At 32.1% G+C, this 72089-nt stretch overlaps 3 protein-coding genes across 4 annotated transcripts; 2 read left to right on the forward strand and 1 right to left on the reverse strand.

Moving 5' to 3' along the window:
• Nucleotides 1–6152: 6152 nt before the first annotated feature.
• LOC129226146 (uncharacterized) lies at nt 6153–25799 on the forward strand. 2 transcript variants are annotated; one of them, XM_054860746.1, is made up of 4 exons: nt 6153–6242; nt 16196–16317; nt 24509–24622; nt 25304–25799. In XM_054860746.1, the coding sequence occupies exons 2-4, from the start codon at nt 16200–16202 to the stop codon at nt 25762–25764; spliced, it is 693 nt and encodes a 230-aa protein (XP_054716721.1). In that variant the 5' UTR covers nt 6153–6242; nt 16196–16199; the 3' UTR covers nt 25765–25799. The 2 variants fall into 2 exon arrangements, with proteins under 2 accessions (XP_054716721.1, XP_054716720.1); XM_054860745.1 differs by having other exon boundaries at nt 24509–25799.
• A 1016-nt stretch (nt 25800–26815) lies between these two features.
• On the reverse strand, nt 26816–58563 carry LOC129225752 (protein O-glucosyltransferase 2-like). Its single transcript, XM_054860251.1, has 10 exons — nt 58146–58563; nt 52067–52263; nt 49085–49293; nt 45526–45603; nt 43680–43852; nt 41854–42091; nt 40347–40646; nt 39824–39925; nt 37006–37071; nt 26816–27997 (listed from the first exon to the last, which is right to left on the reverse strand). Exons 1-9 carry the CDS (start codon nt 58469–58471, stop codon nt 37045–37047), a joined length of 1650 nt encoding a protein of 549 aa, XP_054716226.1. The 5' UTR covers nt 58472–58563; the 3' UTR covers nt 26816–27997; nt 37006–37044.
• A 275-nt stretch (nt 58564–58838) lies between these two features.
• Nucleotides 58839–59740, forward strand: LOC129226115 (ribosomal RNA-processing protein 7 homolog A-like). The gene has a single exon (XM_054860713.1). It carries the CDS (start codon nt 58896–58898, stop codon nt 59688–59690), a length of 795 nt encoding a protein of 264 aa, XP_054716688.1. The 5' UTR covers nt 58839–58895; the 3' UTR covers nt 59691–59740.
• Nucleotides 59741–72089: the final 12349 nt, after the last annotated feature.

Consider the following 72089-nt stretch of genomic DNA (forward strand, 5'->3'; position numbering starts at 1 on the left):
TAACGATACAGTGAAAACAAGCCGTTCTGTGACTCACACAAGTTGGAAAGTCAAATCTCCATGCCGGCATGCCGTAGACACAACATTCTATTTTTGCGGAAGAAGTAGGAGTAGGTAATTACCTGAAGGAGTACGAATACTCGGGAGAGTGTGGATACATCACCGCAAATCTATAAATTTTAAATTTGTAAGGCTCTTCAACAAAATTGTTTCAAAGAAATGCTAATGATTTTCATGGAAAATAATTAAAATTTAAGTAAGAATAGGTTTAAGTTTGAACATAAAATAAAATGTTGCAAAAGTTTTTATTTCTTTCGCCATCTTTTAACTCAAGAAAAACTTAAATGGCATCAGTTTATTTATTAACGAATTTGTTTGTTTACGTTTGCTCTTCATGGTTGCTCGGCTCGTTTGTAGACAACAAGCAGCCCTGTAAAGAGAGCTGTGAAAATCATACTGCACTAATAACATTTAAAAATTAAAGCTAAATGTTTTTTTGATTTACCTTTGTCCTACAATAATTTACATTGTTTTAAAATATAAATAAAAGTGTTCAAATGCTAACAAGCCTCCGTTTGGTCTTGTAGCCCTTCACTGCACTATCATATTTGATGCATAATTTGTTTTCTCAGTATTTTGTCTTTTTCTAAATGCTGTGTTAAATTAGGAACATGAATGCATGCCTAAAAATCATTATTTGAACCACATTAAGTGTAGTTGACATCGATAGTCAGTTAATTCTTCCTGTTGCACATGTTGACACATTTACAAATTTTTTAGCATTTAGAGTCTTACCTCTTTAATGGTTTCATAAACTGCTTATATGATTACATATCATAAACCTCTTCGATGAAATATATTACTTACTTTATAAATGCAGTGAGTGATTTCAATTTCAGGTATCGAAAATGTGATAACATCCCTTCTTTAGAAAATGCTTTAAAAAAAAAAAAATCCTACCCAAAAGAAACTAGACAATCACAATCTGACACTTTTTTGTTTATTTTGGGGAAAAAAAGTAATTTTATTTTTTATCCATTACTTATAATTGGCATCTTATTAGTTTAAATAATGTTTTGTTATTATGTTTGCAGAATAGTGAAAAAACAAAGAAGTTATACGAACAAAAATTTTAATCTTATCGCTATCAATATTCTGCACGTATAATATCATAAAAAGTATGCAAGTATGCAATCAAAGTTTAGTTGCCGTGTGCCTTTTGACAAGAATTTCAATATTTTGTCTGATTTGATGGTACCGAATGGATTTTTTTTTTTTTTTGTATCATTAACCAAACTAGTATTGCTTGCTTGATCTTTCAAATTGTCATCGGTACTTAACTGTAGATTTTCCTCTTTGGTACAATGTGGCACTGAGCAATGACAGTTTTCACCAATTGGGGTGAAAGTTGATACCGGCTTTGATCAAGACAGTCAAAGGCTGTAAAGGTGATAGAACCATCTTGCCTGAAGCTAGTACTGCCTTTGACAGTCTTCAAGTTAGGTGGTCAAAGACGGTACCAGCTTCAAGCTGAAGGCAGTACCGGCTAGCAGCAAGACGGCTGAAGGCGGGTACCGGCTAGCAGCAAGACGGCTGAAGGCGGGTACCGGCTAGCAGCAAGACGGCTGAAGGCGGGGTACCGGCTTGCAGCAAGACGGCTGAAGGCGGTACCGGCTTGCAGCAAGACGGCTGAAGGCGGGTACCGGCTTGCAGCAAGACGGCTGAAGGCGGTACCGGCTTGCAGCAAGACGGCTGAAGGCTTGGGGGGGGGGTACCGGCTTTTTTCTAAGGTGGCAGAAGCCGGTCATTTTTACTAGGGAATGCAGAATTTTATATCTATTTTACAAAAATTCCTACAGGGGGGAAAACCCCGGACCCCCTAAAATTGGGTATATTCCCTAATTAAAAGAGACACCATTTCCCATCTAGTACCATATGTATAATGCACAGTGGGGGGGGGGGGCACTTTGGCCTTTTTTCCCACCGAAAGAAAAGTTGTCCAGGTCTACAAAAGATACCAAAAAGCTGAAACAGCTTAGGGTCACATTAAATCTATGCATATAAATCCAGCCTTGATTACAACTAATATTGCTCAAAAAAAAAAAAAAAAATCCTGCCCCCCCCCAGGAAATCAGTCCTAAATCCGCCTATGCCAACAGTGGCCAAACTGAAATCAGATTTTTAAAAAAAAAGAAAAAAAAAAATCGCCAAGTCGGCGACCAAAAGACTTTGGCGCACACTTGGCGATATATCGCCAAGTATCCGCCAAATTATAACACCACTTGAGTTTGCATCGAAATTAACAGTGATTTCCCCTCAAAAAGGTGCAAAAGAAGACCCTTTAGAAACACCCGAATGCAACCAAAAGGGGAGGTGCACAAGACCCCACTAAGAGTCTACGTACAAAATTTCAACTTTCTAGGAGATACCGTTCTTGAGTTATGCGACATATATGCATTTCTTTCCTTTTTACAGACGTCACGAGAAAACGCGTTGTAATTAACTCGGGAATCGTGAAAATGGATATTTTGCGTGTCTATACGTTCTTAGGCACTTATCCACGTGTGGTAAGTCGAAAAAAAACCTCATCATTCATTCGGGGATGAGTAAGGTGGAAATTAAGATGGATTTTTGAGTGCAAAAATTTTCTCGAATACAATACTTCCTTTTTTTTCTTTTTGTAAAAGGAAGTATTTCTATTTCTATTTCTATTCAAGAGTCACAACTGACTACAACTGTATTATGTCGAGGGATCTGCATACTATGTGCCTTGCCTCCATTATTTTATATACCGATAGATGGCAGCACCATCACCGGATCGGACAGTTAATGAGAATTTAGAGCTAGTCCAAGAGCTAATAGCTACCTGGTACTAGCACCCCCAGAGGTATCGTTTCACTTGGAGGACATTGAGACCACGAGCATATTTAACGTCGCCCAGTCCCCTTTAATGACGACGGTGGGTCTTCGACCAGCGGGGATCGAACCCGAGCCCCTCCGGCCCCGAGTCCAATGCCCTACCGATCAGGCTACCACGGCCCCCAAAAGGAAGTAAAAAGAAAATAAGAAAAAGAATTACAATGCTGCCTCCTATTTGTCGAATCGACTACTTAAAATGTTCCAAAAAAAAAAAAAAAATTTTTTTTTTGAGGTCACAATGACCTCCGGTGACTTTCCATGTGGGCGACCCTGGGGGGGGGGGACAATTTCTTTAGTTCATCAGGGGCGCTAGAACCCATAGTTACGCTACTGTTCCTAACGTTATTGAATATCGCTTGAAAACTTCGTTGCTTAGGATTTTAACTTCGAAAAATTTCCACGAGAGAGCCCTATAACTCTTCTCCTGCACCTCCCCCCACCCGTTTAATTTTCAAAGTTTATCTAAGAGGAAACTTTCATTTTGGAATTCTTATTTTTACAATGGGGGTGGGGGAAGGGGAGGTGGAATTAATTTTGATCTATTATTCAAAAATCAATTTGGCTTTTTATAAGAAGCACACTTGGCAAATTAAAAGAATATCAATGTTGCGATTATTATGTCACCTTAAAATCTTGTATGTAAAAATGTGGAGAATATTTTATAGTAAATATTCAAGTGTGGCTACATAATTGAAGCTTCTAGAATTACCAAAAGGTGGTGTAGTTCTCTCACAGATATTTTTGGCTAATTTTGAGAAATGTTTTGAATCAAAAAAATACCAGTTTCTTTGAGACTGGGGTGTTCGTGATCCGGAATTTCCAAAACTTTTGGGTTGCAGTTTCCGAAAATTTTGAGCTGACAACACATTCTAAAACTGAAAAATTATTGACGAACAAGCAATTGTTGGTAAAATGAAAAGAAAAGCAGCAAGAGTCCTGCTGAAGATAAAACCTTACTATTATAGTTAAATAAGCAAAAATAAATTTGGTAATTTTCAAAAAAGTGAACAATATTCAACATTAAAACAACACAAATTAGTAATATGAAATATAACACGTTACATGAGTAAGTTCAAACTGTTGCACAAGTTTCAAACAATTTGTGACAACATATTTAATGTAAGTCACATTTAATCATTTTACTGCACCATCTTTCTAAATGTTATTCGCATATTTAAAACTAGCAAAAATACCCGGCGTTGCCTGGGTCAGTAATAATTATTAGAAAAAAATCGTTACTTGCTTTTGTTTTCTGTTTTAAGTGAAAGAATTTAAAACACATCTTTTTGACGTGATTAAAAATCGAGTTTCTTCCTTACCCATAAAACTAAAATAGCAATAAGTATAAAGAACAAAGTAGTATTGATTTAGAAACGAAAGCACTATATTTAAGCATATACAAATTTAAAAAACATGAAAATAATCTTCTCATATTTAAAAAGATTAATCTGTTGATCCTTTTTTTTTAACATGGAGTCTAAAACGTTCTCTGTATGGCTAATGAAGTACGAAGTGATTAAAAAAAAGTAGCTGCTCTCGTAATCCCCTTATACTTGCTTTAGTTATTTCGGGAAATTTCAATCATTTTGTGGTTCTTGGTGCGATTTTACCGAATTTGCGAAAGTCGTTTCGGGGTACCTTCGATGATGCTCCCCCATTCTTTCCTTACTTTGTAAAACGATATGATATTAATTTTCGTTACAGAGATATCGTCGCCAGATGCTGAGATATTTTTGGTCACCATAAAATGGCGCTAAACAGTTTCATCCGAAATGTTACCAAAATAAGTAATACAATTTGGTGATTTTTTGAAATTGTGCAAAAAGGAAAATTAATGGAAGTTTTTGTGCTGTTTATGGATTTGCCTAATTTAGTTGCTGGATTATTTAACACAGTAAAAAAAGTCTTTTGAAAATTCTTTGATTGGCGATATTTTGTTTACATGGTGAAAGCTGAGAAACATTATGACGTAGTCTTCGGCTTCAAAAACAGCAACGTTGAAAAAACTGCCAAATGCATCAGCTACGGAAATCTTTCTGCAAAAATTTTGGCGATCTGCTGGTTGTTTGGATAATGAGTAAGTGTTCAATCAGCATAAATAATAATAAAAACCATTAATTACATTAAAGTTCCGTTTAAATGGAAAATCATTAGCCAAATCATGTATTATTTGCCAATCTTGTGCAAAAATCTTACTTCAAGATTTGACTTGAGAAAAGCCTTGAACAATCACGAAAAGCAAAGAAAGTCAACAATACAACAATTGTCGCTATCGATAGGGAGTTGAGATGATACACTAAATATTGTATTGAGTTGAGGAAAGCCTTCGAACATGGATCTAAAAAGCTCATAACTCGTTTTTTATTCTACTTAGAAATTTCGAACAGGTGCCATCTTCAGCAGAAAAATCAGAGCTTTCGATGGACATATAATGTAAATATGTGCAAGTATTTTTTCATCCCAATATTAGAGAATTTATACAAAAATTGTGTTTTATTGCCCCCCTAAGGCGGTTTTGCCCCCATAACGGGACGAAAACTACCCTATGTGTTATTCTGATGCATAAGCTATATTATTGTAAAGTTTCATCAAAATCCGTTCAGTAGTTTTTGCGTGAAAGAGTAACAAACATCCATACATCCATCCATACATCCATACATCCATACGGACAAACTTTCGCATATATAATATTAGTAAGATATTTCAAGTAATTCGCAACTCCGAAAGTCTTTATAAAGAAAATAAACGTAAATTATTCTTCAAAATGATCGAAAATTCTTTCGAAGCATCTATTTACTGTTGTACAAATTAATAATATATTTTTTCTTTTACCAAGGTAAAACTTAACACCTTCAGGGGTGCCCACCTAGGGGGGGGGGGATGGCGCAGACTGCGCCATTGAATTTTTTAGAGGGGGTTGTTTTGAGGGGAATTTTCTCTCTTTAGGGCGGGGTCTTTGCGATTTTTAGGGGGAGGCGCCTTTGCTCGAAGGGGGGGGGGCACCCCTGCATCTTTAAACAGGAATTGTCAGTCCTTCACGTTACGATTAGAAATATGTAAACATCCAAAGCAAAGAGACACGTTTTAAGAAGCGAAACACATTATTTCTCCAGTGTCGAGATAGGAGAAAAGCAGCCGTAAGACCCAAGATGGCGGACGGTTGAGTGTATTGCTACTTTAGCTTCGGATACTTTACTCCAGATAACTCCATGCTTACACTTTTTTTCTATATCCTGAGTTTGGCAACAATAAACTTCCCGCACTTTTCGTGCTTGTGTTTATATTTTTTTGTAATTTGATTAATTGCAATGGGCATTTTACTCGTAAGTTGTACTTTTTCTTACGGAAATTAAATGCTATCATTTTACTAAAAAGAGCAAAGCGAGGCGTGTTGCTATAAAACTGGCATTTTCGGTTTCAATTACCATGTTTCGTGTTCTTCCTTTACTTGCTGCTCGATTCGAACTTAAGAGAACGAAAGTTGCAAAATTTATTCTTAATATTTATCTGTTTTCTCATAATGCTTCTTTAAAACATGTATCTGTCTGCTTTAAATTTTTTTAAAAATCTTCTTGAAACAATTCTAAATTCCAATTATTCTGTAAGTTGTGGTTAACTGCAGTGCTCAAAATTAACAGCGTTCCACAGGTCCGGAACCACAAAAACATCCATCAGATCAGTAGAATATAAATTTAAATAGTAGCAGAGATCAGTTGTGCAGATTTTTATTTCTGTTTTCCATTGAATTTTTTTTAGCGTCATAATGTTTTAAAACGCTTGTAGAAAAGCTAGCACCATTATTTACAATTTTGAAGTCCACCTTGACAGAAATATACAGTGGCTCCCAAAAGTGTTCGTACACCTTTGAAGTTTTGTAGTAAAAGCAAAATAACGCAAAACTGAATTTGAATATGAAGTCCAATTTTTTTTTCACACCATTCCTAGCCATTCTGAATAAAACCCAGTTTTTTTTTCAAAATATTACCAGATTTTATTTTTGAAATTTGTCAAAAAACGATGAGACAGAAAAAATACGCCACAAAATTCATCGTACACTGAAATATTTTCGAATAAATTCATGATTAAAATTATCATATGTGGTTTTTTTTTATTATTTTTGCATTGTAATGACACTGTAAAGTCTTGCATTAATTTTTATTTATTTTTTTGATAATATTCTGCTTATTATTTTTAAATGGCAGGTATGCATAGAAAACAATAAACACGATTCGAAATTTGATTTTTTTCCCCTCACAGTACTAGTCATAAATTGGTTTGAAATGTCTCTAAATTAGTTAATATATACCATTCTATAGTGAAGTGCTTGGTAAAATGCTTTAAAGACAAGAATCAGATTGAAAACAAGGTAAGAAAAGGTCAACTGGCAAAGTTAACAAAGCGTGATCTGAGATTTTCGGTTGAAACAATTATGAAAAATACACATTTGAGCGCTGAAAAAGTTTCTGCAGAATTGAATGAAATATTTTATGTTTAATTTTTACCTAAAATTGTTCGCCAAGTTCTCTGATTAGCTGAATTAAAGGGGACCTCTTCAGGGGTCTGGCCAGAGGAAATTTGGGTCCGTTAACAGACCCTTCACAAAAATATGATCAACCAAAACGTACCCTTCACAAAATTCTGATAAACAAAAACGGATCTTTCACAAATTGTTTATTGGAAGAGCAAATCTCAAATCAAAATAACGCAGCATGTTTGGAACCTTTTTTAAAGTTATATTAGAGGTATCAACTTATACAAAATCTGCTATATAGTTTTGCAAAAGAAAAAAAACAAGAAGTTCTGTCTAGAACTAGACGAGCCTACTTTCCCGTATACCCATACTACTTTCTAGTACCTGATCAATATTCTCAAAAATAGCTAAAATTGCAAATTTTTTCAAACATACTTTTAAAATACTTTAAGCTGATTTCTAGGAATAAAATATTCCTCACTCATCAAAAAATAAATAAAATAGCAGCAACTTTTAAACAAAGCAGCTAATACACTTTTTTAGATAAAAAAAAAATCTTTAACAGCTTTCAAAATGAAAAATTAATCAGTAGAATTAATAAGCTCATTAAAATAAATACATCATATCAAAAAAAAAAAAAAAAATCGTTTCTTTTGCCCTGTTGCCAAAAACATTTTTTAAAATGAATTAATGTAATTACTAAAACAAAAAAAAAAAAAAACAATAAAATGTCAACTTAAAGAAATAATTTTCTTTGTCAAAAAAAAAAAAATCGTCTGCGCATATCTTATGTAGAAACATAAATGACTTCGAGTTTATTCGCCGGTAACTGAATACCTAAATTTAAACTTTAGCGTGAAAATAAAAAAAAGTCATATCAACAATAAGTATTTCACAGTTAAAACCATAGCTGCGGAGTCAGAGTCGATCTCATTTTGAGATAAAGGAGTCGGAGTCGAATATCCAAGAATCGGAGTTAGTCATTTGTCCATAAATTTTTGCCAAAGCTACAAAGTCAGAGTTGAAGTCGGGGAGTCGGAGTCCAATTAATTGTCGGGCACAGGAATCGGAGTCGGAGTCAGGTGCCTCTAAATTCTCGGAGTCGGAGTCTGGAATTTGGCGTCAAGAGCTATTTCTAACAAAATTTGTTTGAAGTAAATCCGCCTTCAAGTACGGAATCTACATTGACTTTCAGTTTCCCCGTAGGCGCTAATGTTAAGGGATTTGAACAGTTCAAAATTGAACGGAAAATTGTTCAAATCAAAAAGATATTTTATATACAAGTTTTTCATCAAAAGCTTTTTCCTACAAAGTTTGTTTGAAGCAAATTCGCCTCATAGTTCGGAATTGCCTTGAATTTCCCCGTAGGCGCTAATGTTAAGTTTTTTTGAACTGTTCAAAATTGAACAAAAAATAGTTCAAATCAAAAAGTGAAATATGGGAATGAGGTGTCCTCGCCGAGATCTTTCGAACAAAAAAGTTTGTTCGAATCGGACTATTCATTCAAAAGTTATTAGGGGGGGGACAGACAGACAGACCGACAGACAGACAGACTGACAGACATTTTCCCCCATCTCAATACCCTACTTTCCAATTTTTAATTTTTCGATATTTATTTAATTATTTTATTTCTTTTTGAGTTTTTTTTGTTTTTCGGGATATTTTTAAGATGCATTAAGCCTTCTTTCATGCTTTTTTCTTCTTTTTCTGACTTTTACTGGGAAAGTAGGCTAAAAAGGGTGCTCTTGTGATGCTCCTGCAAGGAATAAATAACTACTAAGGCCTAATAAATGCTTGTTGTTGGTTTCTATGAAAGAAATTAACAGCTGAAAGTCGGTTTGGTTTATAATTTCGCTCGTTTGTTTTATTCAGTGGTGTTGCAAACTTCTCTGAAAAAGTCAGTCGTAAGCATTTTTCTCCCCACTCATGATTTAATAAACAATAATATACAGCGAAATGAACTTAGGACTGCAAAGGATAGTAGGAATGGGGGGGGGGGGGATGAATGTGATCGCTTTAGATAGGGTTACCAACTTTAAACTTATCGTCACTTAGCATCTGGCGTGGCGGGTGCGATGTTTAACTGTTATTTTGGGAGAAAGTTATATGGGTTTGATTTTTCGATGCTAAAAAGGATAATTAATTTTAAATAAACTCTTTTATTCATCGTTTTTTCTTTAGATGCCTACATTTTGAAAAGCGCAATCTTTTTAGATTCGTTATGAGAATCATACTTTCTTCTTTTTTCAAGCTAACTTCGCTTTATTAGGATGCAAATGAATGAAAAGTCTCATTATTTTTGTAACAACACTTATTTTAAGTTTTTAAAGCGGAATTCCATTTTCTATTATGAGTCAAAAATTTAAATACTGAATCAATGGTTCATTTTTTATTGATTTTTGATTCAACTGTGTCCAGACATTAATGAAATGTTTATCATAGGACTCTAAATTGCAATTCTAAAATAATTTTATGAGAAATATTTATTTTACAAGCCGTTTTTATACTTTTGATGTTTTCACTTTGAGGATTGCGATCTGTTTGCATCCGATATGGGAATCTGATTTTTCAAATTTTCGATGTTTAGTACGCTTTTTTAAGAGGTAAACAATTAAAATATTTGTTTGTTTTTGTAAAAATCATGGAGTTCATAAATTTTAAACAAAATTTTGTGTTTTTTAACAATGTCTTGATTCAAAAAGTTAAATGCTGAACCCCTGCCTGAATTTCTTTATTACAATTATTTTAAATACTATACATATAACATTTCTAGTATAATTTAACATAATGCAGAATGGTAAATAAATATTGATACTTGAGTGGTACCCATCTCCCAAAGAGCGATGCCACCCTCCAATACTACAATACTCGAAAAACTCAAGAATGATATTCTTAACAGAAAAGAGGGAAAACACTAAATATTCAGTGTCAATGATGCAGTTTGCGCCACCTCAAAATTCAAAAATTTCGGTTTTTCAAAATTTTTTTTTTTTTGCAAAATTTGATTTTTCACAAAATTAATTTCTTTTTCACAAAAATAATTGATTTTTCACAAAAAACGTACCCTGTGAAAAATTCTGGACAGACCCCTGCTCTTCACGCAGAAATTTTCTTGTTCGTGCGAAAAACAGTAAGCTTACGCTTTCCGTTGTAAAATCAATGATAAATAAGCTCAAAAAGTTTTGGAACAACATCTTACTTATAGATGAAAATATTTTGTGTTCAATTGTTGTGGAATTATCCATAGAAGAAAAAATGAGGAATTTAATCTTAAGAACTTAGCTGGGTCAGTTAATCAGGACGCTAAAAGTGTTCTTGTGTGAGGGTGCATAACAGCATCAGGACTTGGAAATTTGGAATTTTTTGATGAAATAATGAATTATGCTGTTCATTTAAATATTTAAAAAACCAATTTTAAACTATTAGCCCAAAATTTGGTAATCGAAACAACTTTGTTTTTTAACAAAGATAGCGATAAGAAGTACACGTTTGCGTTTGGTGCCTCAAAAATTGTCCTTAAACTTAGAAATATCACCTCAATCACCATATTTACACTTAATGGAACATATTTGGAGATATCTGGTGGCTAGATTACGAAAATACACCATTGAAACGAAAAGTGAACTAGAAACAGGAAGACTCGAAGTGCGGCTGAACACTTATTCAGAAATTGCATAAAAAAGAAAGAAAAAGCAATGAAATCTATTGCCAGACGTTTAAAAGCTGTTGTTAATACTGCATGATATTCTACTTAATAATAATTTTGTAAAATGTTGGATTATTTACTAATTTTTTTACATTTTTTCAAAGTGTACGAAGATTTTTGTGAGATAAAATTTCCGGCACTTTTTGGTTTTTGATTTTTAAAAAATTATGTTTTAATGTTTTATTAAAAATTTTTGTGTAGTTTTGTTAAAAATATATCATAGATCTTATAATTAAATACCTATTCCGAAATATTAATTCTAACCAATGCATATGGGCTTATTTCGTTGAAAGTCGTAGGTGTACAAACACTTTTGGGAGCCATTGTATGTTAATTTCTATAGACCACTCTATTCGCAACTCCAGAGCTCGAACACGCTACCTTACAGTGATTAACACTACTACCAAAAAAGGTTAAACATTCCATTCTACATGTTTTCTTTGGATAAAATTACAGGCTTACGACAGTTTGTGGTGTAATGTAATTTCAGAAGAATAGAAAAGAAAGCTTCCCACAAACATGATGAAAAATTAGTCATTCACTAAGCGTCAAAGCAAGTTATAAGTTACTGTATTTGTTTGTTTTACCTTTCTCATCTGTCATTAGACAGCTGCTGCGGCGCCCCTATAGTTTATTGGAGTTGCGAATCCCCCCTCCCCTCAAAACAATAACATAGATAAAATTTTGTTGACTAAATTCTGACTAGTTTTGATGTTGCAGAACAATGCTCGCTATTCTCTTCTTGTTCTCAGTCCCTCAGACATGTGTATTGAAAATTACTGATGGGGGGGGGGGGACTCCATTTGTCACGTTAGTTAAATTAATATTGGTTTCACATATTAATTTAACTAACGCACTTCGCCACGCCTCCTCGAATGCAGAGTTCCATTTTATGCGGGGTTGATCGGTACGCAATCCCACGTGCTTCTAAAGAAGACAACCAATCAGCCTTAATTTGGGCTGTGGAAAAAAGTGTTAGTGTCCTTTACTTCACTTGTCTATTGTCATTTTAGGTATTCTTACATTTTAAAAATAGCTGCATTTACAACAAAATGGTATGATCCAAATATACCTTCTGCTGAAAACAATCAGAATACGAAATATAATCATCGGATACCACATTACGAGAGAGAAATCAAGTACATATGAAAAAGCGACTATAAAGATATATTGGTCCTATTGCAACCAGTTCCAGTGACTAATTTTTGTAAATTTCTACCGCTGGTTTAATTTACATAAGCCTTGTAGGATTTTGTTGATAATGAAGGGTGTTGCTTCTCAGCATTTTTATGACTTTTGTAGTAACTTTAATAAGAATAGGATTTCGATAGCCTTTTAGAAAATTTTCTTTTAATGCATTATACTAGAGGTGAAGAAAAAGTTAAAAAAATTTGGTATGATAGTGAGTAAAATTACTCTGATACAATATGCATATACTTTTCTTATGGATAGTTTCTTGTAGGTAATCAGCATAATTGTGAGGCAGGCAGCTGCGTAGAGGTTTCATTTATTTATTAGTTCTACTTGGTAGAGGTAGAAGTTAACTCTAGGAAGAGAAAACCGATAAATCATAGTTTATTTTTTATGCAGCTACAAATTTTATGTTTCCAATTTACACTTAAGTATACCTAAAAAGTACTAACACCAACTAAAGCACACCTTCCAAAACAAAAGTCAGTGTTCCATCGGACCAGTAGGGTCTAAAGTCCGGCTGTCAGGCTGTGTTGTAGTTTTGGCTAGATGAAACTGATTTTCACTGAAAAGAAAAAGCACCAAAAACCATATCCCAAAAATTTAGACAATCTTTCTAATTCAAGAAGATAAGCAAATTTCATTCCTTAAACTGTTTCTCATAGCAATATGCTCTTCCGAATAAAACATTTAAAAGGAGTGCAAATCCAATGTATGTAACTTACAAGAAGGAGCGGATCCACTGTTTCGTTTCAAAGACATGTGGCGTTTGAATGCTTTATTTTCGTTCAGGATTCGCCGATATATATCATGTTACATATCACAATATATATATCTGATATTTATATTGAAAATATCTTGATATTTTGGATATTTATTTTTTCAACCACAGTATTTCCAGTACAAAATTCTATTAATCATAGTATTATTGTTCATTTATTATTAAAAATAACCAAAAAGTTATGTAATATATTTTTATGATATATTAGTACATCATTAATATAACAAAGTAGTATAATATTCCTTTTTTACTTGTATTTTATATTCGTAAAATTATTAGTAATGTAACAATTTTAATTCATAGTAAAAATGCTTAAATATTAAGCGCTTTGCAGAAAAAAAGAAAATGTCTTGTGACTGTGCACCGACTAATGCATATTTTTTATTTCTCAATCATATAACTATAAAAGAAGCTAACAGAAGAAAAATGAGCAAAAATGCTTATGCTAAATTAACTCCATTAATGTTGATAAAAATGTAAAATGAAGTAAGACATAAATAACAAAAGAAATCTCAATTTTAAGTCTACTTAGTGTAATAATAATATAAGAAAATAAAGAGTTTTTGAGGATGCATTTACTGTTTTTAAGACCAGTTTCTGCTGATTGAAAATATCGGATATATATATATATATATATCAAAATGTTCAATATATATATATGTTCAATATATGTTCAATATACAATGAAATAAATTATTGTATTAATTACAAGTCGAAATTAATGCATTAATAAATGTTCAATATATATATATCAAAATGTTCAATATATATCAAAATATCGGATATTTTCGAAAATATCATGATATTTTCGGAACTGGTGTGATATACCCCACCCTTGGCGACTTTTTCCTGTTGGCGCCAAGAAAGCGTCGCCAAGAAAACGATGTATGACGACATATGTCATACATCGTTCTTAGCGATGCTTTTTTAGCGCCAACAGGAAAAAATCAGATAAAAAAACATGATCAAAGCACTTCAGAACACAATATATATAAAAACAACATAAAAGCACAACAAAAAACATCACGAATATATGCTTCAAAAATGTACAGGACCGGGGTTTTTTGTAAACATATTAAAATACAATGAAATAAATTATTGTATTAATTACAAGTCGAAATTAATGCATTAATTTTTTTTTCATCATTTCTCCGGGATACGAGCCCTCGGTCTCATAGTACTTTCGTAATGAGACCTCGGCTCGCCGGCCCTGCCTCGGTCTCATTACGAAAGTACTATGAGACCTCTGGCTCGCCAAGACCTCGCTCCGCTCGGTCCGTTATCCCTCCGACTGTTAATATACATTACAGTCGGAGTATGGTCACAGTTATGTATATTTTCATGGAGACACCCAAGGGTGGCTCCTTCCGTTCAGTGTACAATAATGACACAGTTTTAAGTGTGAAATATGCACCATTATTGTGCAGATTTATTAATAAAATTCAGCATTTTTAAGAGTACAACCGAAAGAACTTTCAATTGTTAACATAAAATTCAGTACCTAAAGGAGGCACGTTAATAGAATGTCTAAATAATTCGTGGCATCGATAAGAATTAACTTTTAGAACAAAATAACCGTACTATTTCTGTAAAATTAATTTACATACAGTAAAAATAAAGTTAAAAACTACAAGAACCCCTCAAGGATTTGTAAAAACAAAGAATTTTGGAAGTGAGAGGTTTTTTTTGAATTCTAAAATAAAGAACTTACCTTTTTATATGGTATAAATATTCACTCAGTCTAAAACAATACATCATATGACAATGGCACGTTACAGATACACACCACGTTGGAGTTAACTTTTAATTAACCTTCAAGTTTGAAGAAACTGGCATTTTCTAATGTTTTTACTTCAAAACACAACTACTGAATTTAAACTAACACAAAATAAGCATTCCTGTAAGGTATATTGCACGAAACAACACCACGTATCTCTCCTGCGTGAAACCCAAACAACCCAAGTAAACAAGTTTGAACAGATCTGTAAGATTGCCTTCGGGTTGCTAAACACAGGTTAGTTTGGCCAGGGATGCCATGCATAAAAAATTATCGCCTCATTGGCGAGAAAAATATTTTAATTTTGTGCAAAAAAATCGAATGTCGCCAAATGGGGGGTATATCACATCTGTACCATATTTTCAAACCTTGTTTTCGTTAGTTCAGTTGAATTAGTTTCTCGGGCTGACACTCCACAAGTACAGAATGTGTTTTAGATGTCACAATTTGTTGTACCTGATGCAGGAGCTGTACATTTAATCAAAATAAAAGATTAATGTTTGACATACGTACAGTATTACGCTCTTGCTATCATAATTTAAAATTATTTATGCAATATTAAATTTGTCACTGTGTAATTGGTTGTAATATATTTGCCTTTTTTTTGTGTTATTGCTAATAGAAAAGTTGAAGGGTTCAAAACTGTGAAATAAGTTTTATTGTCAGATTAAAATTTCATGTTAGATAAAAACTATTATTGTTAGATTGAAATTTCATGAGTATTGCATTTGATTATTTAATTAAATGAATTGCTATAAAGTCTGGATCTATTATCTTTCAGCTTCCTGCGTTGTCAAAATTTTCATGTGGGATGAAGATAAAATTTTTGAAGAAAAAAAAATCCTCAGGCGCTGTATATATATTTTTTTTTTTTTTTTTTTAGTTTCTAAGTACATTATTTTATACTAGAAATTTCCAGTTTTTAATTTTTTTCCTGAGTGGAAATCCCCCCGCCTCCTTTTTTTCAACCTTTTTTTTATTTTTATTTTTTTATTGACAATCCTTATGTTGTTGCAAAACCTATTCTTCATAAAGTGGACTTCAGTTGTCAAACAAGAAAAGATTTCTCACGATAAAAGCAAAAAAAAGTTCTATGTTAAGAAAAAAAAAATATTTTTTTAGATTAAGTTTTTGGTTTTGATTCAGTTAATCAAAAAGAAATGCTGTTACATAATTTTTAGAGGTGAATGTATTAGCTGTTTCTCATCAAAAGGGCTGCAAAAATTAGTGTACCACTGCAAGAATCACTTAACTTTCAAATTCGAGCATGTAAAATATTTACAATTTTAATATTACTTTCTTGATTTATTTAACTGTCACAACTAATTAATTTCTTTTTCATCTTTCCAGCCTTATGAGTATGTTTCAATCAAAGATTTTCAAATTTAATGGAACTGCATGGAACCCATATCATGCCAGAAACTTCTTGCTTGTATCTGAAGATGAAAGAACTTTTTTGAACACTATCCCAGGTAATGAAGCCTTCTTATTGAAAATATTTTTTCTGGTCATTGGGATAAGAACAAAAGGAAAGCACGTATGCATGTTATTTCCTTACAGAGCAATAAACTTCTGAACTATGTAAAGTTTTGATTGCATTGTAGGATTGTATGGACCACTTATTTAGAAAATTTTTTTCGTTGTTTTGTACATTCAATTATAAAAGTTTGTCAGGTATAAAAAATTGTAATTTTGCAACTTTTTTTCACTATTTTTGACAGTTTTAACCACTTTATACTACTAACACATATATATTGCTGTTAACTTTTATACATTGCACTTGAAAATTACTTAACCAGGCCTTAATACATTCTGATTTTACTGCTTCACAAAAATCATACTGCCTAAATTCCGTACATTCATTAGAAGTTAAAAAAGAAAATTGTGAAAAAAAATAGCCTACTCATTCTATTTTCAGTCGCCACCTTTTCTCCTGTGTTTTCCATGTGGTGAAGGGATTTTTTTAGGCCTAAATTACACTTAATATTTTTATTATTAGTACTATTAAAGTTAATTTTTTTAAGTGTAATTTTTTCATATTAAAAACTGAGTATCTTTGTATGTATGTGTATGTCATTGCTACTCTGGGTTGACAACAGAAAACTGAGCATGAAACCAGTTATCGATAGATTCGTAATTTTCTTGGCTACGTGATTAGCTATGTGTAGCAAAGCTGTGCGACTTTAATTAGGGGAGATATTAATTAAAAGCAATTAAAAACCTAACATTTTCTCCTATTGGTCGTTCTTTTGTAACACTTTTCCCTATCATTCTGGCAAGAGGCTAAGTGAAAGTGACTCACAGAGTGAAAGTTTTTCTTTCTCAAGGCCACGTTATCCTGCGTTTGTAGTTTCTCTTTTTTTTCTGCTTACAACGGAAGTTATTCAGTAGTTTGAGTTAATGGTATAGTTACAAGGTTTCGTAACACAAAATTGAATGATTCTAGAGTTGCGCTGCAAAAAAAATTAACACACTGTTTATTATTAATGTACTGATGCAAGCAATGTGCTTTTTGATGCGATAATTTTTTCATCTTTTTCTTTGAAAGGAATGCAGTTTATTTACCGAAAACATGTCATTTAAGTTTTTTTCTGCTAAGTATAGCCAAAGAAGCACAGCACCGTAGACGCTGTACTTTAGTACTTCGAAGAACAGAGTTGCACGCCAACCCTTTGGAGGCGGATTGTGCAAGGCCGGCGCCGCAGGCAGCTAATTTAGGCGCCTTTGTGGCTAGTTGTGACTTAATTTTCTCAGTTAAAAAATCTTCACTGCATTAAAATAAACAATATGTTACCAGTCTACTTTCAGGGTTGCCACTGGCAACTAAAGCTACTGTTTTGAAAGAAAAGTAACTATGAGGACCTTTAGCTAAAATATGGCAAAAGGCGACTATTTTGCAATCAATTGTAAAAAGTGACGTCTATTTTAGTGAAAAAAAAAGACTTAAATGCACATAAAATGCCTTCTTTTTTTTCCTAGTGTAAAAAAATGAAAATTCGCTTACAAGTTTGCTTTGTTATTTTTGAGGAAATAAAAAGAAAAAGTTTTACTGCATTTAAATTAAAAATGTTTGAAATGAGTTTTAATTAGTAGAAAATTAAATGTAATAAGCATATTCACTATCAAAAACATGCAATGTCCATGTTTTTGTACAAAAAGTTTCGTTTTCATGATCGCAATTTTTGTTAAGACCACTTGCATGCTGTTTTAAAACAATTTTTAGAAATCTGAAAGGATATTAAAAAAATTAGTGAGGATATTAGAAATCTGAGAGGATTTTTTTGTAAATATTAAACTTCATAAATTTTTTTTATTAAATTTTCTACATTAAATTAGTCTATTTTAATTTTGAAGTACTTGATGAAAACTTGTTTAGGTCGTTTAAAATCTCCCTTTTTTCTCCCTTGAAATTTGATCCAATCTCCAGCTTTTTCTTTTGCTAAGGATGGCAGGTGTGATATGGGTTGTCACTAGAGATAGCATGAGGGGCAATTTGGCAGAAGTGCCAAATACCAAACCTTTGGCCGCTCTGTGTGTTTTTTTTAGCATTAAATGCATATAACATCATGTAATTCTCCATATACTTTACTACTCTTAGTTTTTTTTTTTTTTTCAACATTTTCAGATTTTTGTGTTTTTTTTTAATAACCAATTTAATTAATTAATCTGGAATAAATTTTTGGATTTTGATTATTTAGAACAAATTTCTTATTTTCCACTTTTAATTTCAATGAAAGTATCCTTTTGTATGCTAAAGGGGGGAAAAAACCAAAACAAAACTGGTGATAATTGTCATCTGCCTATGATTGGCGCATGTTGATTTTCGTTATTATACATTATATGGTACTCTGATCAATACAATAAATTAGTCATAATTATACTGAAAAATAGTTTGCATTTTCTCAATATATTTTGTGGTATACTAATAAGAAGTATTCTGAACTGAAACCAAATGCTAAAAGATTCCTGTACTACTGCAAAACGCTAATATTGTGCATGACACATGGCATTAAAAAAACGTTAAAATAAACTGAAAGTACTTTGTTTTCAACTAGTAATAAATGGAAGTTAACAATTTTGAACATTTAAAATGTTAAAAAAAACTTAAAATTTAAAGAGAGAAGGAAAAAATCATTTTTTTTTGTTTTGAATTCAAATCTAAAGGAAAAAGTTTCGATTCTTCCCCATTGCTACTTCAAACAATTTTTTTACGTTTGAAAAATATTTTTATTTGAGCTTAATTTTGAAGGAAGCGAGTAACCTGGAATTTTCTAAAACACAACCTGTCAAAGTCAGGGAATTGATTTTAACCACAATCGTATGAACTGTGTGATAAGGCAACTTTTGCTAAACTGAAGGGAAAATTTAATGTTTGAAAGTTACCTTCACCAGGGCAGTTGCATTCAAATAATTTTTTGTTCTAATTTTGATTAGTTATAAAACAAAACTTCATATTAGACTAAACCAGTCAGGGTTCACCCATATATATCAGTTGATATATATCCAATATTTATTTTGGAAATATCATGATATTGTGATATTTTCGATATTTATTTTTTCAACTATAGTAATTTCAATATAAAAGTTATATTAATCATAGTAATACTGTTGATTTTTTATTAAAAATAACCAAAAAGTTATGTACTATATTTTTATGATGTATAAATACATCATTAATAAAATAAAGTAATATAATATTGCTTCATTTAGTTGTACAGTCGACTCCTGCGCTACAACGCGATCCGACTTAGGCAAAATGGCTATAATGCAAATTTTTTCACCAATAAAGGAATTTTAGACATAACGCGAAATTCTCGTCCGCAACACGAAAATTTTCAGAAGGGAATCGCGGTCTGTAAGTGTCGGCTTTGTTATCGACTACTAATTTTTTTCTTTTTTTTCGTGAATGGACCTTCATCCCTTTAGCATCACTGAGAGCGGAAGTTCCCACATCGTACTAGTCGGATACATCGCTTGTACAAATAACTACTACTCATTTTCCATTTTTTTTCATTCAAAATGTAAAAGTTGTTGAAATATAATGACACCTAAGAGCGATGTTTCATCTTGTGAGATCAAAAGGAAAATAGAATGTTTCTGACAATTAAAGAAAAGCTAAAGATTATGGTCTTGAGCAACTATAAAATGTGTCGATGGTAGCACGACAATTAGGTATGAGTGAATCGTCCATACGTACATTTGAAAGTCTAAGAAGGCTTAATGCATTTTCAAACTATTGCAAAAAAAAAAAAAATTAAATAAATATCTAAAAATTGGAATGTACGAGTAGGGTATTGAGATGGGGGAAAATGTCTGTCGGTCTGTCTGTGTCCTCCCCCCTAAAAACTTTTGAGTGAATAGTTCGATTCAAACAAATTTTTTTTTGTTCGAAAGATCGTGGTGAGGATACCTCACTTTTTGATTTGAACTATTTTTTGTTCAATTTTGAACAGTTCAAAAAAACTTAACATTCGCGCCTACAGGGAAATTCAAGGCAATTCTGAACTGTGAGGTGAATTTTCTTCAAACAAACTTTGTAGGAAAAAGCCTTTGATGAAAAACATGGGTATAAAATATCTTTTTGATTTAAACATTTTTCGTTTCAATTTTGAACAGTTCAAATCCCTTAACATTAGTGCCTACGGGGAAACTGAAAGTCAGTAGATTTCGTACTTGAAGGCGGATTTACTTCAAACAAGTTTTGTTGGAAGTAACTCTTGACACTACTAACTCCAGACTCTGACTCCAAGAATTTAGGGGCACCTGACTCTGACTCCGACTCCTGTGCCCGACAATTAGTCGGACTCCGACTCCTCGACTTTACACGGAGGAAAAATGACCGACTCTGATTCTTGGATATTCGACTCCGACTCCTTTATCCCAAAATAAGATTGACTCCGACGCCATGGTTTTAACTGTGAATTAATTATTGTTAATATGACTTGTTTTTATTTTCACTCTAAAGTTTTAATTTAGGTATTCAGTTTTCGGCGGATAAACTCGAAGTCATTTATGTTTCTACATAAAGATATGCGCAGACATTTTTTTTAACAATGAAAATTATTTCTTTGAGTTGGCATTTTATTGTTTTTATTTATTTTGGTAAGTGCATTAATTCATGAAAAAAATTAATTTTGGCAACAAGGGAAAAAGAAACTTTTTTATATTTTGATATGATGTATTAATTTTAATAAGCTTATTAATTTTAATTATTATCTTTTTGTTTTGAAAGTGGTTAAAGAATTTTTTTTAATGGAAAAAAGTATTAGCTGCTTTGTTTAAAAGGTGCTGCTATTTTATTTGATTATTTATTTATTTATTTATTTATTTATTTATTTACACCTCTAATTCTTAGATGAGTAAGGCATATTGTATTCATAGAAATCAGCTTAAAATATTAAAAAATTATGTTTGAAACAATTTACGATTTCAGCTATTTTGAGAATATTGATCAGGTACTAGAAAGTAGTATGGGTATACGGGAAAGTAGGCTCGTTGAGTTCTAGACAGAACTTCTTGTTAAGTTACAAATATCGTTACTGGATCTTCTGTAAAGTAAAACCATCGAGCATTTGTTTTTCTTACTACGTACTGTATGTACCGTACTTGTTTATTTAATGTCTTTCTTTACCACTGATCATTTTTTTGTGCATTGTAGCAGTATTTTATGTTGAATAAAAGTTTTTTTTTAAATTTAAAATATGAATAAAATTCAGTTTTTATGTAAGAAACAGTAATGTATAGTTTAAAATAGTTTTTAACAGTTTGAGGTGCTATTTACAAATGTATAAAATAATTGGATATGCTTATAAAAGTTTTTACACATACCCTTTTCCACAACGCGAAATTTCGACTTACGCGATGAGTCTTGGAATGCATCCCTCGCGTAAGTCGGGACTCGACTGTATTTTATATTCATAAAATTTTTAGTAATGTAACAATTTTAATTCATATTAAAAGTGCCCAGTTAAATGTTAAATGTTGGTCAGAAAAAAAAGAAAATGTTTTTATCATTGTGCACCTACTAATGCATATTTTTTATTTCTGAATCATATAACTGTAAAAATAGCTGACAGACAAAAAATGAGTAAAACAACTAATGCTAAATTAACTCTGTTAAAATTGATAAAAGTGTAAATGAAATAGTAGGTATAAATAATTAAAGGAACTTTAATTTTAAGTCTACATATTGTAATAACATAAGAAAAAAATTTGGCAAGAATATAAGAAAATAAAGAGTGATTCGTGGATGCATTTACTATTTTGAAGACTTTCGTTTGTGCCAATTGAAAATATCGGATATATATCAAAAAATTCAATATATATCAAAATATTGGATTTTTTCGAAAATATCATATTTTTGAACCCTGAAACCAGTATTACTTCAGTTCATTCAGTGATAATTTCTATTATAGTTATAAGTTTTTCCCCATAATGTCCAGGGTTGCCATGCACATGGAAAACCTGGAATTGTCAGGGAAAATGAAAATCACCTAAAAATATCAGGGAATATCAAATTGGGGTTGACATTTCTGGAAATGTCAAGGAATTCCTTTCCAATTTTTCTATCTGATGAGTGAAACTGCTGCGCCATTGAGACAAAGATGCTGCAGTACGGTAAATGTTGCATTCTGTATATGCAAATTTGCCTGATAATTGAAAGAAAGAAAATTCAAGCTCATTTTTGAAGACTGAATCTGATAAGGCTGAAAAAAGAAAAGAAATCATGTGAAAATCATTAAGTTCTGATTAAATATCATTGCATTTTATTTTGCTTCTTCTGAAGAAAGAAAAAAAAGCCAAGCCATGCTTAGCTAGAAATTACTAACATCAGGGTTCGTACGGGTCATGGAAATCCTGGAAAGTCATGGAAAAAAATTAACAGAATTTCAGACCTGGAAAAGTCATGGAAAATTGAAATTTTCATTGAAAGTCATGGAATTTTTTTTCAAGTCATGGAAAAATATCCTGGACAAAGAAAAAGGAACAGTAGCTAAAGGAGCATTAGAAATCTTGAGTGATTTAACAGTATAGCACATAAAAGCTATTAAAAGTGGAAAACTGAACGTTTCAAAAATCAAATCTGAATTATTAAATCTCTTTGCATCCACTTCTGTCGCAGCCACTTTCCATTTTTTTCGATGTGATTTTACTGCCTGAACATCACTTATTTTGAATTTTTTGTTATTTTCAACAATTCTTATGTTTCATATTCTGTAGTAGCAAAATTTCACGTTCTTAGTTTCGCCACGCCCACTCAAAAAAAAAAAAAAAAAAAGCAATTCAATTGCATGCAAGTTCGATTCCATCACTCGTAAGTACTTTATTATTAAATTTATCAGAGTTTATCTTAATTTGTTGAATGTTTTAGAAAATAAAGATCTATAAGTCAGGCGATAGAATACAGAAAAAAAGGAATTCTAATGCTCTAAAACAGTAGTGTCCAACATACGAAACGCAAAACTAATCCATGCGACCCACTACTACGTTCAGTGTCGGGAATTACAAGTGTCCTGGAATTTCTGAACCTATTAATTTATATGCATTTGAAAATATGCAAATTTGTAAACAAAACAAAGATACTTTTGAAGCAGAAGATTGATTCATTACTGAATGCTGTTTTCAAAAAAGATCTGGTTTAGAAACATAAAGAACTAAACTATGTGGCTTTACTTTAAAGAACCAAAATACTGCAAATTTATTGAAACTTAGTGATGACTCATTCAACCTTTGTCCCATTCAATATCATTCTGCCTGTTTTTTTAAAAAAAATTAAGCATCATCATATTTGTTTCACTGCATTTTTACTTTACGAAAATTTATATGTTGAAGACAAATAAGAATAGTTTTTTAAGTGTGCACTTATATTTTTTCCATTACGAGTAAGTGCTTCAATGAGGCTGTGGCATTCATATAGACATTTTGCTTATGCTCATTTCCAAATATTACTAAGTTTGAGATTAAATAGTGCTATTCTCTTCGTGTAACAAGGTCATGGAAATTTTCATTGAAGTCATGAAAAAGTCTTGGAAAAGTCATGGAATTTTTTCATCCAAATAGAGTATGAACCCTGTAACATTTTCTGCAATGCAACTGTGGTCTTATTAGTATTTTTATAGCTTTCTCTCTGAAATTTTTCTTTTTCGTGAAATGAATGTTGGTTATAAAAATTTTAAGTCTCAAAATTTTTTATTCTAAAGGGTTAAAACTTTTTTTGGAAACGCCAATAATGGAACTGGTTTTGCAGAAAATTGCTTAGTGTGTTGAGATACCAGTCCTTTTTCAAAACCCAAAATTATAAAGTGCCAATTGGAATTGCTGATTTTTTAAAGCATTTGTAATCAAGGTAATTAAATTTTTAGTTTATATTTTTAGTTAACCTAAATATTGATTAGAATTTTTGATAATTTTTAAAGCATTGATTTATAAAGTAGGTTTATTTACATCAAAAATATGTTGTATTGGTATTTAATAACATAAGTCAACATTCATCAGCCTGGAATTTTTTTTTAAGCTATGGGAAAACCTAGAAATGTCAGGGAATTTCATTCTTGAACTTTTGTTGTAGCCCTGAATGTGGATTGAATGTCAAATTTAATATGTTGCTTACTATAATTATTTCCCCTTACAAACTTTTAAGTTAATTTCTTTTTCTTTTTTAAGGTTGGGCTGACAAAGTCTCTTCTTGTGCAGTTGTAATAGAGAAGGCTGAGTCAGCAGTTGTAGATGTTCATTCTATTGGCCTAATTGAAACTGCAGCAGTACAGACAATACCAAGTAAGGAGGAACTTTTGAAATCATTTTTAAAATTTGAAGCTATTTCAAATTTGAAAGAAAAAAGTACCACTTCAGTTGTTGATACAAATAATCGTGCATTAAGTAAATGCAAGTCACTGTCTAATCTATGTAACATCAGAACACCTGTATTTTGTGAAACCCGTTCTTCTTCTTTACCTGACCTATTTAAAACTACTGAATTTTTATATTCAAAGATTAAACATCAAAATAACGTAATGGAAAATATCAATTTGAACCAAACATATACTGTACAGTATCAACGACAAATAGACAATTGTAGAGAAAAGGCCATTTTTGAAGTTGATGAATTTGGATATTTAAAAAAGGATAAAATTAATAGTTATTCTGAAAATGGAGAAGCTGAGAATCATATGAGTAAAACACCAGTCACTGATTCCATTGGTAAAGTTAATGGAAAGCAGCAAAATTTTGAAATGACTAAAACAGCTTTTAGAATTGATGATCATAAAATGAATGATGAAAACCAGAACAAAAAATCTGATATTAATGTTGAGGAGCAAAACAAGTCAATTGAGTTGCAACATAATGAAAATTTAAACAACTCTAAATTAAATTCAACTGAAGATGATATCCCAATTTCTCAAGAAATTCCTTGTGCTCAGCCCATTTCAAGTGACTTAAGTGTTTTTTCTTTAATAGGAGCATCATCACAGTCAGTTAAGGAGATGCATGTAGTAGAGTCTACTGAAATCCCAGAAAAATCACAAATTGTGACTGTAAATGAGAAACAATGTGTCGAGAAAGTTGAAACAGTGCCACTTCATTCAGTTGAGGATGTGCATGTGAAGTCAACTGAAGTTGAGCATCATTCACCACCCCAGCCTGTTATGGAGGAACATGCAAGACCTTCTGAAGATAAAAATAATTCACAGATTATGATTATAGATTCAGAAGGGCGTGTTAAAGAGATTGAAACATTGATTTCAGAATCAGAACAAATGCCCGCAGCAAAAGTATCTAGAAAGCGTAAACATACAAAGGACAAATCTAAAAAAGGCTCCACAAGTTCCAAAAGTGCTAGAAAACCTGATATATTTTATTCTGATACTGAACTGAAAAGTATGCTAAATTGTTTGAAACTGTGCTTAAAGTTAGTCTAAGTTGCTATGTCTTAAAATAAAGATTTTGTTCCTTATGTATTGAGGGATTGTTTTTAATAACTCGTTTTGTAGTTTCAATTGGTTTCAGGTAGTGATGTAAATTTTTAGAAATTTATACTCGAGGAAATATTTCTAAAATCCATATATTTCCAGGAATTCATGGGAAGTTATAATTCATGACATAAATAGTGAAAAAAATACCCCTCTTTTTTTCTCTACGTAGCAAATAATTCTTAATTGACAGTCTAATATCATCATGATTAGGCTAAAAAAATTCAAAAGCTTCTTAAATTCAACAGTTAAAGTGTAATTAATGAAAGAACATATAAACCCATTGTTCTAGTTGAAAATTTCGACGCAGTTTTGTCTTAGCGCTAAGAAGACTTTTTAGGCCTGAAGGGCATTTGTAACATTTTTCAATGAGTTTTTACATCTTATGAGAATTTGCCTGTTTGTACTCAGTAGAACAGCATTTGCTCACTAGGTCAGGTATGTTCTGGTCATCTTTCGTTTTTAAATTTCAAGTTTATAAATGTATGTTATTAATTAGTGTGGGAGCTATTGTTCCCATCTTCATTTAAAATCATAAATTTGGTGGACAGACTGCATATTTGATTGCCTTGTATGTCAAAACATGTTTTCTTCATTTGTGTTAGTGCATTAGAAAGTACTTTTTGCATGACTTTACTGTTTAGGTTTGAGTAAATATCTCATGAGCACTTTATATCACTTACATTCCTAAAACCTTGTTTTGTGAATATATTATGTTTGATATATTTATTTAAAATCAGAATAGTTCAAGTCATCAATAATAAAATTGAATATTTGTCAAGGTTTTTCATGTCGGTTACAAAAGTCATATTTTCACACCCCAAAAAAAAGTTTATATATTCTAGTTCTTTAATTTTAAATTATGACTTGTCCCTTTTGACTTGGGTACAAAGGACAGTGTAAATACAACTGACAAATTATGTAAAAGGGATTCAATAGAATTTTTTTTTAAAACAAAAACTTTTATTTTACAAAAGTAAAAAAATACATAGCATAGTTAACAAATATATATTTACAGAAATGCTGTAAATTGAATTATGCATTTTTAATGCATAATATACATCTTTGGTTTTTAAAACATAAGTAAATGCTAGAGTGAAGTAAAACCTTTTGTTTGAGTAAAGAATATTTTACAAGAATGAAATTTTACATGCTGCTAAAAACTTTTAAGTAGAACATCATATACATATAAAACTTTAAAATTTTGATCAATCAATGAAATCACATCAAACAAAGTTTTGTTGAAACAAGTTCATGCTTCAAAAAATAGACTTCCATAAATAGCATTCTTCTGCTTATGGGCTCTCCATAAATGGTGTCACATTTATTTTTAATGTTCTTGACCCCATATCCCTTTATCACAAAGGGTCACACTTCACCATACTGCTTTCTTCTTGTTCCGCTAAAATTAACTAACCATACTCGATTTTGAGTTCATAATCAAAGCATTATACCAAAACTACATTTCATATTTTATTTACAATTACTGATCAATCATCTACGCACTTCAGCCATGCTTTTTTTGTCAATATCACCAAAATAGGGATATGAGAGAAAATCAATGAGCTGATCTTCACTTTTGTTTCAAACGCATTATTTTTGTGTTATTTTTTAAGAATTTTTTGAAAGGCTGAAATCTTAAAACTAAATACACAACATGATTTCCTTTTCAATTTAAACTATGAATCATCAGCATCAATGTTTTTTGATGCAAAATAAAGTCATTGAGAATAAAAAACAAAATTGGGAAAATATAGCAATTAAATCTTTTTAAAATAAGACTTATTTAAACCTAATTGTTAAGTAAATGTTAAATTTCTTGTTGCCTCTTGTTACAAGCTCCATTTCACACAATAACCCCCTCGTAGTGTGACCTCATTATGGATAGCCCCTTTTAGTTTTCTTGTGTAAACTTTCTAAATTAGTAATTAGTTTACAAATACAGTGGCTGCCGCTTATATGAATCATGTTTGTTCTAAACAGCTTTGAGTCAGTAAAGTGGCCAATAGTGCCTGGATTTTGTTGTTTTTGATGATTTGATTCAATAAAGCGGTTAATCCAATTAACTAACGTCCACTGTGGTTATGAAAGATATATGAAAAAGGTCAGTATATCTCAGTAGTTTATTCCATTTTATTTCCGGTAAGGGTTCTTTTTAGAGATTCTTCATGAATGTAGGCTCCTACGGAAAAGGTAAAAGCAATGGAATTAAATGTATTATTCATGTAAAATGCAAAAGCAAATATAACTTGGAAATTTTTATAAGATATAAAAGCATTTCTATTAACATGACAGTGGCACAACCAGGAAAATTTTCTGGGAGAGCTTTTCAATGTCGAAAATTGTTGCTACGTTTTTTTCTCATTCATTTATAAATCAAAACTAGTCAATGTATTTACTCAAATAATTCCTATGGAGTAGTTAACTATTCATTTATAACACTTGCTTAAAAATAATGAATTGATCGTTTGTGTTTATCACTTTGACTTTTAAAAATGAAGAAAGTGGGGGAAAAGCACAGTATATTTATCATTAGTTTTATTTCTCAATCTTATATTCAATTTTTGTGGGTTTTTATCACAAAATCATTTGAAACTTAAATAACTATTTCAACTGTCTGATAAGAATTGGAAAGGAGCCTTAGAAAACTTGGTATGATAAGCCGTCTCTCTCCAAGGTTCTCTGAAAAGGATTTGTGAAATGCTGTGTATCCATGATACGCTGTTGCAATTTATAGTGACCATTTTAGCTCTTTCATATCTGTAGAGGTTGCAACCTATCCTGTTTGGAAAAGTTTAAATTCAGCTTTTTTCCCTTGCTTTGTACAGAGGAATTGAATGTGTTCGATTTCTGGGAGGGGTTTTAACCTCAAAACCCTTCCCGTGGCTGCACCACTGCAACATGACAAATTTTTCAAATACAAAAGTTAGTGTGATATTGTATTTTACTGTCTAAAAAAGCTGTTTCACTTGAATCAGTGGCGCCGACTCCATGGGGCCTGAGCCCCCTCAAAAATATTTTTGAGGGGGCAGAGCCCCCCCAATAAATCAAAAAAATTATTAATTACATTATGCTTTTTAAACTCATAAATTTATCTTTTATTTTCCTTGTTAGAAGATAGTTTACCTTGTAAAATCAGGGGTCGATCCAGCGCGAAATTGGGGCCGCTTTGCGGCCCTTTCACAAAATTCCGCATGGCAAAAGCGACCCCTTTCACAAAATTCTGCGTCGCAAAAGCGGCCCCATTCACAAAATTCCCCATCGCAAAAGCGGCCCCATTCACAAAATTACGCGTCGTAAAAGCAGCCCCTTCACAAAAATTTATAAAAAGGCAGCCTTTTCACAATATTTTTTAACCGCAAATGTGTACGCATCTACGCGAAAGCCTACCCCTCTTCCACCTTCCCCCATCTTATCTTTTTGCCTGCTGCGTGAGGTGTTTTTGCTTGAGAGCGTCAGAGGGGGGGGGGGGGGGGGGACGAGAGAGGGACGCTTGTGATTGGTGGCTAGCGAAAATCCAAGAAAAATAATGAGCACGTGATAAAGAATTGATTCGATGATTTTCTGCTGTTCCACGAGTGCGAATTGAAGACTGACTCATTTCACGCCACGGCAAATTAATCGCCTATATTCTGTTGGTTTGATTTGCTTCAATGACCAAATACTTCTGAATTAAATATTCCTTTGAATCATTGTAACTTTCAATTGTGTCTTAGTTGCACGCATCCTTCCTTTATCCATATTATTTTGCCAAATTATGCACTTTTAATTCTCAAAAGTAGTTGCAAATTGAAACCTTGCCAGTTGCAGATCTTCTAGCTTTTTTTATCTTTCTTTCTTTCTTTTTTTTTTAAATTTTTTTAAAATATTCACCTGTTTTTTTCAATTTGTTCCTATTTTCTTCAGTTTATTTTGAAAAAGTTTAAGGTTCATAGTTGGGGGGTTATCTTACGGAACGGACGAGCAAAATTTCTGAAAATTATTCCCGAACGAAGGTTAAAAAGAACATTCGAAAATCTTATATTTTCCTTTTTTAATCAATTGCATAGAAATTCGCATTGAATACTGGCGCATGCTGATGCAAATCGTATTGTATGGCAATTAATTAAATCCTGTTAGAGTATGAGTGACTACGCGGGAAACGCCGAACAACCGATTGGCGAAATTCCCTGTAGTTTGTAGTTGATACTGTGCGTTCTCGAAAGCTCACTTGACACGATTGCATTTAATGAAAAAAAAAAGGTGTGATTAGGCCAGGGGTACCCACTTTTTCTCATATTCTTTAGTTTAAAGCAGCGTTTCTTGATCTTTTTTTGAATCTCGGACCGGTAGAACTTCGTCAAAAAATTTCACGGACCGGTAGAAATTTTTTTTTTTCACTAAAATAAACTAATCTGTTTTGTCCTTTTTTTTTTTAAACAAATGCCAGAAAGAAAACCCTTCTACTTAAAATAAACTTACAAAAGTTAATTGTAAAATTTTTTTTAAATAACTTACACACTTTGAATGTAAAAATAAGCGCAGCTAATTTGTGTAAATTTTCATAAGCGAATAAATCTTATAGAGAAGCCACAAAATGTATGCAAAGTAATGGATATATTAATGCATAAAATATCGTATAAAATTAGGAATAAAATTAAAATAAGGAAATTTTATTTTATTGGAAACGGGTATAATTCTTCGAAGACCGGTCAAATTTTCTCGCGGACCGGTGCCTACGGAGAATTGCTGGTTTAAAATGCATTATTCATTTTTTCTTTCCTGCTATTTTTCTTGTAGACTGTACGCGTAAGAGCAAAAGATAACTTCCAAAGTCACGCTAGTTTGAGCGTACAGCATACAGTAAACCAAAAGAATAACGGTATTATTTTTTTTTGTAGTTTAATTCCTAGATTCCTTCTTTTATTGATAAAATACAATGCCAGCTGAAAAATATCGTCGGTCATTCTATTTAATCTTGCTGTCTTCTTAAAATAAATATGAAACTTCCAGATGAGCAATTTCACAATTTTTTAACGCATGTCCGCTAATGGTGAGCAACGGGAACAGCGAGCAAAGGAAGTTTTATTGAGTGGGATTTTATTAAAAAGTGGCGGGAATCGCGTAATCTGCAGACGATAAATTAAAAAAATGTGGTAATTGTATATTATTCCAGTTCGTTTTCTTTCTCGGTATTAATTTTTCTTTTGTAACAGATCGTCTGCGATCTAGGAGCGCAGACGATATTTTTCGTAGTTAGCTTGTTCGCGCCTTCGCGTGTTTTAGAGGACATTTTTTAGGCGCATCAAAGAATAAATTGATATTCTATTCGATTATAATTTGTGTGGGAGCGGATAATGGATAATTTTAGCGGATAATGGAGCGCTGGAGATAGCCGCAATAATCTCAGTTTGGAGAGATTGCTAGTTCTTTGAAAATTATTCTTCAAGAAATTAAAATATGAAACGAGGACGTCCTGTAACGGGAGGTACCTTCCGAAATTGTGCGTATTATGTTAAAAAATTTCGCTCTTCGAACGTTCGGTCCCAAAATATTGTGAATTTCTTCAAGTCAGCAATTAACAACCCCGATAAAATCGCTACCACCACTTCACCATGCAGTAACGGTAACGCAAATGTTCCCGTTTTGAAGGGCTCGGGAAATGCGGTAAAAGATAGTACATCAAATGACAGTGAGGCAGTTCGCGAAAGTATAACGATTTTTGAGCAGAAAATACTGGAAGTGAATCTGGAGCAACTTCAATTGATGATGATATTGAGATTGAGCCATCAAATAATGATTCAAGCATTGTATTTGGGAGTACAAATGGAAATAAGAAGCATGCAATAAATAAAAAGTACATTGCAAATTATGAAAAGGTGTATAGCTGGCTTTACTATAGTTATTCAGCTAAGGGTTTTTTGTGCAAAATATGTTCATCTTTCATGAATGTTAGTGATTTGAACAAACCTTGAGTAAATATTGGAGTTGATATCAAGAAAAGCTGTCACCCTATAGAGTTTTAAAAAAAACATGAGTGCAGCAAAAATCACAGAGAGGCTGTCAATATGCAAAAATCTAGTGCAAAAGAAGGAATTCTCAAAAAAATCTGAAAATGAAGAGATTGGAAATGAAGCAAAAAAAAAAAAAAAAAAACAGAAAATTGATTGGTAAGTTTATTCAAATTTTGTACTTATAATCATGAAGCAATGGGCCATTTTTTAGAATTTTGAATCTCTAGTTAGATTTTTTGGGGGTAAATTTAGATGACAATGAAATGAAAAAACATTTGCTAACTTGTGGTAAGAATGCCACGTATTTATCCCACATTTCAGTTCAAAACATTTATCTTTGAAAATACCAAAATTCCGTTCTTTTCAGGAAAATCCTAAATTTTACTTTGATTACGCAATATATATTTAGTATTAATTTGTATTGAGTTTCGAAATCCAATTCTAAAATAACTTTACTAAAAATAAAATTCTTTTATATGCTGTTTTTATATTTTTATTTCTTTCGAAGATCTTGGTTTCCTTACATGCGCCATGGTAAATGAATTTTTCGCATTTTTGATGTTGACTGTACCTTGTTAAGTGGCAAACAAATAAAATTTCTTTATATATTTATTAACATCATTAAATTGCAAAGTTTTAAACGAAATACCTACTCTGTAAGAACGTCAAATGTCAAAAAATTAAACGCTGAATGCTGGTGCAGTATTATTTTGGGTTTTAATTACTTTTAAGTTTTTCAAACTCATACATTCTTCTGTGTTAAGAAATATGTGATATCTTTAAGTCTGTTCATATTGTATTTATTGGGAGTTATCATTAAGTTCAGCAGCATGTGCAATTTTCATTGATCTAAAAGTATTTGAGAGGGGCAAACAGTAAATCTGTTGTGAGACTTTCACCTTAAGAAAGTGTGCCTTGCATATGTATATTTGTAAAAAACAATAAATGTAATGTGTATCAAATTACAATTAAAATGTTAAGGGTCTTACTTCCCCCCTCCCCCAGCGCATTTTCTCTAGACAGCTTTCAGGTATTCTTCAAGAACTTGCAATCACCCCCTGAAACCTGTCTAATGCTTTTCTATAACGATACGACAGCTAAAAATGCTTTTATATAATCTTTTCCAAGAAAAAAATCACAAGAAGTTCTTTTTTACAAAAATAAAGAAAATTCACAAAAATATTTTGCTTTTTCACAAAAATAAAGAAAATTCACAAAAATATTTTTCTTTTTCACAAAATGGGGACCCAAAAAATAAAACCTGGATCGACCCCTGAAAATACATTCAGTAATGAGTTAAAACAAATAATTATTACGGTTGTGTAAGCAGGTTAACTGAAAACGAGTGGTGTGAATAATGAGTGTAACAGTGCTGCGAGTACTGTAAAAATTTGTCATAGTGCCCGAATTACGGGTCAAGTCTGTTGCCGGTGGGCAGCGCAGCGCTGCGGCGCGCTCACCTGTGTTGCTGACCCGGAAAAAATATATGAGAGCTTGATTTGTATATAAAATGGGAGGCGTGATAATTTTGAATACTTTTAGGAATTGTGTTTAAAAGAAAACCTTCACAAAATGATGATCCTTCCCTTCCTCGGAATCTACGTATACCAAAGAAGTAAAAACAACGAAGGCAGCTCACCGCACACTTTCAAAATCCAAAAGGAATACAGTTGACTCCCGCCACTTTCGCGAAATGGCTATAACGCGATTTTTTCTCCAGTATTCAGACTTAACGTGAATTCTGCACCCGCAACACGAAAATTCTCGGGAGGGAATCATGGTGTGTTCGTATTGGCTTTGGCTACTAGGTTTTTTTTTTCATGGATCTTTTCCTTTTTAGCATCGCTGAGAGTGGAAGTTCCTTTTTCATTTTAAATGCGAAAGTTAATGAAATATAATGACACCTAAGAGCGCTGTTTCATTTAAAGTTTGTAAAGATAAAAGGAGAAAGTTTCTGACAATTAAAGAAAAGCTAGAGCTTCTTGAAAAGCTGAAGCTCAACTAAAAAATGCGTTGAAGGTAGCACGAGAATTAGGTATGAGTGAATCTTCCATACATACAATTACAAGTCAAGAAAAGGAAATCCTTAAAAATTCACCGAGTAGTGTCTTAGTAAAATGCAAATATTTATGAAAATGGAAACTGCTCATGTATTGTGTACAAATATCATTAATGGATCGACTGTTTAGTACAACTAAAGATGCATTTGCTTTTCTTACTATATACTACGCTTACCGTATACCGGTTTATTTTTTCTTTCTTTCCCATTGATCATTGATTTTGTACATCGTAGCAGTATTTTATGTTGAATAAAACGGTATTTTTAAAAAAAAACAAGTAACATTCAGTTCTTTATGTAAGAAACAGGAATGTACAATTAGAGTAGAGTTAAGAGATGGTTTTTAACAGTTTGACGGGGTTTTTACAAGTGTCTAAAATAAATGGATACGTTTATAAAAAATTTTACACATACCTTTTTCCACAACGCAAAATTTTGACTTACGCGAGGGGTCTTGGAATGCATCCCTCGTGTAGGTCGGGACTCGAGTGTACTACAAGGCAATATACATTGAGGTTTGTAAAATGGTGCAATTTTGCATTATTGGGCGATTTACATCAACTGGACGCACACAGGTCATTGCAGTTGAACAAGAATGCTTGCTTTTATTAAACAAAGGTGAAACATTTTGAAAAATCAACTGAGTTTTTCAAAAATGACCTAGACATTGAGAGACTGCGTTTACGCTTGAATATGTTAGCCGATATCGCTAATAAAAAAACAACTGGTCTTAAAAAGCATGCTTAAATTAAATTACCTTTTTACAAAAATACTGTGTGTGTTCGTATTTATTTTTTCCTTTTTTCAAAGCCAAAAAATATGTGTCGAGCTTGTCGACTTTTCGGGGTTCTAATGTTGATTACATGACTTTAAAATGCTTTAAAAAACTTTAAAACTCACTTTTTTTTATCTCAGATTTAGAAAATTTCCTGCGGCATGCCCCCTCCCCCCAATATTTTTTAAGTCGGAGTTTCTGGGAGTGCCCTTCAATGCAAGTCAAGCGCCCTACCTTTTCCATGCCTAGCTACGGCACTGCATGACTCCCCATAAAATAGAACAAAAAAATGTCTCTTACTAAGACATGTGGCATGATCTAGTTGAACCAGAAAAATTTGTATACCAATTTTTGGATTGTTTTACTTTGAAAGCGCCATGTCACATACTGTTTGTTTGTTTAAATTATACACACCAGAAAGTATGTAAATTGGCATTTTCAAGGCACAAAAAACAACCTTTATTTGGGGGGGGGGGTAACCTCCGCGGGGTTACATAACCCCATAAACCCCCCGGTGATGACTGGCCCAGCCCCCTCGATAATTTTTCCAAGTCGGCGCCCCTGACTTGAATTATATTAATTTTGAATACAAGTATAATAAAGTACAGTTGACCCTTGTTTTCAAATTCATCGGAATCACAAAAGTAAATAATAATAAAACAAAGTTGAGAATTTTTACAAAGTACAGTCAGACCTCGATATTAAGGTTGCTTATCTTGAGTTCAGGCTCATTGAATAGAAACTCTATGTTATGGATTATCACCGTTATCTCTTATAAGGTCACTGTAAGTGATTTCAGAGCCACACTGATTCAATTGCAAAAATTTTCCGTAGCACATATCTGTTTTTTAGTTTAAAAGTAATTTCTCTACCAACGTTGTGTGAAATACAGTGACACAGAAAACAAACTAGTAACTGTAATACTACTAGAGAGGGATTCATTGACATATGCAGAAGCTCTCAGAGTATAAATGTCACAAGACATTTTTTATAAACTGTGAGAGAGCTACAAAAAATTTCAAAACTTAAAAAACAATGCAAGTTATTTAAGACAATATGTACATTTCTAAAGAAAGCTATATTCAAGTCAAAGATTTTATATGAAACAAACTGAATGCTGCAACATAGTAAACATAATTAAATACACATTCTTATTGTCTTTTCGAGATCACAAATTGGTTTCAATTTGCTTCAAGAAAAAAATGACAACTTTTAAAAAACAAAATAAACTTGGAAAAATTTAGTCCATGAGGTTAGGGACAATTGAGCAGTTTTGAATCTACATAGGAGTATAAGCTGGGTTTTAAGGGCATTGTTAAGGGTTGTGAAACAGACATTGGTCCTGAAATCTGGGAATTGCTACATGCACATAGTATAGAGATAGAGCAAATTAGGACATTATAGGTGTACAGTCTGAACTGAAAAACAGTTTATGCATTGCTCTTGATTCAAAACACCACAACCAACACATTCAAGTCATATTTTGGTACAATTTCTTATATAGTCCTGTATAGCAATTTTTGGGACCTCTAAGACCAGGCCCACTGGTAAATAGGTTTTGGTTGATAACATTATTTCTTCCTTTTTAATAGGTTATGAATGATTAATAGGAAAAGTCATTTGATTTGTTATTCATGTATTTGAAAAATCTTTTGTTAAACCCTATCCAGCCCAGACCCCCTTCTCTTTTTGCCAGTGTAGTACACACTTGTGAAAGCTGTTAGCCACGCCTGGTCTGAAGAAAACTGCTGTTCTCTGCCCTTTGTCGAAATTGGAGGTTTTTTTTAATTGTATTTATTCCTACTTTAAAAAAGAAAATTTTCTCATCATTTTTTCCTGGAAAAGAACATTCTATATAGCTACTGGGGAAAAATACCAATTAATAATACATCTATGCTGCATTTTGAAAAGTATTAAATTTCATCCTTATAAATGGCTACTTAGGACGTCTGAAAACGATTTTTTTTTAAATAGGAATTCTTAGGATAAGTCAATTAAAAACGCCCAGAATTTCGGGGTAGCACTACAAAAGTTTTACGGTGTTAATGCAGAGTTTGTAAAAGATAGTTGAGAATACAGTGTTTCAACAGAACTTCTCCCTCTGGGGGGCTATTAAATTCTTCATAAAATATCATATTGTTTTTTTTTTTTTTTGCATTTACCAATCTTTGTGCCAAATTTATTTGTGCTAAGTATCTACAATATCTACAATTTTTTGCACACAGGTGTTAATATTCCCTAGGCAACAATTTTCATTTTATGCAAAAGAAAATTTTAAAAAAGCCACAAAAAATAAATATTGTTTAAGCAGCAACAAAATTTATCATTTTTAAAGTTATGACAATAAAATTTTACAGCATTACCTATCTTTATTTTTCCCAATTTCATCTTTATTGCTTCCATCATAATTCTTCTTTCAAATTCAAATCCTATTAAAAGAAATTAAAATTAAATTTACTTTCTTGTTTCATTCTAATTTGCATTAAAATAAATGAAAGGGTATAAGAAAACAGTTAAACTTAGGCCCAAGCAGATCTTTCATTGATAGTGCTTTTGCATTGTTAAACGCAATATATATACAGTCGGACCTCCATATATCGAAGTAGCAAATTGCCGGAAAAAAATTCGATATATAGAAATTTCGATATATAGAAACGATCTTATTTTATCATAAAAATCTCCTCAAACATTAAAATTAAAGCTAATTTTCGTGCATGAAACCCAATTTCTAATTTATATGAGCATCGAATTAAACGAAAGTTAATAACTGAAAAAATAACAGAAATCACATTTTTGTGCCTTCATACATCTTTATTCTACGGCAGTTCAACTAGATTCGCAACATGAGTGGATTTTCGTTTTGACACTGTAATCGAGAGAAAAGCAAAAAATTAATCTACTTAACTTGAATGATTTTTACTGCAGCTAAAAAGACTAGGAATGATAATCAACAGACAAAAAGGATAACTTGAAACTGATTTTACAGTGTTACTGGTTACAACTAAGATTTGAAATAAACTTGAGGGAATTTAAGAACTCCAGAACGGAACAACGACCTATCTACACACTCCTCAAACCCAGATTTCTTATGAGTTTCTTAGCAACCTTTAGTAAACATAATTTTCTCCCCTAACCTTCATTTTTCATGAGACAAACCGTCTAAAGTGAAAAAAAAAAAAAAAATCTACGAATGTCTCGAAAAATTTTTCGATATATAGAGATTTTTTCGATATATAGAAACAATTTTTCTATGTAATGAACATTGAAATTTGCTGGGATTTCGATATATGGAAAATTTTGATATGTGGAAGTTCGATATATGGAGGCTCGACTGTATATATATATATATATATATTTAAAACTTTTTTTACAGTAGTACAAGGAATAAGAACCTTCCACCATTTGATAGACTTTCTCATGTTTAAAAATTTTTGTTAGTTATTCATTTCCAATCTTTATAAAGGTCTTCGCAGGGTTTCTATGTTAAATCTGCCCTTGCGGCTTTTTTGGCTCTCATTAGGGGATCATTTTGGTGTCGAACAAAAATAATTTAGCCAAATTTTCAGCTCTTTATCTGAAACAACCTTCGAGTTTTTCAAAAAAAAAAAAAAAAAAACACTTCTTTTTTATAGTAAAATATAAAATTAATGAATGGTTCATCATGGTGAAAATTCAAATGAATGGTTTGGCAATAAAAAATATTTAAATTTGTGTAAATGCAAAATTATGAAAAAAAAAATCACTTTTTAATTTTTTTCATATTGTTCCATCACTTCAAAAAATTTGAAAAAATTTCTGAGTGTAGAGGAGTAAAAAGACAAAATTTGGCAAGTGACTTTTCAGAAAAGCATTGAAAAAAAATTTAAATTTTATTTCCGTCGCCAAAAAACGGTGTTACGTTTAAAACTTATGAATATGATTCTTCAGGTATTTTATTCCTAAGAATAAAGAAAAAAATTATCATTCATTAATTTTAAATTTTAGTATAAAAAAAAAGAAAAACAGGTTTTTTTTTTTGAAAAACTCGAAGGTTGTTCAAGATAAAAAGCTAAAAATTCGGCCACCAAAATGATCCCCCAAGTGCGAGTTCAAAAAGCCGCAAGAGCAGATTTAACATAGAAACCCGGCTATGGCCTTTAGGAAAATACTTTAACAGTTACATAATCAAACTAAAATATCAGAGACAAGAGTTAAAGATTATATAACTACCAAGAAATTAATTTTAATCTTTTAAATTAAGATTTTATTTGAATGATTTATTTTTAACTAAAAAAATAATTAGAAATATTATGCCGGATCGGCTAAGATCTTTGAGTCATTCACATTATTTTTTTAAAAGCTGTTGTATGTGACAAAAGAAAAAGGGCATGAAAGTGGCAAAACACCACAAAAATAGTTGAGCACTTCATTAAGATTAATAGAAAAGTAGCTTTATGTTTCGAGAAAAATGAGTATTATTCAGGACAGTTTGTCCATAAGTTCTAGTTTAGGTGCCCCTTAACATCAATAAACTAAATGTGTTTATGGTATTACCAAAATTTTAGGATTAAATTTCTGATCATATAAGGATGCAAGTACAGGGGGGAAAAAAGACACGTGAAGCAGTGAGAAGCAAAGGGATGTAAGTGCACATTTTCAAGTTTCGAGTAAAACGCCTTTATATATAACATCCTAGGTAGACTTTCATTGAAATTTTTTTCTAAATCATGCTGTATAGCAGCAACTACTAGGGCTACTAGTACCATCTCTTGCCCCAAGACAGAGGAGAGGTTCACTTACCATGTGTCCTGGTTACCTCCAAATTTTTAACATTGCCACTTACATCCCTTTGCTTCTCACTGCCTCATGTATAAAAATCAATCAAAATGTTCTAATTGCAAAAACTAGAGGAGTCAGACTTAATTTGTACACTTCTCTTATAGTTTCATTATTTTACTTTTAAGAGCTTACATTCCGTTTGTTTTCATTGGCTATTATGAAAATGGGAAAGGGATTCTGAATCTTTAATACTGCTTCAAAGTGTTAAAAATAATTTGACTCAAACTTAAACAAAAATACTTTGATATACTGTAAAATATTTCTTTTAAAGAATATTTAATAATCAGATTTATGCTTCTTTTAAAACTACCTTTACACACTCAAATTTTCTTACACTGACAAGTTATACAACTTTAAAATTACCTTCTCCAACTCGGAACAGAAACAATTTTTCTGGAGGGGTTGTTTCACATGCTCCATACCTTCATGTTCTATGCTCTCAGTTATTAATCTTTTTGAATACTCCTGTAAAATATTCAAAATCAGTATGTAAAAGAATAAAATTAAGGACATCTATTATTGAAATATGTTTAAATAAATATTTTAATGCAAAATCCTGAAAGGTTTGTTATTTTTATTTTTAGACTTGGAAAAAATCCAACAAGAAATCATTCAGTATCAACCAATGTGATCTTTAAAACTTTCTCACCTTAAATAAAATTCAAGTATGTAAGCTTACTTAAGTAAGGAAACAGTATTAATTTGAACAATGCAATTTAACTTACTGAAAACCTTATACAATTTAAATTTTCTCTGCACCTTTTATTTAGTACTAATACTTTTTTTTTTGCATCTTCATTAAAAGAAACTATGATACCCAAAACAAAGATTTTTTAAAATAGAGAGGGGGAAAAATGATTTTTCCCAAATAAAAATTTTAACTTACTTTTATTAAGGTAGCATAGTAACACAAAATATCATTCGGCATCAAATTGGCTAAGGCAAATTGCTGTGCATTTTGAGCTATATCTTTGGCTTCATCATCATGAGACATCACCCACTTCAGTTCATCAACCAAGTTCGACAAGTTTCTTTGGAAAGGTATGTAATGGACCATTGGACGAATATCATTATAAAAATGTTCATAAAACTCTGAATCTTGCTTCAACACAAGACCTCCACCCGCTAGGAGATAAGGCATTCGATAAGCAGCCACAGTGCCATCAATTGTGATTTGATACCTATACTTGATTGTAAAATTGCAAATAAAGCATTAACAGTAAAACAAATATAAGATAAATTGATTTTTCATTACAAAATCTCGACTACACTAAAAACCAAAAGTTTCTGGACACTTTCAGTGATAGACATTTAAAAATAAAATACCCTGATGATTTTTTCTGTTATTTCAATCATATAAAGCATATTACTCTAGGTTACACTTTCCAAACAAAAATTCCACCAGAAGTGCATTCAAGGAAAACACAAAATTGAAGAAAAAATGTTACTGATTGTTTTTTAAAAACTCTGAAGAAAATTATGCCAAAATTTTAAATGAATGTTAGACTGATAAAACGTAAGAATTTAAATGTTTTTTTTTGTGAATGAGCTGATGAAAGAATTAGCATAGTTAAACTGATTAACAGGTGTGGCTCTGTCGAGCGTAGTAACCTGCAATCAATCTTCTTTTCAGGACTCGCTGAACGGCAACTTACTAGATCAGTGGTGCCCCTACCTTTTTCTAACCAAGGGCCGCACCTCACATTAAAATGATTCTCACTTGCCAGAACACATAAAATTTCAAAATATTTTACAGTTTTCCAAATAACATGGGAAAATATGGAAAAGGAAAGAAAATTAAAAACCAATAATTGTTATTATAAGTATTGTGGTTTAAAGTACACAGTGAAGTCCTGTTACAACCAATTTCAAGGGATGTTACAACCAATTTTAAGGGACCACAAAATTTGTTTGACGCAACAGGAATTTGGTTGTGAGAAAATTCAAGCAATGAGATTGAATCGGACCAGAAAATTTATTTCGTTTTAATAGGATTTCACTGTATTTAGTTTTTTAAAATACATAATTTTCAAAATCATCCTTTTTTTTTCTATTTTTTTCTTTTTGGTCTCTAAATGCATGTGTTACTACTTAAAAGTTATAAATATAACAATTCATTTTTTCCCCTCTACAAATTCGAAAAGAAAAAAAAAGGTTAAAAAATGATGAAGCTAAGAGTCTACATTGAATTTCTAGAGTCAGTATTACAAACTTTGTTGCCTAATAGTTTAGGGTTTGGTTTCTATTAAGGTTTATGAAATTTCAGAAATTAATGCATGCATAAAATTGATTCTTTTTTAAATAAAGAAAAGTAAATTAGTTCAAACAAAATCAGTTTACCAAATAAATTAAAAAACTTAGTAAAAATAGAAAGAAGTTAAAAATTTGATTACCTTAAAAAAATCAAAAAATGATATGTACTCGGCTTTTGGTCCATATTCTTCAGCTTGATTTGGATAGAAGAAAAAGTTTGTCAAAGAGGCATTTATCAAATCTGGATATTGACGAGCAATTTTTATCAAGTCTAATCTTTCTGGTCGACTATCGCGACCTCTCCAGAAAGCAATTTTAAGTTTTTCTTCCCATGGAGGTCCAGAGTTGCCCATCACTGATAATATATCAACCATCACTCTGCAAAAAGAAAGAAAGAAAAAAAAAAAAATATTTTATTTCTTCTTTTTCCACACAAAAATTTTAACTTTCACAAATTATTTCTTCAGAGTAAAGCAATTGTTTTTGCATATCAGTTAAGGATTCATACAAACATGAGTGCATGAGAGATTTCTTATAAAACAAAGAGATTTAAAAAAAAAATCTGCAACTGGATTAGAGACGTACCGAGAACTATGTAACTACTCGGTACTCAGCCAAATTTTAGTCGGATATTTGGCCAATACCAAGTAATTGTAAAAAATAGAATTTTGTTCAAGGCAGATTTTAAATTAATAAAAAAGTACAAGCATATAATGTACTACAATCATTTACAATTCAAATTTACAAATCAAATTTAAATTTTGAGAATAATGAAGTTTGTTATGCCTCAATGGAGTAAATCTTTATTTTAATGTCACCAAAGTTAATAAAACTTATTTATTAAAACTAGAACAAAAAAGGTAAGTGTAGAAAATATGAAATTTTTCTATTATTTAATGGATTTTTGCTACAAACCAAAACTATTTGTAAGAAATACAAAAATAGCTTTGCTTAAAAAATAAAAGCAAATAAAACTGTTTTATTTGTTTTAACTGTTTTATTTGTTACTTGTGTTAGCTCTTTTAAACAGCATTAAAAGCACAAGTGTGCAACACTGGCGGACACATGTTTTGGCGTTACAAGGAATGCCTTCAATGCACAAAATGTGAGCTTATGGATTTAAAGACATCCGACAAAAGTCTGATATTTTTGTAGGATGTCTTTACATTTGTCAGTTCACACTTCATGCACTGAAAAAGACGTTCCTTGCAAGACAGAAACACGGGTCTGCAGTTTTCCTGCACATTTGTGTTCTTAACATTTTATTTGCTTTTAAAAATTATTTATGTTTTTAAAACTAAAACTATTATATGGACATGGAGGTCTATACTACTATTCCAGTGAGTTCAAAATTCATCTCTTATTTGTCGGTGGTTCTTCTTAAAATATAATCGGTACTCGGCCCCAAAGTGCTACTCGATACATCTCTAAACTGGATGATAATAAGTCTTTCTGTTAATTTTACAAGCAGGGACAAACTAAATCATTCAATTCACATACAGTAAACTCCCAATTATCGGGGGAATAAAGCGGCACAGTAACCGCGGATAATCCCAATAATGGGTGAAAAACGATACTACTGTATACAATATTTAAAAAAATATGAATAACACTCACACATACATTTAAATAATAGCTAAAAACATTGCATCTATATACTAAAATTGAATGTATAAAATATATGTAAAAGGCAAAACAAATTAGCAAAATTAACAATCATAAGTTTAAAAAATATTTAATGAGTTTTAAAAAAATGTGAAAATACTGGCAGATAATTCATTCTCTTTAACACTATCTCTGAAATCTCTGCTTAAAAATTATCACATTTAATTTTGATGCATTTACAATCTAGTATTATAGTGAAATAAGATATCAAGGACTTTTAAAAAGCATACATAAATGATACTCAGAACTCGAGAACTATTATTGTTAAGATTTTCTTTTTTTTTCTTAAATAAAAACTTACCTTCCCATCATTTCCAATGTCGCTTCTGTAATGTCATAAGTAGGCATGACAATGTCTCTAGTAGATTTTGAACCACACCAAGAAAATATAGGTATAGGATTTTGGGCAGGCTGTCGATTTTCCAGTGGCCAGTCTCCGAGATTAGCTATAAGTTCTAAATCTGGCAAATAAAACTGAAAAACAAAAGAGATTTTAACTAAAGCAAAGAAAGGAAATAATAATAAAAAAAAAACTGCCTAGGTATTTAAGAAGTGTAACAAAAATCATAAGAAAATGCAGTTTAATCACGGATTGTATGGAATTGGTAAACGTCCAGTTGAAACAAGGCTATCTAATGAGGGGGAAAAGTAAAAAATTTGATGCCCGCATTCCGCTCATTTGAATGAGACTGCTTAATTTAGAAGCTAACATATTTCTGCAAAAGCTTACATCCTTAAAAACAAATAGATGCCTCCATTTCTACCTGCAAACTGGTGTTTGCCTTTCCATACAACCCCTGACCAGACAATACCATTACTTGCATAACTTTTTAGTGTGTCATTGCCTCAGAGCAACAGTAAGACATCTAATCCCAGGAATGACACTAAGATATCCTACTGCTGCTCTCAGGCGATGGTGTGCATGAGCTTTTCATAACGAAGTTCTATTTATGAATTTTATTGGTTGATTTAACAAGAGGCTAGATGTAAATAAAAATGAGTATTTTATAAGCTTCATAAATTATTAAAAAATATTACTAATAAAAAATGTATTTGGAGCATTTAACACATTCCCTCCTTTCTTCATTAAAAAAAAAGTTTGATTTCTCAAAAAAAAAAAAAAAAAAAGTGCAGTAAACATTTTTTTAAAAATAAAACAATTTGCTGCAGTTTTCTATATAGTCAACCCCAGCAAGAGAAACAGCAGGATCCTGTGATGCCCACTGCAAGCTGCAAATTTTTAAGGAGGTTTGCAGACTATTTCTAATTGAACTATGTTTTTAATTGCTATCTGCCGAATTTAAAGCAGAAAGAAAAAATATAGATATAATGAACTGAGGTAAGAAGCTAAGTTTGCAGCTCTTAAGTGTTCGTGTATCTGGTTAACTTCTGGTATAGCACACAATAAAATTTTAATAAACATTAAAATGTTATATTTGATGTTTGGCCATTACTTGTTGATTATTTATAATAGATATTATGATTAATGCTGGTTTACCTTGCATACTATTTTTAGTTTCTTAATCTTCAGCACGAACTGTTAAAAAAATTCTGCCACTGGTGAAGTCCAATCACAGTTCTCTTCTATTTCACTGGTAACTATACATCTGAGGTGTATTCTTAATTTTTTTAGGATGGGAAATCAATGGGATATAATTGAATAATATAGTCATAGCTAATCTTATGGAAAGAGAAAGTCATTCTTCCAAAAAAGAAATCAGTACTGGAATGGCATTGCCGCATCCCGTATGCCCTTCTTTCCATTAAACCGAGATTGGCAAACAGTTTTATTGGAACCTTGTTAATACTTTAAATTATTACATTAAACTAGCATTTTTTAAGGATCCTATCCATTTCTTCAAGGGTAGGTATTATTCAAGGGCTCAAATTGGGGAAATAAAATTCAACAATTATGTGATTCCTGTTAGAAGAAAACAGCAAAAGAAGAACTGATGGTCTAGCAGCTGAAAAATAGAACTGAATTTAGATTTGAATATAACCTCTTTTTATTTATAATTATCTGAGTGAAATACCTCATTCAGTAAATAATTTAGATCTTAAAGTTGAAGATGTGTAGAATCTAGCACCATACGAGCCATAATCAAACTTTTATGTTGTACTTGAATTTAGAAATTTTATTTATTTACCTTGCGTGCCAAAGAAAGAAGTATTTCATCCATGAACATACTGAAACCAACATGCTGCCCATAACATTTTCTGTAAATCTGAAGAGAAAAAAACATTAGTTTTGTATTTTATCAATAACCCTCTGTACACCTAAAATTCTTGGAGAAAAACTAACTATTGAAAACTTATTATTACTATTCTTATATAGAATGATTGAAATTAAGCTCACAGTACTCAGAGGCTTATAACTGCAACTCTGCTGGATGCAGTGGCTTAGGAAAGTGAATGGTCAAAATTAAACTTCTATAATGAAAATTAAAGTTAGTTTTCTTTGTTTAAAAGATGGTTTTTCAATGTTGTTCAATCAATTTTATACAGCTATGACTGTTTAATGTCTATATAAAATGAAAATGAAATTCTAACTGCTTCTATTAGCAATTTCAAGCATCAAATTTTGTTTTTCTTAACATGGTGATCCCTTGAGCTTCTTGCTATGCCACTGACTTGATGGATTCGAATGAATCTTTAACCTGTAACAGGGGAGGTGAAAAAGTAGGACATAACAGGGGACATGAGGTCTCAAATATCACTCTATTTTACATTTTTTTAAAAAAATATGCATTTAAGATACATTTCTGTAATTTTCCTTAGCTCTTCTTTGAACTTTTATTGGCACAGGAAAAATATTTTTGAATTTTCGATTGAAATATACCTTTTCCCAAGAAAATTTTACTTGAGCCTTAAGATTTTTCGAGAAAAATCACCTATTGCTGTAAATAATTTACTACTTGCAATAAAAAAAAACTTATTCATTAATGATTTTGTTTCAGTTATTTAGACCATTTTAATACCAAAAAATTTATTATATCACATTATGGGAAAATGTTGACAGTACCTTAACTATTGGTATATAACGTCATATTTTCAGGAATAATTCAGCCCTCACTGTCTCAAGAACATTTTTTGTGTAAATTTGCGGAGACTTCAAACAACTTTCAACCATATCTATAATACTTTGCATCTCTTCCACTTAATGCGGATGAGATAGATGAATCCATTTCTGTGATCATAACTTTAAGAGTCATGTCTACTATGGCCAAAAAAAGTAACACTGAAGGGGAGGAGAGGTCTTACAAACCGCTCCTAAAAAATTGCAATGAAATTTAAATCAAATGCACTTGTCGAAAGATACTGATAAGCAAGGGAGGGGGAGGGGGGTGTTTAAAGTCACAAAACAAAAAGCTATTGGCAAGAAGTATTCAATCGGACTAGAAATTAAATAGGGGTGGCGGGACGAGCTTCTGAGCAAGTCTGTTAGACTGCACGTAACCTGTCACGGGTTAATACATGTTACATAAATGATGCTGATGAGATATTTCCAAAAAAAAAAAATCATAACTTGAAATTTCATCTCGAAGTAGCTCTTTAACATCATAATAAGATAATATAAAGTTATATTTTCATTTTCTGAGTGAAAAATTAAAGAATGAAGAAATATTTTATTTTGCACACCTTGCTAGTCACATGGCGTACAATCGTACAATGCGTTGCTAATGTTATTTCTCTATGAAAGTGATATGATATGTATAGTTCAAAGAATCATCCATACACAGTGAACATGTTTCTGAACAAGAAGGTACATACATTGATCATAATGTTCTTGTGTTATAATATAGTAGTTTTGGCATAAAGGTAAGTGTTTACTAATTATACAGCACAATGTCTCAATTTTAATTACAAATTTATCAGACTATACAGTTCTTTGAATTGCAGAACATCTTACTTCTAAACATAGTTAATAAATAAAAGAGTAGGGGTGGAGGAAAGCTGTGTCTTAATGACTGTTTCATAGCAATAATTGAATACCTTTTACATTCATACCAAGTACGTTAATACAACAGTAAATAAATAATAATAATAAAAGGACCAGTAAATGACTCAAATTGTGTACATTTTGAAGAGTAATTGGTTTAAGGAGGAGGGAAGTTCTTTGGGAAGGAAATTTGGGGAAGAAGTAGGTTGGGAGAATGCGGAGCTCTGTCATCACTAACATATCTTGTCTAGTCATAGAAGGTAATTAACAAAATAATTACTTTTTATGATTAGACAAAGATTTGTAACAAAATAAAATTAATAATTTATAACAACAATACATCAAAATAAATATATCTTTTGTGCATGAATCTTAAAAAAAAATCTACCTGAAAGTACACCATTCTGAATTTTGAACTACTTCTTCCAACAACAGGGTGGTGTTAGTCGTCAGGCGTCGGTCTGTTACGCCCAAGGAGCCCAGTTCGAAATTTGATCCAGTCAGTGGATTTTAAAGATGCATGAAACAGTCAACTTCAGGCAGTAAAATTATGCGGTATGCAAAATATTCCTGAGTCAACATTTGGCCTTGATTATTCTTGGCAAAATGAAATTCCTAGTGTAGTTTTGCATCCTATGGTTCGGAGCAAACTTAGCATGGCAGCATCATAATGTATTGATTAGGATCTGCGTAGTCTTCACAATGCTGCCAGGTTAGGTTTGTCCCAACTATAAAGAGCCTAGGTGGTACCATCTGGTCGGGAAACTGGGTATTGAAATACTGTGGTAATAACTATCTGCCAATAGTAGTGCCGCATGAAAGAGTGGTTGTCAGCCACTGGAGCACAAGGTCTGAAGACAGCGAGAAGCCAAAATACAGCCAAATTAAAAACAGAAACATAAATGCTTCTTCCATGATAAAACAAGAAAAAAAAAAAAAACACCTATTATTGTGAGCTGTGTAGATGGTAGAGATTTGTAATTAGTAACATGTCTTGGAGTCTCCATGCCAATAGTATGGTAGCCGGAGGGGAGGTTTTGGGGTCAATCTCTCTGAAATCCATGGTTGGAACACACACTGCCAATCCTAATACCATAGTTTGTATTCATTATAAGGGTGGCTATGATCAACCTCCAACCAGAAGGTGATTTCTGGTTGCACTACTACATGTCAAACTTACTAATGCATCAGTTTTGCAATTTTCGGATTGGGGAGCAAATTAAAACAGGATTTAAAGTTAAAAACCTTTTTAGTCGTAAGAAGAGATGAAAATTAAGAATGAAAATTGAATGCTAGAGTTGGAGGGCGGGGAGCGTTTTTTGCTAGAACAGAAGAAAAAATAACACAAAAAGTAGCGTACACAATTTTCATGTTGTTTGAACTGAAAAAAGATTTAATGTGTTTTTAAAATAGTATACATGCAGACTTGTACATTGTCCCCCATTGTTTCTTCTGAAAAAGCTGGTAAACTAGTTATGTAAAATAAAATATACATTTAAAAAAAAGAAAGAAGAAATTTGGATGAAGCAATTTTTTAAGTGAAGAGGGAGAAAAAGGTTCCTTTTCTTCATCTCTTCTTTTTTTTTTCAATAGTACTGAGACATTAAATATTAATATAAATGCATTTCCTTTTTTCTGAACAGAAAAATATTGTGTGGGTATGTTCCTACACTGTAAAATCATTAACATTTTCTTTTCAGCAAAACTTAATTTCAATAAAAGACAGTAAATTCTAAAAATTAACTGAGAAGAGACATATAACTTACCTGATTCGAAACTACAGAATAATGACAAATACTATAAGATGCTGGGTGATTGAACCTCTGTAATGCATCTTCCATCACTTTGGTCATGTTGACTTCAGGGAAAATGCTCAAATCAGAATCAATTTGTGGATACTTTGATTTGCACTTAAGATCTGACATCCAATCTGTCATAGATTTTGGGCAGTAACACTGTTCATGAAACAATAAACCTAAAAAAGGAAGTGAATATTAATATGGATGAACATTATCAGAATAAGAAGCACTACAATAAAATAATCACTCAGTCGCGGTGAATATCAACACACCAGATTTTGCACAAATCTCACTCATAAGGTCCCTTTTCATTGTGGATTAAAAAAATTACAATTTTGCTTTAAATGCATACTATAATATTTCAAATTGCTAAAAATATTTATAATCTTCAAATTTATTTTGCATTTTAAATATAATTTTTGCAACTATGTTATGTTATTTATTGACATAAATATACAGCCGTAAATATGAAATTATTTACTGCTATAAAGTGAAGGGTCAAAAACCAATAAAAATTTTATGGCTTTTAAGCAACAAAGAAAAAAATAAAAATGGCAAAACATTTATGTACTATTTCTTTGGATAGTCTTTTTTAAAAATTCATTTAGAAACGTTTATGATTTAAACATTCTATCAGCTGTTACTGTTTGAAATTTTAAATCCTAAAGTAAATCTTTCCACGGTAATGAGGAAACAAAAACAACAAAAAGCAGTCAAACTTTTTTTTATTTTCAATATTTAAGGCATTTATTTCATCCTGAGTTTTTTTGTAAATTGTGCTCATTTGAGACCATTTGTAACATTAGCATTTTCTCTGTAATACTGCAGACATATTATAGCATCTGCTTTTGATTTACAATATGTCTCATTATTTCTTCAAAAGCATATAAAAAGCATATTGAGAAAAAGTACAGATGTATTTTTTTAGAAATAATATGTTTTAATCCGTTAACATGCCGCAAAACATATTGCTTGCGGTTTTTGTGCTAAAATACTTGTTTGAGGTAAATAATTGTGATATAGATTATAAACCAGAAATAATACTTGGGAAATTAATTCATAGCCTGGAGGGAAAAAATGCAGGGAAAAAAGCTTAATAATTCATTATTCTTTCTAGGTTTTTTTTTTTTTTTTTGTGGCAAGAGGATACTTTAAGGTTTTGTCTACGGTTGAGTGTTTAACAACCCAAAATTCATCATCAGTGGATGGGCTGAAAATATAGCAGTTTTATTCAAAAAAATAGAAAAAAAACTTTTGTAAAGTTTTAGAAAAATTCAAAGCAAATTTAGGGCCTGGGCAGATTTCCAGCACTCCACTGTATTTCTTTTCTTTTTTTTTTGTGCATTATTCAGTTTGAAAACATTGAAAATTACTCTAATTGACTCACATTAATTATTAAATAACTTACTTTCAGTTTTTGCATTATTCAGGAGGAAAATTAAAATATGTTACAAAATTATTCCTATTCATTTGTATTGATGTTTCAAAAATTTGTAATTAGAAATATATATATATATATATATATATATATATATATATATATATATATATATATATATATAAGTTTCTTACTCCTTTGTATCCTTTAATTTGACTTGTCAATTCATAGTCTTTATCAACTTTCATCGACAATTCAAAATCTCAATACATATAGGCTGTGAATTTCTAGTTTTTAATCATTTATTAGAGTTTATTATGCAGGAATACGCATCATAAAATTCCGACGTTTCAAAACATTGTTTTTTCGTTGATGTTTCGATATTTGAACATAGACATTTTTTATCGATATCGCATCACTAGCAGGGTTGGCTTTCTGCTGGCAGAAACTAGTTTTTGCCTTGCCAGTGGCAAAAACTGGTTATAACAGGTAAAAACTGGCAGAAACTGGTAAAAAGTTAAAAGCATCTTTAATAACTAAAGAAATTACTGAATGATATTCGTTTAAGTAAACTAAAAAATTTAATTTTATTCAATCATTTAAAAAAATATGCCTATGCTAGTGCCCTTTATTTAGTTCGGAAAGGGAACTTTTCAATTGCAGATGTCCGTAATATTTGGATTAATCTAACAAAGGACGAAAAATCAATGGACGCTTAGGAAAGAGGAGTGACATACAGAATTAAACAGCCATTACGATTGTAATTTGCTCGCTTATATGCTTCATCTAAATTGCTTGTGATTGAAATTATCATGTGCTTTAAGAAGAAAGTGCCACAATTTTACTTGCCAATATTAACATAAATTTTGTACCTAATGTCACGCAGCTTCGCAAAACGAATTGGCCCATTTCTTGAAACTTAATTTTCCAGTCAAATTTTTACCACAATCCCAGTTACTGCATGGTGGACCAGTTTAAAAAACATGTACCTACAACAAATGAAAGTTTCACGCACATTGCTTGTTCCTCGATGCCTGTAGCTTTTTGTTGCAAGAATATTCTAATTTGTGCATATTAAATTGAGAAACTGTTTCGATTTTAGGAACCACCTTTTCTAAGAGGCAACTGAGGGTCTAAACAATGTAACATTTGATTTTGAATTGTGATAATATCGCAATTAAATTGTGCTTTGGTTAACAATTATTTTTTCCATGCATTTTTTGTGTCAATAATTAATTTTTTGTCATTTTGCGAGTTTTTGCCAGTTTCTGCTGCAAATAAGCCAGAAAGTGGTTTTTGCCATGCCGGTTTTAACCGGTTTCTACCAGTGGTTTTAACCACCTCGGCAGAAACTTGCCAACCCTGACCACTAGTGAATAAGGTAAAGGGACCAAGGTATCTGCAGCAACTATAAATGGCTGTTCTAGCAGCATAAACAAAAAATGAGAATCTAGCATTCATTCCACGTATAAATTCAATCATACATAAAGCTTTAACCTTAACCAGTAACATTCTAAAATACATTTTATCTTTCGAACATAAAAAATATAATTATATGGGCATTACAATACCTTCAATGATATAGGGGGCATCCGCCACCCATTTTTTATCATATACTACATCGATTCTTATACCAAAGCATGTTTCATACAGCCTGTATCGCGCAACAAAGAGGCCGTCACCAATCTGAAGAAGTTGGTACCAAATGCGGCATTTTTGCTTCAGCCCAACAACTTGGATGCTCAGATTTTCAGGAGAGGACACAAAGCTAGAAATAAAGGGAAGCAAATAAAGAACACATTAATTGCAAAAAAAAAAAAAAAGAAGAATATTCAAGCTGAACACAAAACTGTAATCTTATTTATTGCATTGCACAGTATGTAACCAGTCATACAGAATGGTTGTTGAAAATCCATTCTGGATAAGTAATTGATGATCGAAGCAACATCTATTGACCAAATTTGAAATCTACGTTGGAAATAGAAATTTAAAATCAGGTGTCATGAAGATGATGCCTAGACCTAATTTCTGGGTGTCAAAATGAACAATCTAGGTGCAATTTTTTATGAATTAAAAAACTATTTATGTCATAATATTAAAATAATCTTTATTAAACAGAAATGCTACATATTTACCAGTAACTTAAATAAAAAAGTAATCCGAAATGTATGGAAGAAACCGACAAAGTCAAAATTGTATTTTAAAAAATTACTTTAAAATTTTTTGTTCAGGTCATTCAAGGTCTCGATAAGGATAAGTTAAAAATTAAAACCTTTGATGAATCCAAAACTTTAGATCACAAGTTTTGAAATCTAGCTGCCAAATCAAATTTTTTTGGCCTCAAAATCAGACTAATCTCCTTGGCTTATTTCTAACACTGTTGGAAATACATTTAAACTCTCTATATTGTGTTTTTCAGGCGAGACAACAAAGTAATTGAGAAAGCAATAATCCATCCAACATACAAGGAAGTACAAAAAAAAAAAAAAAAAAAAAAAAACCCTATAACCAGTTTTTAATTTTTAAAAATAAATTTCAAATACTTTTATTTATTTATTTATTCATTGACAAAATTTGAAATGAATAGAAAATTAATCAAAGTTATTCACTAGCTAAAGAGTGAAGAAAAGTATTCTTAAAAAAAAAAAAAAACATAACATTTATCTAGCAATTGAAGCAGTCTTCTCACCTTTCAATTACTAGGAGACAGGAAAATTGAGATACAACGAAGGGTTGACAGATACATGTAAAGCCGACGAGAGGCCATGTCATCCTAGTCGGAAACTAGGGGCTTGGATTGGAATCAGAGTAATATAAGTTTGATTAGTTTTTTCCTGGAGAGGAGAGGAAGTGACCAAACTGAGACAATGGGCCTACCTTGGCTCTTAGTGGCTCTGGATACATATATATATTTGCTCTACCTTTGTGGTTCAAAATTAATTATCTAAATAACTAGATTGAAAATCGAATACATTCAATCAATGTCTATGATAAAAATTGGCAATATATGTTGTCAATTCAATAGTTAAAAATGATTGGCAACAGGTTTTAAGATGAGATTGATATCCAATTTCTTTGAAAGCAGCGGTTTTTAACCGGTTGTTTTTCTCATCCTGCTCCATGTTCATTACAGTGTCGTTTGTAAGTAATGAACTCTCTAGTGTTTATATTAAATCCACAGAACCGAAAAAACTAAAAATATGTTTCAATCTATATTTTTAAGTTCAGCTAAGTTCAAGATCAAAGATTAATCAAAATGTGACAGGGTATTTCTGTAAGTAAGCTAAACAATTTCATGCGAAAATCATTAATATGCCTGATACTAAGACTGATTAATCAGTACAAACACAAAATATGGAATTCACTCTAACAGTAAAAGAATGAAAAATAAGACTTATTCACAGCTTGAAACTCAAACTTGTCAAAAAGCACTGGTATTTTTAATTTAATAATGTTAATTTTATTTTTGTTTTATGTCTTTTACAAAAATTCATAGATATTCATGACATTTTAAGGTTAAAACAAATTTTGAAACATCTTTGGGGCCCTTATCATACTTAAAGAGCCCAAAAGCCCAAGAAATTGCAAAAAAAAAAAAAAAAAAAAAGAAACTAGCAATAAGACGTATTAATGTTCCAAATATACACTGCTGGCCTCTGGGCACAATTACTTTTACGTGAAATACACCGCCAGCTCAGTCATTTCCAGCCGAGGACTGCAGTTTCGTGCTTATTAGCACTCATCAGTCCGGCATAGGAAAGTGACTGAGCTGGAAATGGAAAACCTCTTAAGGAAGCCAAGAGTGCGAAACAAACTGGTAGCTATTTTAGAATTAGCAGACCAGACGAGTGACCGAAGCAATGGTTCGGTTCAATTCGAAGATTGAACGCAAGGCAAGGTATATTCAGTAAATTACCGCCCATTAGCCCGGGATAAAGCAGAAATACGTGAAATACATCGCCACTTCAGTCATTTCCAGCCGAGGACTGCAGTTTCGTGCTTATTAGCACTCATCAGCCCGGCATAGGAAAGTGACTGAGCTGGAGATGGAAAACCTCTTAAGGAAGCCAAGTAATGGACGGTAATTTACTGAATATACCTTGCCTTGCGTTCAATCGTCGAGTTGAACCGAACCATTGCTTCGGTCACTCGTCTGGTCTGCTAATTCTATATTAGCTACCAGTTTGTTTCGCACTCTTGGCTTCTTTAAGAGGTTTTCCATCTCCAGCTCAGTCACTTTCCTATGCTGAGCTGATGAGTGATAATAAGCACGAAACTGCAGTCCTCGGCTGGAAATAAACTGAGCTGGCGGTGTATTTCACGTATTTCTGCTTTAGCCCTGGCTAATGGGCAGTAATTTACTGAATATACCTTGCCTTGCGTTCAATCTTCGAGTTGAACCGAACCATTGCTTCGGTCACTCGTCTGGTCTGCTAATTCTAAATTAGCTACCAGTTTGTTTCGCACTCTTGGCTTCCTTAAGAGGTTTTCCATCTCCAGCTCAGTCACTTTCCTATGCTGAGCTGATGAGTGCTAATAAGCACGAAACTGCAGTCCTCGGCTGGAAATGACTGAGCTGGCGGTGTATTTCACGTATTTCTGCTTTAGCCCTGGCTAATGGGCGATAATTTACTGAATATACCTTGCCTCGCATTCAATCTTCAAGTTGAACCGAACCATTGCTTCGGTCACTGGTCTGGTCTGCTAATTCTAAATTAGCTACCAGTTTGTTTCGCACTCTTGGCTTCCTTAAGAGGTTTTCCATCTCCAGCTCAGTCACTTTCCTATGCTGAGCTGATGAGTGCTAATAAGCACGAAACTGCAGTCCTCGGCTGGAAATGACTGAGCTGGCGGTGTATTTCACGTATTTCTGCTTTAGCCCTGGCTAATGGGCGATAATTTACTGAATATACCTTGCCTCGCGTTCAATCTTCGAGTTGAACCGAACCATTGCTTCGGTCACTCGTCTGGTCTGCTAATTCTAAATTAGCTACCAGTTTGTTTCGCACTCTTGGCTTCCGTAAGAGGTTTTCCATCTCCAGCTCAGTCACTTTCCTATGTAGGGGGTCATGGCACACTAACGAGGTACGGGGAGATATACCAGGGGTCTGTCCAGGATTTTTCACAGGGTCCGTTTTTTGTGAAAAATCAAATAATTTTGTGAAAAATGAATTAATTTTGTAAAAAATCAAAAAATTTCGCAAAAAAAAAAAAATTTTGTCGAAACAAAATTTTAGAATTTAGAGATGGCACAAACGGCATCAATTAAACTTAAAGTTGAGTGTTTTCCTCTTCTACGTCGAGAAAATCATTCTGTATTTTTTTCTGATATTTGGTGGGGGTGGGGGGGGGGGCATCGCTGTTTCAAGTATCAATCTACCATTCTACATTATGTAGAATGGTAAATAAAATAAAATAATTGTAACAAAAATATGAATGAATAAAATAAAATTCAGAACAGGGTTCAGCATTCAACTTTTTGATCCAAGACGCTCTTAAAAAGCACAGAATTTCGTTTAAAACTTATAAATTCCGTGATTTTAACAAAAATAAAAAGATATTTCAATTGTTTACCTCTTAACAAAGTGTAATAATCATCAAAATTTCGTAAAATCAGATTCCCATAGCGGATGCAAAGAGATCGCAATTCTCAAAGTGAAGGCATCAAAAGTATAAAAACGGCTTGTAAAAGAAATGTTTTTGATAAAATTATTTTAAAATTGCTTTTTAGAGTCTTATGATAAACATATCATTAATATCTGTGGACACAGTTGACCCAAAAAATAAAATAAAATAAACCATCTATTCAGCATTTTAATTTTTGATCATAACAGAAAATGGAATTTTGCTTTAAAAACTTGAAATGAGAGTTCTAACAGAAATAAAGAGACTTTTCATTTATTTGAATCCTAATAAAGCGAAGTTAGCTTGAAAAAAGAACAAAATTGATTCTCATATCGGATGTTAAAAGATTGCATTTTTCAAAATGTAGACATCTAAAGAAAAAAAAAAACAATAATTAAAAGAGTTTATTTAAAGTTAATCATTCTTGCTAGCATTGAAAAATCAAAACCCATAAAATTTTCTCCCAAAATAACAATTAAACATCACACCGCACCATAAAAACGCAAATATTGACAAGCTGGCAAAATGATGAGAATATTTTCTAATCAAGTCATTACAAAGGTTCAACGCCAGACGCTAAGATGTGATAATTTTGAAGTTGGTAACCCTATCTGAAGCGATCATATTTTTTCCTCATCCTTACTATTCCTTTGCAGTTCTAAGTTCATTTCGTAGATATATATTATTATTGTTTATTAAATCATGAGCGGAGAAAAGTGTTTACCAATGCCTTTTCAGAAAAGTTTGCAACACCGCCGCTAATTAGCTGTGATAAAACAAACAACCATTATATTTATTTGGCAGTAGCAATTATTTATCGCTCGCAGGAGCATCGCAAGAGTGCCGATTTTTTCCCCCCCCAAAATTAGCCGATTTTGTATAAGCTGATTCCTCTAATTTGACTTAAAAAAAAGGTTCCAAAAATTATCGGTTTATACACAGAAATATGCGTTATTTTGCTTTCAGATTTGCTCCTTCAATAAACAATTTGTGACAGATCCGATCTTGTTTATCAGAATTTTGTGAAGGGTCCGTTTTGATTGATCGGGATTTTGTGAAAGGTCCGTTTTGGTTGATCGGATTTTTGTGAAGGGTCCGTTAACGGACCCAAATATCCTGTGGCCAGACCCCTGTATACCGTATCTCACGGTGAGCAAGACCCACACATTAAGGGGTAAACACCCAGCTGAGCGGAAGCTCAGTATGGTGACCTTCCCCGGCGCAATATGCACCAAGCCCGTCCGTAGCACAGACGACTATCGACCGCGGCACTCAGTCTCGCGGGGGGCCCGCTACGCCCCCCCCCGTGAGATGGAACCTAAGGCCCACGGCTAAGAGGTGGGGTGTGTGCGGAGAAAAGTCACTTTCCTATGTCGGGCTGATGAGTGCTAATAAGCACGAACTGCAGTCCTTGGCTGGAAATGACTGAGCTGGCGGTGTATTTTACGTATTTCTGCTTTAGCCCTGGCTAATGGGCGGTAACTTACATATACAATTGCTTTTGTTTGTATTCTTGTAAAAATAAAAATGTATCTCTCCCTGCTTTTCAATAAAACAGATATTATTGATTTTTGCATACATTCTTATTCAATGAAATTTATTCAATAATTTCTAAATAGATAGAGAATTTTTTTTTCATCACTAAATTTGTACGTTAAATATGTTTATTATTTGAATACATTTGTATTGATATTTCAAGTTAATGTCATAGAAACGCCAATTGGTTAATTTAACCTTGTTTGCCACTGTTCTTGTCTTATTTTAGCCGAGAGAGAGAAAGAGAGTGGTCGTTCTCCACAAAAGGTTCCCGAAAGCAAGACATTAGGATAAAATATTTTGGCAATATTTAAGCTTAAATTAGACGTTTTATAATCACAAAATAACTATTCGGATTCTAAACTGAAATAGGCCTGTTTTTGCATAAAATACTTTTTTACAGGTATTCCAGTTACATGGAATATTGTTTAAAAACTGCAAATAACTCAATAAAACGTGACATTAATTTAAAAAAAAAACATTTTTTACCTTTTGTTTTCTTCGTCCAGAAGATGAATAAAAAAATATCTGACAGGAACAGTGAAGTTTGCTTCTAAGCCAGGTCCGTATATCTTACTATTATTTAGTGATATAGTAGATTCTTTTGCATTGCAATGGATTACATGAAAGTTAAGAAATAAATAAATTTTTAAAGTTATAAGAAGATAATGAACTTGAAGCACATAAAAGAGATTACTCAAAGTTATTCGGGAAGAAGGAAACATTTTGATTATGTTCATGTCTGAATTAAAGTTGAAATAATTGCTGCGGAAGAAAGTTACTATTTGAAAGATTTTTGCTGATTTGCTCAGCATGAAAAATTAGAATAAGTAGCGAACAATTCATTGCTAAAAATATGACCAACCGGTTTAGCTAGCAACATAACCTTTAACCTGATTATTCTTTCAAAACAAAAAAGAGGGGAGGGGCGGCACGGTTTTAAAAAATTCATTACAGTCACAGATAGTTTGAAAATATGTTAAAAATCTGTCTGATGCTTTTCAAAAGTATCATTAAAAATGGCATGAAGGGGAAAAAATATACAACACAAAACAAATATACATGCTTCAGCAGTTCATACATTTTTCTGTATTTCAGGGGGAAATATTTGACTTCGTAATCTTCGCATGCATTTTTATAAACTTCAAATCTGGCAACAAGAATGATGCACATATGGACGCATGTTTTTCGGCGAGTGTAAACAATTCTTGTTAGTAACTGTTTTAAGAAGGTAATGAGATGACACAAGTGGCTGATTTTACATCTCTCCCTGTAAAATTTGGAGAAAAGAGCTCGGTGGTTAGGTATCTATATATGAAAAGACATGAGGCTGTCGATAATATTTTAAAACCTACTGATCGTACTTTATATATCATAAATGTGCCATCTTATGTGCAACAAGATTGTGTGAAAAATATCTTTGATAAGTGTGGTGACATCGAAAAGGTATTTATTCAGTCGAAGCCCAATAGTAAAATTAATGATGGTGACGATAAATCCACAAAATATTTTACAGATAAATCATCACCTTCAGGCTGTAAAGTAGTTTATGTTGTATTTGAAAAGCCCTCCAGTTTAAGGAAAGCCTTGCTTTTGAAAGATACTGTACAAACCATACCATCAGAACTACTTGCACCAAACATCGGAAAATACAAATGGTGCAGATCATATAACTCAAGCTTCATTGACATTAAAGAAGTTCAAAAAGAGATTGAAAATTTTATGTCTGATTACGATAAGTCAGTGGCCGAAGGGAAACGTAAGGCACAAGAATTGGATGGAGTTACGGACGAAGAAGGTTGGATCACTATTTCAAAACACAGCAGAAAATCCAAGATTCCACGAAAGGAAGCAGTGAACAAAAAGCTTAAGAGGTTTGAGATTGAAAAATCAAAGAAGACGCTGTTGAATTTTTACAAGTGTCAGTTGCGTGATTCTAAAATGCAGCATTTAACTGAGTTGAGTAAAAAGTTCGAGAAGGATAAAGAGCGTATTGCATTGATGAAAGTAAACCGAAAATTTAAACCGTTTTAATTTGCTTTTGCACATTGTATAGTATGTTAATAAATATATTTCATTTTGAATTTTCTTCAACATTTTTTTGTTACAAATTAAGATAGTTCTTCTTCAAAAGATTTTATTGACTTGCATTTCATCAATGTCTTAAATTAGAAGTGTGACAAAGGTTGGCCCTGGCCAAATCATGAGAGGTGGTTCGGCCTATAATAGTTGAGTATTCACCATATTGACTAACAATTTTTTTAAAGTCAGAAAAAATCAATTATAGAATATTCATGAGAAAATTATTGCAGATTAAAGTTGACAAAAGATGCATTCAGTTATATTTAAGAGTATATGTTGTGCTACTTCCTGGGGCCAAAATAAGTTTTTTAATGCACAGTTACGTCAATATTATCTGGGGGGAAAACACTAAAATTTTCTTTGTTGCTTGCATGAAACAACTGCAAAAAGAAAAAGGTCCTGTTAAACTGATACTATATATGTCAAAGAGAAAGTACAATAAAATTGACACCTTTAACTTAGTATACCTTTGTGTTCTAAAACTAAATACAGTGGGAAACGTTTAACACGAAACTAAAGGGACCAAAAAATGTTTCATGTTAAACGATTTGTATTAAAGTGCACAAGTTACTGTTTGGACTGCTATATCGCTTCGTATTAACCTATTTTTCATGAAAAGCGTTTTCATGTTAAATGTATTTCACTGAATAGAAATTGAAATTAAATAATCTGTAGAAAAAGCTTACCCTTTTCTTGTTTCAATCAATAATTTGTTTTATTTTGTTTCTATATAGAATGCTTGTTTGGCAAAAGCTTATGTTTAAGGCAGGAATTTCACTATATAGCATAAATTACATTTTATTCTTTGAAAACAATCGTCTCCAAAAATTTAGGAGAATATTTGAAAATAAAAATAGTAAAAAGTACTGGAATGAAATAAATCTTTTGGTAAATTAAACTAAACAAATTTTGTCAAGTACTTATGAAATATATTCCCCCCCCCCTGTTATTATTATTTCCAAATATGTGTAATATTCCCCCACGTTCTTGGTCCGAAAAACTCATAATTATTATCTCTGTTAAGAAAAATAAAAAAAGCTGCAAATAATTACAGTTGGTTCTCTGTTTAACGACGCTGTATTTAACTATTTCTCTATTTAAAGAAGACTTTTCATGGTACTGCTCACTCCACTGCAGTCTAGAAACATTATACTAAAGGATGATTTTTGTGATCCTTTGAAAGTCGTTAAATAAAGAATCAACTATATTAGGGGCATTCCACGGTATTTTCGACATTATGTAGAGTCCGTAACGTGACCTTTTTTGCCATAACTTTTTAATTTACCGTTTGATTTGCAAATTATTTTAATTTGAGCTGGTGTGTTGGTAGGAGAAGATCAAAATAAAATAATATGCTAATCAAACAGTAAATTAAAAAGTTATGGCCAAAAAGGTCACGTTACGGACTCTACATAAATGTCAAAAATACCGTGAAATGCCCCATTAACTAAATAAACTACACTTTTATAAAGGAGTTTTTTTTCCCCCCTGCTATCTTGATGATACTGTTAAAGAAAAATAAAGTTGCAGTTTTCTGAAAATTACTCAGCACTACTGAAAAAACTTTCTGGAATAAAATGTTCAATATAACTGTACTATGTGATTTCATTATAGGATTTGTAGGACCGTGGGTGCTATTTGTTAGTCATAAATTAAAATGAAAAATATTAACTATTAAAATACAGTAAACTCTCTATTATCAGCGTTTGAATTATTTGCAAGTCTTTTCATTATTTTTTCAAAAACTGTATTTAAATGGTTTTAGTTTGTTTTTACCTTTTACATATATTTTGTACATTCTAATTTAGTAGAAGCAATGTTTTTAGCTAAAATTTAAATGTATGTGTGAGTGTTATTCATATTTTTTAAACTGTAGTATCGTTTTTTACCTATTATTCGGATTGTCTGCAGATTTTATTTATTAGCGGTTACCATGCCACCCTATTCTGCAGATAATCGGGCGTTTACTGTAGTTAAGACCGGACCAACGTGTCTTATCTCCACCTGCAAGAACAGGTGTGCCAGTTATGAGCATCCTTGAGACATTTAAAAAAAATATTGGTTAAAAATATTTTTTAAAGTTTTTTTTTTTGAATATAAATCTGTCAACAAAATCTAACCCATTTTGAGTCATTCATCAAGATTGTTAATAATAATGCATGATTTTGAAACATTCAAAGAATTATTAAAACATAAAAAAAAGCTAAATTTTCATTAGTTAATTTTTGTAAACAAAAGCATGAGGAGAGTGCCTATTCCAGAGCCGAGTCCAAGGGGAGGGTTTTAGGGGTTAAACCCCTCCCATAGTGGAAACATAATAAAAACCAAAGAAATGTGTAAATTTGACTTAAAATTAACTTTAATGTTGAAGTTTGTTTATGGTATTTAAAAAAACAAAACATTCTCATTGAAGTTTCCCAGCATTTTTTTTCCTTTTTTCTAGTTAGTCTGAAAATAATAAAATCTTCTTCAAAATGCTACTCCTACGACCCCCCCCCCCCCCCCCCGTGCCAATAGCATTACGGAACATTTCAAACTTTGGTTTCCAGATCTTCAGTTTCGCAAAATTTCCAGAAAAAGCCCCCGAACCACATCGCTTATTCTATCAACATTGCTTAAAATTGCGTCGCCGAATCTCGGGTTTGGTTTTGTTTCAGTTTTAAAAAAGCCCTAATTTTACCAAATATGGTCGTACAACTGCGTTTTTGAGACTCCAGTTTCAGAAAAAATGCGAGCAAGAGTCCTTGAATCGCCTTCCTTTAATATCATCAAAAATTAGGTTCTTCAAACAAAACTAACTAAAAATTTAAGTAGAATAACCTCTGAACCCCTCCTCCTAATATCTTAGAATACTGCTTAAAGTTTTAGAAGATTTAAGGAAAATCCAGGGGTTAGCATCAGAATCCCCTCCTCGTAAAAATCTTCAAAGTTAATCTGCAATTGCGTTTTTGGAACTTCAATTTCAAAAATTTGAAAGGGAGATTAAAAATAAATTTTAATCTATTTTTCAAGGAAAAAAAAAACGATTAGGGAGAGTCTCTGAGCCGCATTCCTTGCCATAACGACAAAAAATATGGCCTATAATCGCGTTCCACGCCTTTAATTTCTACAAATTTCCGCGGAGCCAAAGACCGTCTAAAATTCCGTTTTCAGTACTAAAAATTTCAAAATAACTGTACAAGTTTGATCCGGATAAACATGAGCCGAATAAAAACTATCCATGTCTACTGTATATAAAATATACAATAATAGAATTGGTAATATCAATTGAAAACACATCTTCTGAGAATTTGGACCCCCTCCCCACTTCCCACACATACCGCTATGCCCCTCATTGTAGCCGTTAAACAGAAATGAATTATTTGAGCCACTGTTGTGTTTTTCTGACAGTGCAGGTAAGAACGAAAAAACATTGAAACCAAAACCCCTCCCTTTATGAAATTCTGGACACGGGCCTGGCCTATTCCTTACACTACTTCTACTGATGATATATTCTAAATACTTTTTCTTTTGATAATGAAGGTCATATGCACATTGATGTCATATGAACATTGATATCAAACTATAAAAAGAAATGTGAATGATAAAAAGTTTGATTTCATTTGTTACTTTAAAGAAAAAGTCTATTTCTACTGTCTGTTTACTTTTGCCGAAACCTCGCGCGAATTTGCACATGCGTCAGGTCTGCTCTGATTTTATCAAAATAGGGATGGAAACCCAGAAGTAAAAAAAAAAACGCAAAATAACAAGCGCAGTAGTTTTTCCAAAGTAGGGTCGCTAAAGACAGAGATGATAAGTGCGAGCAGAAAGGGCCCATCTTCAACCTGTCGCTCCTTTTTAAAATGGACTCTATCCCAAATGCTAGTCTTCGCTTTCCAGAACGGACAGTAACTTAATCCGTTTTCAAATAAAAGGTCAAAATTAAATGTTTTAGGTATTAAATGTAAATACTAAATAATAGCTTTAAGTAATGAAAAATGCATCAGAAATTTTAAATTAAGAATGTTTAGATATCAGTGCCGGATTACTTTTTCCGAGCCAGGGCAAATCTTGAAACTGCGGCCCACACACATCTTCCTTCAAAAATTTACATCAACTTACAATGAAAGAAAAACTCCACAGAAATTGGGTAAAGTTGCCCCCCCCCCCCCAAATCTGGCATTGCTGCATATTTCTTATAATATTGAGGTGTAATATAAAATTTGCAAATTTCTAGTTAAATTCTGCAGTGACTTAATATTTCATCACATCAGTTGATTATTATTCACATTTAGCTTAACTGTAGAAACACAATTTTGATATTTCCAATTATACTTCATAGTATTTATTTTGAGGAAAAAAATTAGAAATGTCTGTTTATCTGCTATTACCAGTGCAAAACAAAAATAAATGCTTTAACTAGTGAAATTAATTAAAAGAAGAGACAGTAAGCTAAATACGTTGTATAACACTGAACATTATAGAATATATAAAGATGAAGACTCGGGATTTTTTTCTGAGTAGCCAGTGACTATCACTGTTGCTGAGTTTTATAGTACAAGGGGGGGGGGGGGGGGCTTGTACTATAAAGTTTTTTTTACTACTTTCATAAAAAATATATAAATAGAACTCTCTCTCTTTGCACATTATGTAAGGCAATTATTTGATGCCTATTTATTTACGCATGGAAAACTCAAGGTAAAATAGGTTTTTGAATTTTTTCAACAAAAATAAATAAATAAATAAATGAAAGGTTGGTAGGAAACTGCATTTCAAATGAAATAGTTTATGTTTATACTTTTCAAGAAAATAATTAATAATTTTTAAAAAAACATGATTTATTGCACATTTTATGTTATTTTCAATGGATAAACTGAGATAAACATGCAATTATGTTTTTGGAAACTTTAGCAATTAACAGTCTCATCTACTTCTATCTTGCGAATGACAAACATGACGACTATGCGAAAAATTTATCATAATAGATTTTTTAATTTGTTGCATAAAATTTAGTAAAAATAATTTAAAAAAACCTTTAAAAACTACAATTTAATACACACATTTTCCCCGTCTCAAAAATCTACTTCCCAAATTTTAATTTTTTGATATTTATTTAATCATTTATTTTTGGGACTTTTTTTTTGTACTTAGCGATATTTTTAAGATGCATTAAGCCTTCTTCATGCTTTTTTTCTTCTTCCTTGGGAAAGTAGGCTAAAAAAAGAACAATTTCGTTAATTTAAAAGGAATGAATATCGAGTTTGTGTGGTTGTAAAATGATGAAGAGAATTTGTAGGAGAAACCTTAGTGAAAGATCGCAACAATTGTAGGGGAATTGTGATACTGTTTCAAAAATTTTCAATTATAGCAATAGCAGCCCCATTTTTAAAAATTCTAACATTAGAAAAAAGTTAATTAAATTAAGAGAAATTGCATCTTAACTTAAAGGTTTATATATTTCAAAGTAAAGAACAAAAAGCTTTGCGTTTTTGTTCACTTTAAAAAAAAAATGATATAATGCTTTTGCCTGTTTCATTGTGCAACAGCATTTGTATCTTCTAATGCCAATGCATTGGAAAATTAAAAAAAAAAAAAAAAAAAAAAAAAAAAAAAAAAAAAAAAAAAAACTTAAAAAAGGGAAATATAGTATAGGCAAAACTTTCTGAGTACCGCCACACTTGCAATTCCTTTATAAATTTACAAATGGGATTTTTGTGAATTTAGCAAATAATCTGAATCAGATTAAAATAGTTCAGAGAGAGAGATTTAAAAATTTTTTTTTCTTTTTTTTCTGACTGAATTTAAAATGTTCAAGTTCTTTCTGTTGCAGCAGATATAATTGGCGCACTTAAAATGTGGGACGACTTGTTCGACAGAAACTTCTAACCAATAGTAAAGTAATACTCTTTAATTTTCCCCACAATCATATAATACACATTCTGCAATGTCGAACTGAACAGTCACCAATTTCAAATGCTGCCATGGCTCATAAATGCCATGGCTCATTTAAATAACCATCAATTAGTTTGAATTGTTTCGGGTCATACCCTTGCATCATTGGATTTAAAATCTATAAAGGCAAGAGGAATTAGACGGGGAATAACAATTTGTTTCTCCTTTAAAATTACCGAAAATCTCCTTCCTCCCCCAAGCTTTTTGTAATAAAAAATATTGTGGAAGTTGTTCTGACAATACATTCTCCTGTAAGCTGTTAATTTGAATACTGGCTAGATGAATTGCAAATCATTCTACTACTAAATGAATCAATTAGCCTACGTTTTGATGCTCCAAAATTGCAAATTACTGCAGACACGTGTTCCTTGTAACACTAAAAGTAAGTCTGCAGTAATTTTCAATTTTTGTGCATCAAAACGTTGGTTAATTGATTAATTTAATTTTCAAGCACAAAGGATTTTATTCGTCATTCAATTACTGTCTTCCCACGGCTGCTATGGAATTGGCAAACGTCCAGTTAAGACGAGTCTATCTGAATGAGAGGGAGAAGTAGAAATTTGAAAACCGTGTTTCGATTATTTCAATGTGACTCTGCTTAGTTTTGAGGCTAAGACACATCTGCAAAAGCTAGCATCCCTGAAAACTAATAGATGCGTCCAATTTCCGCCTGTAAACCGGATGTTTGCCTTCCTATCTCATCGGTGGTGCAAAGGGATGATTAACTTCACTATTGCTTCCAAAATGCAAAACTTTTTTTAAACGAATCTTAAGAACGTGATCACATGTAGAGGAAAGAGGGTTTCACTTTGCTATAACTGTTAGAGTTTGCTGTAAACAACTGTCAACTTTTCACCGTTTAGAAACATTACAAACAGTTTCCTCACTTAGTTTTTAGCCTACTTTCCCAGTAAAAATCAGAGAAAGAAGAAAAAAGCATGAAAGAAGGCTTAATACATCTTAAAAATATCCCGAAAAACAAAAAAAAATCAAAAATAAATAAAATAGTTAGATAAATATTGAAAAATTAAAAATTGGAAAGTAGGGTATTGAGATGGGGGAAAATGTCTGTCGGTCTGTCTGTCTGTCGGTCTGTCTGTCTGTCTGTCTGTCGGTCTGTCTGTCTGTCTGTCGGTCTGTCTGTCTGTCCCCCCCTAATAACTTTTGAATGAATAGTCCGATTCGAACACATTTTTTTTTGTTAGAAAGATCTCGGCGAGGACATCTCATTCCCATAATTCATTTTTTGATTTGAACAATTTTTCGTTCAATTTTGAACAGTTCAAAAAAACTTAACATTAGCGCCTACGGGGAAATTCAAATCAAAAATAAATCTTGAACTTAGAAGCGAAGTGGCTTCAAACAAACTTTGTAGGGAAAAACTTTTGCTAAAAAACATGTATCGAAAATATCTTTTTGATTTGAACAAGTTTTCGTTCAATTTTGAACAGTTCAAATCTCTTAGCGCCTAAGGGGAAACTGAAAGTCAATATAGATTCCGAACTTAAAGGCGGATTTACTTCAAACAAACTTTGTTGGAAATAGCTCTTGACGACCTACTTCCGACTCCGAGAATTTAGGGGCACCTGACACCGACTCTGACTCCTGTTCCCGACAATTAATCGGACTCCGACTCCCCGACTTCGACTCTGACTTCGTAGCTTTGGCAAACATTTATACACGGAGGACAAATGACTGACTCCGATTCTTGGATATTCGACTCCGACTCTTTTATCCCTAAATGAGATTGACTCCGACTCCGCTGCTGTGGTTTTAACTGTGAAATAATTATTGTTGATATGATTTGTTTTTATTTTCACGCTAAAGTTTTAATTTAGGTATTTAGTTTTCGGTGAATAAACTCGAAAAATATGCGCAGACGATTTTTTTTTTTTTGACAATGAAAATTATTTCTTTAAGTTGACAGTTTATTGTTTTTTTTTTATTTTATTAAGTGCATTAATTCGTTTAAAAAATTATTTTTGGCAACAGGGGAAAAAGAAACGATTTTTTTTTATATGATGTATTTATTTTAATGAACTTATTATTATTATTTTTTCGTTTTGAAAGCTGTTAAAAAAAATTTTTAATGGAAAGAAGTGTATTAGCTGCTTTGTTTAAAAGGTGCTGCTATTTTATTTGTTCGTTTTTTTGAAGAAAAGTAAGGAATATTTTATTCCTAGAAATCAGCTTAAAATATTTAAAAAAATATGTTTGAAAAAATTTGCGATTTTAGCTATTTTTGAGAATATTGATCAGGTACTAGAAAGTAGTATGGGTGTACGGGAAAGTAGGCTCGTCTAGTTCTAGACGGAACTTCTTGTTTACTGGGAGTTTGGACAATGATAGTGTAATATTCTGCTTAAGATCATGTTTTTTTTATTTGGTTTGCCCAGTTTCGCCGACATTTAAAATTTCCTCCCCCCTTAAATGTATCGAAAGGTATGATTGAAACTGAAAAACATTGTGAAGGAAAATTAAGTGTCCACGAAACCGGGGGAACACCTCAAATATAAGGGTTGTCCAAATGAATAGTGGACAAGTTGAATAAAAATAATACTTTTAACGTAAATCAAAAGAAATCGTCATGGGCGTTGAAGCCACAGGTCCCAGCGTTGCAGCAACAGGTCGATGCCTTCGCTGTAGAAAGATCGGGGCTGATTCCTAAGGAAGTTCTGCCCAGCTTCCTTCACTTCATCGTCCGAATGGAAACGTTTCCCATATAATGCTCTCCTGAGTAGCCCAAAGATGTGGAAGTCACAGGTTGACAAGTTCGGGCTATACGGGGGTGCTCCAAAACTTCCCAACGGAAAATTTGTTTAGGGTCGTCTATGTTTCCTGGGATCATCTTTGTGGATGACAGTGTGAACCGTTCCTTTACTCAGGTTGAGTCATTGTTCGTCATTGAACAGCATTTGAAATGCCATACCTAATACCACTCTTTATAAACTTGTGCAGTGACGCCCTAATTGAATCACTCTTTCTGATGTCCTTGTCCACTTTTCATTTGGACAACCCTTATATTAACAAAAATTGTTTCATTTATTAGTTTAATTTAATAACTTACACTACAGTGCTGGATCTAGGAGGGAGCAAGTGGGGGCCCTTTCTCCGGGCGGCAACTTCTGGGGGGTGGCAAGTTCACCCGATTTCTGTGTTTTTTTCGTTGAAACTTGGTATGAAAACGTGAAGGAAGATGGCTAAGGGCAGCAGTTTCAAGTTTTTTGTCCCAGTTCGAAAAACCGTAGATCTGGCAGTCACACACTATATCTGTTGCACGTAATAAAAAGCATTAATTACTTTTTAGCATGAAATATCGGCGGCAAATAAAAAAAAGAAAATGATAGGAAAAGCAACCTAATCCAATAATATTTCGACATTTTTTTGCTTAATTACAAAAGAAATAAATAAAATAAAAATCAGGATTGCTGGTCTTCGATAACTTTTTCCAATTTGTTCTACCAAACATGCCTTATGCTATTTTTGCTATTTTTGTTTTGGACATGACAATTACAGATAATCTTTTACTAACAAATATTATAAACTATGTTTTTATTATACAAATTAATGTATCAATTTAACCTATCCTTATATATTATTTCTGTAGCCTTTTTTGGTTTCTACGCCAGATTTTCCTCAATTCTTGATAGATTTCTTTGATTTACACCTTATTTTAAAGCTTATGGTGCTGGCTACTGACGAAAAATAGACCCACGGTCTAAAAATTGTTTTTTTCAGCCGAAAAATGTGTTATAAAGAACCAGAATAAGATTTTCGGCTAAACTTATAACTTTAACTTGCAGTATGACCGACAGAAATGAATAGCTTGATCGGCAGAGCGTTCTCCTCGTAACGAGGAGAATGAGTGTTCGGGCCCACGTCCGGACAATCTGCATCAAAAAATTAGAGAAATATTACGCATTACATGAACACTTAATTAAGTGAATAATAAATATGAGGAATAGAATAAATGAGAAGGAAACGGTCCTTGCTGTTATGAAAACTTGATGGGACTTTGTGCGAACTTACTTCTGAATCGTACGTTTTTTTTTTTTTTTTTTTTTTTTTTTTTTAAAGCTTTGGCTCTGGTAAGAAAATTAAAGCATAATGTAAGCGAAGATATAAGTAACAGGTTTAAGATTTCAGACTACAATCGAATTGTTTTTTGTTTAGAAAAAAATAATAAAACGTACGTTGAAATATATATTCTTCTAATGAGTTTTTGACTCTTTGTACAAATAAAAAAATTACTACCTCAATTTGAAGGGTGAAATGTATTTTTTTTCTTCTTTTTGAAAAAAAAAATAGCTTATCACACTTTTACTACATTCGAAAAGCAACGCTTAAAAAGGAGCATAGTTCAACTTATTTTGTATTTTAACCGTGCTGTTAAATGATGAACACGTGCTGCCATTTAAGTCATAACGGTTCAAGCAGCCTGCGGTAACAAATTGTAAAAATTTTCAAAAATAAAAACATTTCTCTTCAATATCTTATCTTATATATTATTCCCCTCTCATTTTAAAACTTATCAGGCTGGCTAATGACGAAAAATAGACTTTCGGTCAAAAAATCAAGTTTTCGAAAACGCCCCTTGCTGTTTAAAACCTTGATGCAGCCTGTAGTTCTTATGCATTTTTTTTAAAGCAAAGTTCTAATGCAGTTTTCCAATTTTTTTACATCGCTTTCGGCAAAAAAAAAAAAAAAAGCCTGTGTGTGTGTGTGTGTGTGTTCATATTTTAATAAAGCTTAAAAGCACTGGACTTAGTTGTTCGGTTAAATTGATAAGTTTTTTTCGGTAGAACGTTCGGCTATAAACTATCTGAACTTCGGGCAAGCTTGGGCTGTCCGACATAATATCAAGTTTATATTAGTATTACGCATTACATGTACTCATAACATACACACGTAATAAAATAAATGCAGTGGGAATGCTTCTTGGTGTTTCGACTCCCTTATGCAGGCTACAGTTATCATTCGGATAAGTTGACTGTTAATCGAAGGGTGTTCTTCCTTTTTTTTTAAAGCTTTGACTACATCCAGACCATTCAGCATAATGTAAGCATAAAAAAATATTAGATTTACCTAAAGGAAATCTTTTTTGTGCAGAAAAACATTTTCATTGTATGCTGAAATGTAGATGTTTCTAATAGCAGTGTTCAACCTTTTATACAAATGAAAAAATACTACGCCAAATTAAAACTACGAGTTTCACCCAATAAACCTTTAATTTTTTATTCGTGCGAATACGATATAAAGCATTAAAGTTATTATCAACTTCATTAGCAAGAAATCATTTTCTACTCCTCTGCTTTCTGCTGAAAATTAAAAAAAAAATACATTTTGTCTGCGTTCGAAAAGTTACACTTAAAAAACGGACTCAGTTCAACTGGTTTTGGTTTTGAATTTTAATTGTTCTATTAAAAGAGAAACATGTGCGGGCATTTAAGCCGTAACGGTTAAAGCAACCTTCTATGTGAAATAGTTTAATATTCAAAGATAAAAACACTTATTTTCAATCTAATTTATTACTTCTCTAGAATGTTTATTTCAATCGCTATGTGAGATCTTCGTCATTCTTTAATCAAATCCCATGCTTTACGAATAATTTTAAATCGTATCATGCTGGTTAATGACAAAATATAGAAGCATGATCTTATAATTATTATTATTTTTTGTCAAAAAGCTTTTTTGCTGTTTTTTACTACGCATTCCTTCAATGAATAGCTTTCGAAAAGGAAGGCGCAATTGCTAGGTTTGTTGAGGTGTCGGGCTGTTAATCAGAATGGCGCCAATTCGAATCCGCGCCAATAAATATCTCTTTAATGTTGCTATTTTTCCCGTCAGATGCTCACATGGGCAGGACTGTATTTGCCACAACCTGTTTTTTCACATGCACAATTATTGCTTTTTCACGAATCACTATTCAGCCACTTTTAATGATATTTATGTTTGCATTGAAAATATGTACGACCAAAAGGTGAGCGATGATCAAAGTATCACAACGTTGTATTTAACGAGGTTTTGTTACTGATGTCTTTTAATTACATGCCTTCTCTTCTGCGCTTACTTTTTTTCGGTTCTTCTTCATAATGTTCTTCCTTTGAAATTTTTAAAGAGCGAAATGCCTTATGAAACGATTCGAAGCACAGTGCGGACTTCCGCACGGGTCGACTAGTTATTTTATATTTAGATAAAAATTTATTGCCATTCACCTTACATTTTTTTGCAAAATACCCAGTATTTGAGTATTTGCGCAGGCCTCGGATAAATGCTCAAAAAATATTTGCCTACCCTACCAACTGGGTATATACTCGATTCACATCATCAATCGTAACTAACTCATTTTCTTTTGTGTTTAGAATGAAAAACAAAGTTTAAAGGTCAACATAATATATTAAAGCAGAGTTTCCCAAACTG

The sequence above is a fragment of the Uloborus diversus genome, chromosome 7, assembly GCF_026930045.1.
Source record: "Uloborus diversus isolate 005 chromosome 7, Udiv.v.3.1, whole genome shotgun sequence".
NCBI classification, from domain to species: Eukaryota; Metazoa; Arthropoda; class Arachnida; order Araneae; family Uloboridae; genus Uloborus; species Uloborus diversus.

Bases quoted from the DNA above. Each gene is read 5' to 3' on its own strand.
- LOC129226146 (XM_054860745.1), top strand. From the start codon at position 16,200: ATGAGTATGTTTCAATCAAAGATTTTCAAATTTAATGGAACTGCATGG. The intron at 16,318-24,508 runs GTAATGAAGCCT...TTCTTTTTTAAG, and splicing joins TTTTTTGAACACTATCCCAG to GTTGGGCTGACAAAGTCTCT.
- LOC129225752 (XM_054860251.1), bottom strand. From the start codon at position 58,471: ATGCTGAGCAAATCAGCAAAAATCTTTCAAATAGTAACTTTCTTCCGC. The intron at 52,264-58,145 runs GTAAAAAATGTT...CTTTATTTCTAG, and splicing joins CTGGACGAAGAAAACAAAAG to CTTTGTGTCCTCTCCTGAAA. The intron at 40,647-41,853 runs GTAATCAAATTT...TTTACAATCAAG, and splicing joins CATTTTTTGATTTTTTTAAG to TATAGGTATCAAATCACAAT.
- LOC129226115 (XM_054860713.1), top strand. From the start codon at position 58,896: ATGACACAAGTGGCTGATTTTACATCTCTCCCTGTAAAATTTGGAGAA.